This window comes from Neoarius graeffei, chromosome 17 (assembly GCF_027579695.1).
Source record: "Neoarius graeffei isolate fNeoGra1 chromosome 17, fNeoGra1.pri, whole genome shotgun sequence".
In the NCBI taxonomy this organism is placed as follows: Eukaryota; Metazoa; Chordata; class Actinopteri; order Siluriformes; family Ariidae; genus Neoarius; species Neoarius graeffei.
The window spans coordinates 2,151,419-2,223,507 of NC_083585.1; the positions used below are offsets into that span (position 1 = coordinate 2,151,419).

At 43.0% G+C, this 72,089-nt stretch overlaps 1 protein-coding gene and 1 pseudogene across 2 annotated transcripts; both read right to left on the reverse strand.

The window, feature by feature from the left end:
- The window catches only part of LOC132864552 (zinc finger protein 729-like), a 6,941-nt pseudogene extending 2,372 nt beyond the window's left edge, over positions 1 to 4,569 (reverse strand).
- Positions 4,570 to 28,662: 24,093 nt separating this feature from the next.
- LOC132864583 (histone-lysine N-methyltransferase PRDM7-like) lies at positions 28,663 to 43,645 on the reverse strand. 2 transcript variants are annotated; one of them, XM_060898008.1, is made up of 4 exons: positions 43,363 to 43,645; positions 33,975 to 34,146; positions 29,083 to 29,354; positions 28,663 to 28,978 (listed from the first exon to the last, which is right to left on the reverse strand). In XM_060898008.1, the coding sequence occupies exons 2-4, from the start codon at positions 34,132 to 34,134 to the stop codon at positions 28,955 to 28,957; spliced, it is 456 nt and encodes a 151-aa protein (XP_060753991.1). In that variant the 5' UTR covers positions 34,135 to 34,146; positions 43,363 to 43,645; the 3' UTR covers positions 28,663 to 28,954. The 2 variants fall into 2 exon arrangements, with proteins under 2 accessions (XP_060753991.1, XP_060753990.1); XM_060898007.1 differs by lacking the exon at positions 43,363 to 43,645 and adding an exon at positions 35,603 to 35,678.
- Between the last annotated feature and the right edge of the window lie 28,444 nt (positions 43,646 to 72,089).

Genomic DNA, 72,089 nt, shown 5'->3' on the forward strand with positions numbered 1-72,089 from the left:
GCGCTGGTGTGTTTGGAGAGTACTCTGATGAGTAAAACTCTTCCCACACTGTGAGCAGTGATACGGCTTCTCTCCTGTGTGAATGCGCTGGTGTCGTTGGAGATGACTCTGCTGAGTAAAACTCTTCCCACACTGTGAGCAGTGATACGGCTTCTCTCCTGTGTGAATGCGCTGGTGTCGTCGGAGATGACTCTGATGAGTAAAACTCTTCCCACACTGTGAGCAGTGATACGGCTTCTCTCCTGTGTGAATCCGCTGGTGCTGTCGGAGATGACTCTGAAGAGTAAAACTCTTCCCACACTGTGAGCATAGATACGGTTTCTCTCCTGTGTGAATGCGCTGGTGTGTTTGGAGAGTACTCTGACGAGTAAAACTCTTTCCACACTGTGAGCAGTGATACGGCTTCTCTCCTGTGTGAATGCGCTGGTGTCGTCGGAGATGACTCTGATGAGTAAAACTCTTCCTACACTGTGAGCTGTGAAATGGCTTCTCTCCTGTGTGAATGCGCCGGTGTTGGAGATTACTCTGATGAGGAAAACTCTTCCCACACTGTGAGCAGTGATATGGCTTCTCTCCTGTGTGAATGCGCTGGTGTTGCTGGAGATTACTCTCATGAATAAAACTCTTCTCACACTGTGAGCAGTGAAAGGGCTTCTCTCCTGTGTGAATGCGCTGGTGTGTTTGGAGATCACTCTGTTGAGTAAAACTCTTTCCACACTGTGAGCAGTGATACGGCTTCTCTCCTGTGTGAATGCGCTGGTGTTGTCGGAGATGACTCTGCTGAGTAAAACTCTTTCCACACTGTGAGCAGTGATACGGCTTCTCTCCTGTGTGAATGCGCTGGTGTTGTTGGAGATGACTCTGCTGAGTAAAACTTTACCCACACTGTGAGCAGTGAAACGGCTTCTCTCCTGTGTGAATGCGCTGGTGTGTGTGGAGATGACTCTGATGAGTAAAACTCTTCCCACACTGTGAGCAGTGATGCGGCTTCTCTCCTGTGTGAATGCGCTGGTGTGTGTGGAGATGACTCTGATGAGTAAAACTCTTCCCACACTGTGAGCAGTGATGCGGCTTCTCTCCTGTGTGAATGCGCTGGTGTGTGTGGAAATGACTCTGATGAGTAAAACTCTTCCCACACTGTGAGCAGTGATACGGCTTCTCTCCTGTGTGAATGCGCTGGTGTCGTTGGAGAGTATTCTGATTAGTAAAACTCTTCCCACACTGTGAGCAGTGATACGGCTTCTCTCCTGTGTGAATGCGCTGGTGTCGTTGGAGAGTATTCTGATTAGTAAAACTCTTCCCACACTGTGAGCAGTGATACGGCTTCTCTCCTGTTTGAATGCGCTGGTGTGTTTGGAGATGAATCTGCTGAGTAAAACTCTTCCCACACTGTGAGCAGTGATACGGCATCTCTCCTGTTTGAATGCGCTGGTGTTGCTGGAGATGACTCTTACGAGTAAAACTCTTTCCACACTGTGAGCAGTGATACGGCTTCTCTCCTGTGTGAATGCGCTGGTGTCGTTGGAGATTACTCTGCTGAGTAAAACTCTTCCCACACTGTGAGCAGTGATACGGCTTCTCTTCTGTGTGAATGCGCTGGTGTTTCTGCAGATGACTCTTACGAGTAAAACTCTTTCCACACTGTGAGCAGTGATACGGCTTCTCTCCTTTGTGAATGCGCTGGTGTGTTTGGAGACGACTCTGCTGAGTAAAACACTTCTCACACTGTGAGCAGTGAAAGGTGTTCTCTTCTGTGTGAATGCGCTGGTGTTTCTGGAGATGACTCTGATGAGTAAAACTCTTCCCACACTGTGAGCAGTGATACGGCTTCTATCCTGTGTGAATGCGCTGGGGTTGCTGGAGATTACTCTGATGAGGAAAACTCTTCCCACACTGTGAGCAGTGAAACGGCTTTTCTCCTTTGTGAATGCGCTGGTGTGTTTGGAGATTACTCTGATGAGTAAAACTCTTTCCACACTGGGAGCAGTGAAACGGCTTCTATCCTGTGTGAATGCGCTGGTGACATTGGAGATGACTCTGCTGAGTAAAACTCTTCCCACACTGTGAGCCGTGATACGGCTTCTCTCCTGTGTGAATGCGCTGGTGTTGTCGGAGATGACTCTGCCGAGTAAAACTCTTCCCACACTGTGAGCCGTGATACGGCTTCTCTCCTGTGTGAATGCGCTGGTGTCGTTGGAGATTACTCTGCTGAGTAAAACTCTTCCCACACTGTGAGCAGTGATACGGCTTCTCTTCTGTGTGAATGCGCTGGTGTTTCTGCAGATGACTCTTACGAGTAAAACTCTTTCCACACTGTGAGCAGTGATACGGCTTCTCTCCTTTGTGAATGCGCTGGTGTGTTTGGAGATGACTCTGCTGAGTAAAACACTTCTCAGACTGTGAGCAGTGAAAGGTGTTCTCTTCTGTGTGAATGCGCTGGTGTTTCTGGAGATGACTCTGATGAGTAAAACTCTTCCCACACTGTGAGCAGTGATACGGCTTCTCTCCTGTGTGAATGCGCTGGGGTTGCTGGAGATTACTCTGATGAGGAAAACTCTTCCCACACTGTGAGCAGTGAAACGGCTTCTCTCCTTTGTGAATGCGCTGGGGTTGCTGGAGATTACTCTGATGAGGAAAACTCTTCCCACACTGTGAGCAGTGATACGGCTTCTCTCCTGTGTGAATGCGCTGGTGTTGTCGGAGATGACTCTGCTGAGTAAAACTCTTCCCACACTGTGATCAGTGATGCGGCTTCTCTCCTGTGTGAACGCGCTGGTGTCGTCGGAGAGTACTCTGCTGAGTAAAACTTTTCCCACACTGTGATCAGTGATACGGCTTCTCTCCTGTGTGAATCCGCTGGTGTGTTTGGAGATTACTCTGCTGAGTAAAACTCTTCCCACACTGTGGACAGTGATACGGCTTCTCTCCTGTGTGAATGCGCTGGTGTGTTTGGAGAGTACTCTGACGAGTAAAACTCTTTCCACACTGTGAGCAGTGATACGGCTTCTCTCCTGTGTGAATCCGCTGGTGCTGTCGGAGATGACTCTGATGAGTAAAACTCTTCCCACACTGTGAGCAGTGATACGGCTTCTCTCCTGTGTGAATGCGCTGGTGCTGTCGGAGATGACTCTGATGAGTAAAACTCTTCCCACACTGTGAGCAGTGATACGGCTTCTCTCCTGTGTGAATGCGCTGGTGTCGTCGGAGATGACTCTGATGAGTAAAACTCTTCCCACACTGTGAGCAGTGATACGGCTTCTCTCCTGTGTGAATCCGCTGGTGCTGTCGGAGATGACTCTGAAGAGTAAAACTCTTCCCACACTGTGAGCATAGATACGGTTTCTCTCCTGTGTGAATGCGCTGGTGTGTTTGGAGAGTACTCTGACGAGTAAAACTCTTTCCACACTGTGAGCAGTGATACGGCTTCTCTCCTGTGTGAATGCGCTGGTGTCGTCGGAGATGACTCTGATGAGTAAAACTCTTCTCACACTGTGAGCAGTGATACGGCTTCTCTCCTGTGTGAATGCGCTGGTGTCGTCGGAGGGTACTCCGATGAGTAAAACTCTTCCCACACTGTGAGCAGTGATACGGCTTCTCTCCTGTGTGAATGCGCTGGTGTCGTCGGAGATTACTCTGATTAGTAAAACTCTTCCCACACTGTGAGCAGTGAAACGGCTTCTCTCCTGTGTGAATGCGCTGGTGTTTTTGGAGATCACTCTGATGAGTAAAACTCTTCCCACACTGTGAGCAGTGATACGGCTTCTCTCCTGTGTGAATGGGCTGGTGTCGTCGGAGATTACTCTGACTAGTAAAACCCTTCCCACACTGTGAGCAGTGATGCGGCTTCTCTCCTTTGTGAATGCGCTGGTGTATTTGGAAGTGATTCTGATGAGTAAAACTCTTCCCACACTGTGAGCAGTGATACGGCTTCTCTCCTGTGTGAATGCGCTGGTGTCGCCGGAGAGCACTCTGCTGAGTAAAATTCTTCCCACACTGTGAGCAGTGATCCGGCTTTTCCCCTGTGTGAATGCGCTGGTGTGTCTGGAGTGCATTCTGATAACTAAAACTCTTTCTACCATCTGAGCAGTGGTGAATTTCCTTCTGTACATCATTATGGGAAGTATCAGAATGGATAATATCAGTTGATGTTGGTTGACGACTGGAGCATTTGGAGGGGATCTGAAGCTTATATTTAATCTCTCCTGATTCTCGCAGTCTCATGTACTCTTCATAGTGGCATCTCTGGATATGCTTGTCGAGGTAAATTGGAGATGCATCGGAACGAGGGCATGTGGAGCATGAAAAGACTTGCAGCAGAGCGTTCTTTACTTCTGGAGAAATGAAAGGACAAAAATAACAAATTGAACATGAAATGCAACAAGATTATAAAATATAACAACACTAACCCAATGTAAGGAGTGCTTTTACTGAAACTTAATCAAGATTCTACATGAATTAAGACTGAGACAAAAACAAAAGCTTGCAGACTAAGATATAGCAGCCTCTAGCTTGGAATACCGGGAGATTCAATAAGGTCCTGGAACAGCAGCTATGCACAGCATTGGCCATCGCTCCGTGGGTCTGAGCGACCAAAGGGGAGTTGTTGGTTCCTGTTGGACATCATGTCAAGTCTAGGTAATGGCAAGCCTAGCCTTATTTACATCTCATCCAGGATTGAGAAGGAAACTCAGCCCTCACATTCAAGGTTCTAAAAGATCCAAAAATGGGCCTCATTTATCAAACTGGATATGGACAGATTTATTTGCAAATAGTTTCTAGTAGCATTTACACAAGCAAATATGTATTTTCTATCTGGATTTTTATATGGATTAGGCTGTCAAGTTTAAAACACTTATTAATTTCAATTACACACTAATTTCATGAAATTAAGTTTTGTGGGATTTTGTGAAGCCCAGTTGATTCATATTAATGTAATTGATGAAAGCAAGCCAACATCCATAAATTAAGACACATAACAATAGTCATTTAATTTAAATGTAGGCGTATAAAAAAAAAAAAGGGACACACTGCATCGGTTCAGATGGCATTCAAGTAGGTCTGCAGCAGTAGGAATTTCCTTATGGCAGTATTTGAAGAACGCCACGGTGTGATTTGTAGTCATAAAGCAACCAAACCTCCCTGTGTTTAATTGTTCGTTAATTCATCAGACGCTATTTGTTCCTTAACATGTTGAAGTTCTTCAGCTGCAAGAGTTTCAAGTGCATATCCTGGACCAATTTATTAATTTTTTTTTTTATAAATGAAAAGTATGTCCCTTTACACACTCATCCAGAAGGATAATTTTGCACAAGACCATCTGTCGACAGCAGAAAAAAAAAAAATAACAAAATGCATCTGGAAAAATCCCAAGGGAGCCTGGAGCCAGATTCGTGACGTCACCTGCGGAAGCACCAGCAGGCTGCGAGAGCTTGCACAGTTTCAGTGCACAGCCTGTGTCGACCAAGCGCTCCCATTTCTCTCTCATTGTCCGGTCTTTTGGGAAACGATGAGTACTAATCCCATTATGACTTGTGTTGCTACACCCTCCTATGATACATCTGTTAACCATTTTAATAATTACGTGATAACGTTGAAGAAATTTGCAGAAAACCACCAGGTCGTTTTCTCATAAACAAACCAGCGCTGATGTAGGATTCAGAGGGAGGCGTTCCGCACACGACATCACGAAGATCAGTGTTTGCCGGGAAATTCAAATGCCAAGTTTTTCCAGAGGCGGACCGATTCGCCTCAAATGGCTTGATTTCAACTGAATTTTTCTGGTATTGTGCAAGGTAAAAAAAATTTCAGAAAATGCAGAATGTTATAGATATTTGACCAAAGTTTAATATAAAATAGGAGAATTACATTGATCTTGCTCCTGAATTTACCCGTGATATGCACTTTAAGGAGCTAAAATTTAACATAATTAAAAAGATAAGTTCTCCATGGTATGACTCTTGTGGAATTATTGAATTCCATAAAAATACTAAAATTGTTATTGCTTGTTAAATTGCTTGACAATATAACCATCACATATGCTCCTGAAATAAAGCAAATGCGTTGCAATTGATTTTTATAATGGTTGATGGGTTTGACTGACATCTGCATTATCCAATTAACAACTTCCCTTGGTTCAGACACACTGCATGTGTGTTTTCAACTAGCTTCTTTCCAGCCAGCTGGTTATACTGCACTGTAGTTATTATAATGCCCCCCCCCCCCAGTGTTTCTGTAATATGGGGAGGTCTGACATTATCCTATATTATGTGTTTGCTGTGACAGGGCATTTCCCCCCGATTTTCTCCCTAATTTAGCCATGGCCAATTCCCACCCATCAGACTCCTCTCCAGTATCACATAACAGCTACCAACCAGGGAGGGCTATCATGTGCTTCCTCCAAGACAAGAAACACCAGCTGACCACATTTTACTCATACAACGTCAGGGGCTGCAAAGCACACTCGGACGAAAGCCCAATCCACTTACTTCCTATTAAATGTGCTCTCACACACCCATGACTGGCCATTGTAACTGACAGGGCAGAGAAGAGAGAGCATGCCATCTCTCCCTCCCAGAGAGCCCAGACAATTTTGCTCTCTTGAGCTCCCAACCACAGATGATTGTGGCATCATCAGGATTTGAAAGTGGCAATATCTGGATGATGGGGAGGATGACGGGGACAACACTTTTCTGCTGTGCCACTCGGGATCCACAGGGCATGCATTTTACGCTACTTCTGGTTAAACTGGGCATGATGAATAAAACTACAACAATATCTTGGGGTTTACTATAATACAGTGGTGCTTGAAAGTTTGTGAACCCTTTAGAATTTTCTATATTTCTGCATAAATATGACCTAAAACATCATCAGATTTTCACACAAGTCCTAAAAGTAGATAAAGAGAACCCAGTTAAACAAATGAGACAACAATATTATACTTAGTCATTTATTCATTGAGGAAAGTGATCCAATATTACATATCTGTGAGTGGCAAAAGTATGTAAACCTCTAGGATTAGCAGTTAATTTGAAGGTGAAATTAGAGTCAGGTGTTTTCAATCAATGGGATGACAATCAGGTGTGAGTGGGCACCCTGTTTTATTTTAAAAAAAAAGGGATATATTAAAGTCTGACCTTCACAACACATGTTTGTGGAAGTGTATCATGGCATGAACAAAGGAGATTTCTGAGGACCTCAGAAAAAGCGTTGTTGATGCTCATCAGGCTGGAAAAGGTTACAAAACCGTCTCTAAAGAGTTTGGACTCCACCAATCCACAGTCAGACAGACTGTGTACAAGTAGAGGAAATTCAAGACCGTTGTTACCCTCCCCAGGAGTGGTCAACCAACAGAGATCACTCCAAGAGCAAGGCGTGTAATAGTTGGCGAAGTCACAAAGGACCCCAGAGTAACTTCTAAGCAACTGAAGGCCTCTCTCACATCGGCTAATGTTACTGTTCATGAGTCCACCATCAGGAGAACACAGAACAACAATGGTGTGCATGGTAGGGCTGCAAGGAGAACGCCACTGCTCTCCAAAAAGAACATTGCTGCTCATCTGCAGTTTGCTAAAGATCATGTGGACAAACCAGAAAGCTATTGGAAAAATGTTTTGTGGATGGATGAGACCAAAATAGAATTTTTTGGTTTAAATGAGAAGCGTTATGTTTGGAGAAAGGAAAACACTGCATTCCAGCATAAGAACCTTATTCCATCTGTGAAACATGGTGGTGGTACTATCATGGTTTGGGCCTGTTTTGATGCATCTGGGCCAGGACAGCTTGCCATCATTGATGGAACAATGAATTCTGAATTATACCAGTGAATTCTAAGGAAAATGTCAGGACATCTGTCCATGAACTGAATCTCAAGAGAAGGTGGGTCATGCAGCAAGACAACGACCCTAAGCACACAAGTTGTTCTACCAAAGAATGGTTAAAGAAAAATAAAGTTAATGTTTTGGAATGGCCAAGTCAAAGTCCTGACCTTAATCCAATTGAAATGTTGTGGAATGACCTGAATCGAGCAGTTCATGTGAGGAAACCCACCAACTTCCCAGAGTTGAAGCTGTTCTGTATGGAGGAATGGGCTAAAATTCCTCCAAGCCAGTGTGCAGGACTGATCAACAGTTACCAGAAATGTTTAGTTGCAGTTATTGCTGCACAAGGGGGTCACACCAGATACTGAAAGCAAAGGTTGACATATTTTTGCCACTTACAGATATGTAATATTGGATCATTTTCCTCAATAAATAAATGACCAAGTATAATATTTTTGTCTCACTTGTTTAACTGGGTTCTCTTTATCTACTTTTAGGACTTGGGTGAAAATCTGATGATCTTTTAGGTCATATTTATGCAGAAATATAGAAAATTCTAAAGGGTTCACAAACTTTCAAGCACCACTGTAGTCAGTTTTGCAATAGCAAGAGGTGCAGTGGGCTGACTTCACGTGTCTCAAAGGAAGCTGATAGACTTCACCCTCTCTGGTTGGTCACGGTCATATGATCAAGAAGACCTACCTGGTTGGTGGAACAGGCCAAAATGAGTTCTCTGGGGAATGCTCTAGTTATTGCAGACTGCATTGTACAACAACTTTCATCCCAGAAACACTGGTAGGCTCAGAAACGTCACGAAATGATGCAGAAAATAACCTCTATAACCTCTTAGACAAAAGTAACACCTTGCTGTCTGGTTGTTCCTGTAGGTGCAGGACTGAGTTCTTTGGTGTACTCCTCTTCATACCACACCAAGAGCTCGTGTCCTGGGTTAATGGATCGACAGCAACGATACAGAATTCCCCCTTGATACTCAAATGCCACAAGATTCTGTTCTTCTTCATTACGGGCACAATTAACATACCTAAAAGAGTGAGGCAATGTTTCAGAAAAAGGTAAAAAATCAGATCAGAGTTACAGACTTGGAGAAAGCATGGCGGAGATATCAATGACATGAAGATAAAGTTCTTCCAACAAATGAGGAGCTGTAAAATCAAATCACTAAAACGACCCAACAGCTAGTGCACTGCTCACCTCATCCAATTCACATGTGTCTCTCTTTTGGCATTGATGTATTCTTCACACTGCATGCTCCTGTATACCTGCAGAAAAATACCACATTTACTTTTTTTTTTACACGAAATCAATACAGTGGGGCAAAAAAGTATTTAGTCAGCCACCAATTGTGCAAGTTCTCCCACTTAAAAAGATGAGAGAGGCCTGTAATTTTCATCATAGGTACACTTCAACTATGAGAGACAGAATGGGGGGAAAGAATCCAGGAAATCACATTGTAGGATTTTTAATGAATTAATTGGTAAATTCCTCGGTAAAATAAGTATTTGGTCACCTACAAACAAGCAAGATTTCTGGTTCTCACAGATCTGTAACTTCTTTAAGAGGCTCCTCTGTCCTCCACTCATTATCTGTATTAATGGCACCTGTTTGAACTCGTTATCAGTATAAAAGACACCTGTCCACAACCTCAAACAGTCACACTCCAAACTCCACTATGGCCAAGACCAAAGAGCTGTCAAAGGACACCAGAAACAAAATTGTAGACCTGCACCAGGCTGGGAAGACTGAATCTGCAATAGGTAAGTAACTTGGTGTGAAGAAATCAACTGTGGGAGCAATTATTAGAAAATGGAAGACATACAAGACCACTGATAATCTCCCTCGATCTGGGGCTCCACGCAAGATCTCACCCCGTGGGGTCAAAATGATCACAAGAACGGTGAGCAAAAACCCCAGAACCACACGGGGGGACCTAGTGAATGACCTGCAGAAAGCTGGGACCAAAGTAACAAAGGCTACCATCAGTAACACACTACGCCGCCAGGGACTCAAATCCTGCAGTGCCAGACGTGTCCCCCTGCTTAAGCCAGTACATGTCCAGGCCTGTCTGAAGTTTGCTAGAGAGCATTTGGATGATCCAGAAGAGGATTGGGAGAATGTCATATGGTCAGATGAAACCAAAATAGAACTTTTTGGTAAAAACTCAACTTGTGTTTGGAGGAGAAAGAATGCTGAGTTGCATCCAAAGAACACCATACCTACTGTGAAGCATGGGGGTGGAAACATCATGCTTTGGGGCTGTTTTTCTGCAAAGGGACCAGGACGACTGATCCGTGTAAAGGAAAGGATGAATGGGGCCATGTATCGTGAGATTTTGAGTGAAAACCTCCTTCCATCAGCAAGGGCATTGAAGTGAAACGTGGCTGGGCCTTTCAGCATGACAATGATCCCAAAGACACCGCCCGGGCAACGAAGGAGTGGCTTCGTAAGAAGCATTTCAAGGTCCTGGAGTGGCCTAGCCAGTCTCCAGATCTCAACCCCATAGAAAATCTTTGGAGGGAGTTGAAAGTCCATGTTGCCCAGCGACAGCCCCAAAACATCACTGCTCTAGAGGAGATCTGCATGGAGGAATGGGCCAGAATACCAGCAACAGTGTGTGAAAACCTTGTGAAGACTTACAGAAAACGTTTGACCTCTGTCATTGCCAACAAAGGGTATATAACAAAGTATTGAGATGAACTTTTGTTATTGACCAAATACTTATGTTCCACCATAATTTGCAAATAAATTCTTTCAAAATCAGGCAGTGTGATTTTCTGGATTTTTTTTTCTCATTTTGTCTCTCATAGTTGAGGTATACCTATGATGAAAATTACAGGCCTCTCTCATCTTTTTAAGTGGGAGAACTTGCACAATTGGTGACTGACTAAATACTTAAGCCCCACTGTATATGGCTTTAAATGAGGTTTACAGAAACAAGAACAATGGTTAATGCCAATATTATTAAGCCTCATGAAGGCTGAATTAAAGGTTTTTGACTGTATCGTAAGATTCACAAAACAGCTGACAAGCTCCGAGATGAATTTAGTAAGTATAGGAAAATGCAGGCAAGGCTTTATCAGAATTTAGGCAAAGGAAAGGTTTCTCATAAAAGGCTTTACTTCTGACATGGCAAAGCTGTGCTGTGAATCAGACCTCTCTGATAAATATCTGTCCCTTGTGTTTTGGTCTCTAAACAGACAGCTACAAAAATACACAACTTTAAAAGTCAGTTCTGTCTCTAAATGGGTTTTATATAAAATATTTTTGATCTGTACAAGTAATATTTATTTGGGCGCCAATGTTGTTTTAGTTCAGTGTAGCAGTGTTCATCTTTAATTTAAATGATTTTAAATTTACTTTTAGTCTTGTGTCCTGAAAATAGTAGTTACATTTTAGTCTTTTATTTTTGGTCAAGATTTCATCAATGGAACTCAATTTTAGTCTAATTCTACCAATGTTTTAATCATAATTTCCTCAGATAGTTGCATGGTACTTGTAAAATATGCCCTGCAGTTTTAAGAGGGCCTGTTGCAGCAGGGGATTAGCCAGATCCCCCCCCCCCCAGCATATGGCTGGTTTTGTCACTATGCAGAAGTTACAGTACTCAGCGTAAATGAGTACACCCCCTTTGAAAAGTAACATTTTAAACAATCTCAATGAACACAATTTCCAAAATGTTGACAAGACAAAGTTTAATATAACATCTGTTTAACTTATAACGTGAAAGTAAGGTTAATAATATAAATTAGATTACACGTTTTTTTCAGTTTTACTCAAATTAGGGTGGTGCAAAAATGAGTACACCCCACAACAAAAACTACTACATCTAGTACTTTGTATGGCCTCCATGATTTTTAATGACAGCACCAAGTCTTCTAGGCATGGAATGGACAAATTGGCGATATTTTGCAACAATCTTTTTCCATTCTTCAACAATGACCTCTTTTAGTGACTGGATGCTGGATGGAGAGTGATGCTCAACTTGTCTCTTCAGAATTCCCCAAAGAAAATAATTTCTTTACACCACAAAGGTGAAGGCTACAAGATGATAAGTAAAGCTTTACTTATCAGTCAGAATACTGTAGCAAAAGTGGGACAAAAATTTAAGAAAGATGGAATTGCAACCATCTCACAGAGACGTCCAGGTCGTCCACGGAAGTTAACACCTCAACAGGAGCGTCTTCTGATGTGAAGGGTTGAAGAAAATTGGCATGCAAGTTCACTGCAGTTACCTAAAGAAGTCGAAAGCCAAACTGGGGTGACTATTTTCCATGACACAATACGGCGTACACTGCAGAGGAATGGCATGCATGGATGCCGTCCACGAAAGAAGCCTCTCCTAAAGCCCAGGCACAAAAAAGCCCACCTACAGTTTGCCAGGGCCCATGCTGACAAAGATGAAGCCTACTGGGACTCTATACTCTGGAGTGAGGAGACCAAGATAAATGTTTTTGGAACTGATGGCTTCAAAACTGTATGGCGTCGCAAAGGTGAGGAATGTAAAGAAAAATGCATGGTGCCTACAGTGAAACATGGTGGTGGCAGTGTCCTTATGTGGGGCTACATGAGTGCTGCTGGTGTCGGGGAGCTGCATTTCATTGATGGCATCATGAATTCACAGATGTATTGCTCTATACTGAAAGAGAAGATGCTACCATCACTCCGTGCCCTTGGTCGTCATGCACTTTTCCAACATGACAATGATCCTAAACACACATTTAAGGCCACTGTTGGATTTCTGAAGAAGAACAGGGTGAAAGTGATTCAGTGGCCAAGTATGTCTCCTGATCTGAACCCAATCGAACACCTATGGGGAATTCTGAAGAGACAAGTTGAGCATCACTCTCCATCCAGCATCCGGTCACTTAAAGAGGTCATTGTTGAAGAATGGAAAAAGATTGATGTTGCAAAATGTCGCCAACTTGTTCATTCCATGCCTAGAAGACTTGGTGGTGTCATTAAAAATCATGGAGGCCATACAAAGTACTAGATGTAGTAGTTTTTGTTGTGGGGTGCACTCATTTGTGCACCACCCTAATTTGAGTAAAACTGAAAAATGTGTAATCTAATTTATATTATTAACCTTACTTTCACGTTATAAGTTACAGATGTTATTTTAAACTTTGTCTTGTCAACATTTTGGAAATTGTGTTCATTGCGATATTGTTTAAAATGTTACTTTTCAAAGGGGGTGTACTCATTTACGCGGAGCACTGTATGTGGAGTTAGCCACGACTGTAATGGTGATGAGCGCTATTTTCATATGAAGACGTTACTTTGTTCAGACCAATGCCGTGTGTGTGTCCTGACTCATATACCCGTTAGAATCCAGGAGCATTATGAAAGCCATGCGAGCAGGGAAGTGAGCGAGTCTAGCAAACCGGATTCCCTCCCGCTTCCCAACTACGGTCAGGAACGTGAAAAAGAGGGAAGGCAACATACTGGAATGGATTTTGCTAAGGATATTTCCCCTAGCTGTAAAAATTCCCTTGAGATGTAAGCTAGGATGACTGTCTGAACAGAACCAGCTATCTTGGGTCACGTTTATTCGTCAGGGCATAATGAACAGAGATTTTGTTTTGCCGTGCTTTTACCGGCCCTCTCTGTGGGCCTGTCATTTCAGGTTCACATGACAGCATACGTGTTCTCACCGGTCAATCACAACCAAGTTAGCTAATGCACATTAACATTTTACACTAATGCAAAAGCAGTGTGCAGCAGTGAAACAAAAGCCATGGAAAGGTCAAAAATTAAAGGAGGAGCTAAAAAAAAACCCAAACAAACCAGGCATTAGAGGCATAGGCTTCCAAATGTTTAAAAAAAAATAAATCTACAAACTGTTTGGGCATCAGCACCCTGAATTGGCCTGCAATGCCATTTTCAAGGACCAGAATGAAGAGCTTAAAATGGACATTAAAACAGCTATAGACTAGGCTGTTGCCTCTCGCAGTTACCAGACGACTAGCCCCCCTGTAACCCTAGCTGTATAGAGAGCGTGCACGTGACGTCACGAGGTCAAGTGATATTTGTTTATCTGCCATCTTGGACGGCATGGCCGCGCATAGAACTTAGACGAACCCGTTCTAATTATCAAGTGTGTGGGAGTAGATCTTTCGAGAATGGTTATATCTTGTTCAGCATTTGGTTGTACCAATAGATAGGGCCAAAAGGAGGGCCTGTCATTTTATAGATTCCCTGCAGACGAGGAGAGACGCACAAAATGGGTGTCCGCTGTGCGAAGAGAAAACTGGTACCCCAGTTCTACCAGCTGAATTTGTAGTGAACACTTCATATCAGGTAGGTGTAATCTTCTAATTCAGTACTCCTAGTACATCTGTTAAGTTGATTTTCGGATTGAATGATAACTGCATAGTCGGTGATTTGTGATTTATTTTTTCAGACAAAAACATACATATTTACAACCCTGTCATTATCTGGAACCGAGTTTAGATTTCGAACATTCTTACGATAAACTGTCCTGCATAGTCTCTTTATGATAAACGTCTTAATGCCACTTACCCGTGAAGTTATCAAGTAGACATTCTTCTTCGGAACCTTCCAGAGGTATAGTTGGGATACCCATCCCGCAACAAAATATTTATAAGCTTCCAGGCTCTTGTAAGCTTTGAGGGCTTTGCCAGTATAACACGATTCACAATTAACAAGAAAATTGTAAATGTCGTGGTAGGCCAGATCGGGCAAATCGCCGGCACTGCAGCTCCGAATTTCCCTGAACAAGGATTGCGGCAAGTTGTACGGATCTGCAATCCCCAACCTGGAACACTTTTCCACGTAACGCTGCCTCACGTCACCTTCAAGATGCTGAACAAACTTAGACAAGTTATTGCGCGATGTAGATGGGGTATTTTCCAAATTTTCTTGGGGATTACTCCCTGGATCCATTACGCTCGCGCAAGATAAACAATCCTGAAGCCGTCCAATATGGCGGAGTAAGCACGGACGGGTCACGTGACTGCACATCTTCTATAGGTGAGAGGCCGAGGGCTATGGAAACGAAGGTCAGAGCCTCCCAATGTGCCTGACTGCATGGAGCGGGAAGGACTTTAGAGATGGGCTAGGCTGCATGCTCATTTAAAACTGCTGTAACTTGCCCAACCATAACTGACTATCATATGTACCAGAGATTTCCAAGCTTGTTGGGGCTGAAGCACATCAAAAGGTCAAATCAGAATGTCAAGGCACACCAAATTAAAAGTTGGCTATCGATTATGAAGAATGTCACACACATTATGATGGGCTAGAAGGTCATTTGCAAAGTTTGACCCAGATTGCACTACAGCAGATTGTCAAATAATTATTAAAACAGATAGGTAAATCAGACAGGCAGTTGTATAATTTATTAAAAACGTGAGGCAACGCTCATTACAGTGTTTTCCATGAGTTACCTAGACTGTAGTGAGTGAAGGAAGCATTTTCAGAACACAAACACCATTTGATTTGAGAATCAGTGCGTTTACATGCACATCCAAATCAAGCTACTGTCGGTAATCAAGCTAAGGGTCCCAGCAGGGGTGCCAGAGAAATCCAATCCTACATGCACACAAGGAAATCGAGCTATTGTGTGAGGTACATTGTGCACCCGAGCCACAGGTGGCGCTACACGCCCCATCGTGTTGGTACACTTCCGGTTGTCGTCATGAAGAGCTATTCAAGAGTATAAACAAAGTTATCAGTTCCGTGTTCACAAGAAGTGTGTTTGTAAGTACGAACAGAAGTGTTCCTAATAAAATGGCCACTAAGTTGAAGTTGATCTGTGATGGTGAACATATTAACTGTTAGCCTGCTAACATGCTAATAACTTACCAACTAATTGGAAATGGGTGCGTACATGCCCAGACACAAGTGTTCCTAATAAAGTGGCGGCTAAGGTGAAGTGTCATGCCGACTGAGGCTGTTGTGTTTCCCGCTTGTGGTCTCGTCACTCGTCACTTCCGGAAGGGGCAGTGCTGAAGTGAGTAGCTCGACTACGTAGCTCGGTAGGGTTTACATGCACTAAGTAGCTCGGCTACAATCGCATAATCTAGGTCGCGTAGCTCGATTACGAGAAATCCAGTTCGGTTAGATTTCAGCCGAGCTAAGGTGTTTCCATGGCATTTAGAACTTCGATTTCAGTCGAGCTACGGCAGAAATTCGATTTTCTCTATGTGCATGTAAACGCACTGACTGATAACATTAAGTGTCCACTCCAGTCATCCACTAGTCCAAACACAATACGATGGTTATCAATTTAAAACAGCAAACAGATAACATCAATGGAGAAGTTAGCATTGATAATTAGCATTCATCAAACTTGAGCTTAGAGAACGTTAACATCAGCATGTCCGACTCTCATCTCCTCGCTTTAAAACAGTGCACGGTTAAATTTGTAGTTTTAGCTTATTTGAGTCAGAAAAGCTGCTAACACATCCGGGAGCATGTATTCGTCATTCAAAACACAAGTGCATGCTCTAACCAGAGTTCAAAATAGGTTTATTTTTGGCTAAAATGAAATTATTCTACATGTTCTCTATTCAATATTTTACATTTTCTAAAAAAATAAATAAACCAGTTGAACACAGGTAACCACTTCTGCTTCATTTCTTTGAGGGCTGAAATGTATGCTCTAGTCATTTTTTAACCGTTTTTGAACTGTTAAACTCCTTAACCATGCTTTGTGGGTGTGGCCTTTTTGCTGTGGCATCACCATTCATATCGATACAACCAGTGTGTTTATGCTTAAATTACTAAAGCACAAAATTGTTTTGTGCAAGGTCTTCATAGATCTAAAACTCTTAATTTTGCTCGCAAAGTGCACCAGTTTGATACATTTAATTTTAAAATAAACAAAATTATCTCACAGGGGAGCATGCCCCCAGAGCGAGGGCCACTGACCCTAGTTTCACAAAATCCTGAGGGAAACACTATTATTCTGTCTTTTTTTTTTTTAATAACTACTGCCAGAGGAAAAGCTACCTGTTCTTTTGCAAGTTAGGGTAGCTGTGAAAGAAATCTCTCTCAGCTCAAATGTAGAAGTAGGTGACAGTGATTATGCAACATATCCTAGAAGCATGTTGATGTTCAAAAATAAACTTGACGGGTAGTGAACTAATGTGGCAAGTGTGTGTGGAAGGAGAAATCATGAGACAGAGAGCTCCGCTTTTGAATATAAAAGTGTGTCATTGCATATCGTACAACGAAATTGGACGCCATCCTACCAGTGCAACATCTGCTTATTTTAGATTTAATTATTTATTTCGGTCATTTCAACTTTCAATAACATACACACTGGTTACATACATATCAGCAAGAAAGACCGAAAAGGATTAGACTGAAGCAAAAGCTTAATGCGTCTACCCTCATCACATTTCATAAATTAATGAATCTTTTTTTTTAATGTCAAAGGAATTAAGGAAAGAAACAAAAAGGGAAAAAAAATAAAATTATAATAGTAACAATAGTATCTGTTACATTTTGTTCAATAAAATTTTACAGCTTTCAATTTCAAATGAACACCAAAACATACATATTGGATTTTGACATTTTCGTATTCTGTAGCGTTACATATCAAGTAGCTGGATCAAATTTAAATCAAACCATTTTTTTTCCAAACATATTTCATATCTCAGTTTTGTATTTACTGATAATCTTATGTTTGTATGCTTTTTTAAGGCCTTTAAGTGTGTTACACAGTTTAATTTAATTTTCAAGACCATTCCATAAATTAACTCCTGTTATAGATATACACCTCTGTTTCACATTTGTTCTGAACTTTGTTTTAACAAACATATACGAGTTCCTCTCAAATCATAATGACTCTCTCTGATTTGAAAGAACCTCTGAATACAGTCAGGGATAGTTTTGTTTTTGATTTTAAACATAAATTGAGCAATTTTGTAATCCACAAAAACACGAAATTTAAGGCCATTCAAGTTTATAAACAACTGATTGGTTGGTTCACTATAACATACGTTGTGTATGATCCTAATAGCTCTTTTCTGCAATATGAAGATCGGGGTTGTGATTGTTTTACATGCATTTCCCCAGACCTCCACACAATAAGTTATGTATGGAACAAGCAGAGAATTATAAAGGGCGTGCAATGATTTTTGGCTTAGAATGTGTTTAGTTTTATGAAGTATTGCAATAGACTTGGACATTTTTGTTTTTACATGTTTAACTTGACTTGACGGGTAGTGAACTAATGTGGCAAGTGTGTGTGGAAGGAGAAATCATGAGACGGAGAGCTCCACTTTTGAATATAAAAACGCATCATTGCATATCATACAATGAAATTGGATGCCATCCTACCAGTGCAACATCTGCTTATTAAAAATAAAGAAATAAAATGTGTCCATATAATATATATTAACAACTCAGAAACTCTAAAAAGACATACATGCACAAAACATTCACACACTGCTGTTTTTTTTTTTAAATTGCACAGTCCCTTTAAAACAAGCACTGTTTAGTGCAGTTATGGCTCTTGGGTAGAAGCTCTTTTTTGGTCTATAGACCCCTTACACTGACATCACATTTACGTTAGCAACAGTCACTACCCTACCCTATACCTGGGGGACAAGCAAACTTTGTTTATATACTGTTCACATACTGAAGCCAAGCAAAGATGTCAGACGTCCATTGCTGTTGTCTGAAGAAAACTACAGCTAAAAAAGCTCTACTAACGGATTACTTGGATAATCTTAGTTATAAAGAAGTGAAGGATACATGGAAATTAGAGTTTATTAGTGGCTATGATCTGTACAAAATTCCTCAAAACCAATGGAGTGACGGTGCAGATTTGTGGCCTAGTGTTAGCTACATGTTGGAATGTACTTTCCTTTTCCGGAAGAATCCGGACATGGAAGAACAGTTTAAAAAAAAAAAAAAAACCTGCACACCCCACTATATAAACAAGAAAACCTTTGTGTAAAGAATTTTTACCGACATCAGCTTTAGGGAACAGAATGCTGCAAAAGCCTGAGCATTTACTCTCAAAGGACTACTACTTGAACTGTGGGCTAGATGGTATTCCCGGCCCATCATGTCTCAACAACCTCAAGGACATCAAGTTACAGAGCTATTTGCACTCATTTATACATTGATATTTATGATTTGTTAAAAAAGAAACAAATCTCTGAAGTATTATTATTTATAAAATAACGTTATCTTGCTCTAGACTTTCAAACAATGTTGTAAGATTTTATTTTAATTTTATCTAATAGTGGATGGTACAATAATTACAAATGCAAACAGAATCGGCACATTCCAGTTGCAGCTGGAGTCATATAGCTAACTATAATCATATAGTTAACTATAATCACCCTTGTAATAATAATTTCAATAAACTGTTCATGTTCAGTTCCCTCTTCATTTATTCTCTATTCAAAAGGCACAACTGAGTCACACAGGTTGATGGGTGCAACAGACAGTAACAATTTTATCCAAAATAGTTTTTCCTGCCTTAGTCGATTTATTTCCATTTCACATGCCTGCAGCTGTTGTAAAGTTCAGTGCGTTTGTGTAGAACTCTCTCAAACTGTAGGTTCATTACTACACTCTGGCTCCAGGTTGACATTTTGCACAGGACTGAGTTCCTCTGATAACAGAAGCAAAGCTTCAGCGCTTTTTGCTCTTAATCTTTTCTGTTCTTTCAGGATGCATCAGGAGCATGTCGCTCCTTATTGGGTTTTTTAACGAATTATGTCAGCGTTGTTTGTTTGGTGCCCAATCTGGGTTTTCCATGTCGAATAAGGAAGTTGGTTCATCTGGAAGAAAAATCATTTGATTTTGTCTGAACACCTTCATGAAGAAGCTAATTAAAATGTGAGCAGAAATAAAAGGAGATTCTTAAACTCTTCCATACTCTGTTGCGCCTGTCTATTTTTAAAAAAATACATTTTAAGTAGTCGCAAATTTCTCTGCAATTTTCAGGGTTAGCTCCTCTCACTGTATTCTCTTTAACCACTCATTTCTTCATTGTTCTTGAAGCATTTGCTTCTCTTTGTTAACATTTTTCTTCATAGCAGGGAAATGGTAAGATCTTTTATCAATTCCTCGATTTAAATGATTGGAACAACCAAAAACAGCGCAAAAATGAACCATATTTAAGACTGGTTAAGCCTTGCTTACACGAAAACTGGTGTCTTTTCACCTGGGGGTCAATTATCACGTGATGCGTAACGTCATGTGCAAGGGGTCTATTTGTCCATTTCTTAATTGACCTGAACTGCATGCCCAAGGGCAGCAGTTCAAACAGAGAATTTCTGGGGTGGGACGGATCTTTTAATATACTGAGGGTTCTTTTGAGGCAGCAGGAACTGTAAAGCTCTTCCAGGCAGGGAAGAGGGCATCCGATGATCATCTGGGTGGTGGTGACAACCCTCTGGAGAACTTTTCTCTCTGCTCCTGTGCAGCTGACAAACCACACACTGATGCAGTATGCATGCAAGTATGTTCTCTATGGAGCAACAATAGAAGGACACAAGCAGTTTTTGAGGGAGGTCGTTCATCCTGAGGATCATCAGGAAGTCAAGTCTCTGCTGTGCGTTCTTTATCACTTGTGTGGCATTAGAGCTCCAGGTCAGCTCCTCCTCTATGTGCACCCCAAGGAACCAGAAGTCCAGGATCCTCTCCACATATTGCGCACTGATGAAAATAGGTTGAAAGTCCGTTTTCTTTTTCCTGAAGTCTATGATCAGCTCCTTGGTTTTGGTGGTTGAGGACCAGGTTTGTTGACTCAGCACCACCCAGACAGCTGCTCAACCTTGTGCTGATAAGCAGACTCCTTCCCCCCAGAGATGAGCCCCACTATGGTAGTATCATCCGCAAATATGATGCCATTACGGGAGCGAGCAGGGTGCAGTTGTAAGTGTAGAAGAACAACTTGTTTAATCCTAGATAAAGCCGTGACACAGCAGTTATGCTCATATTTACATAGGAATAACATCCATGAAATATATCAGTCAGGATTTAGACCTCATCATAGCAAAGAGACAGCTCTGGTTAAAGTAGTAAACGACCTACTGTTGGCGTCTGATCAGGGCTGTGTCTCGCTGCTTCTGTTGCTTGACCTTAGTGCAGCATTTGATACCATTGATCATTCCATTCTTCTGGATAGACTAGAAAATGTTGTGGGAGTTAAGGGAACGGCCCTCTCCTGGCTCAGCTCTTATTTAACTGATCGCTATCAGTATGCTGATGTAAATGGTGATTTTTCTAGACATACTGCATTTTTTATAGCTCAGGGCTTTACATTAGCACCCGCCAAATGCGGGTAAAATTCGGCTTTGGCGGGTAATAACTTTAGTCTCACTAGCCACTTTGGCGGGTGGTTTATTCTGTGGTATGACAATATATTTTAATTGTAGTTTTCTCTGAAGGCATCTGATATACAGTGGGGAAAACAAGTATTTGATCCCTTGCTGATTTTGTTGGTTTACCCACTAAGAAAGACTTGATCAGTCTGTAATTTTAATGGTAGGTGTATTCTAACATGTGGAGACAAAATATCAAAAAGAAAATCCAGAAAATAACTTTTAAATATCTATATTAATTTATTTGTATTTTATTGAGAAAAAAGTAGTATTTGATCCCCTAGTAACCATCAAGAGTTCTTGTTAATACAGACAAGTTAGACTCTCCAAATTACCTTGTCACCTAAACTGAAGACACCTGATATCACTAATGACTTGTATAAAAGCCACCTGGCCACAGAATCAATCAGTTTGTCAGACTCCAAACTCTCCAACATGGGAAAGACTAAAGACCTTTCTGTGGATTTAAGGGAGAAGATTGTAGACCTGCACAAGACCGGTATGGGCTACAAAACCATTAGCAAGAAGCTGGGCGTTAAGGTGACAACTGTTGGTGCAATTGTGCGCAAGTACAAGACTCACAACATGATCATCAATCGACCTAGGTCTGGGGCTCCAAACAAGATCTCACCTCGTGGGGTTTCCAGGATCATGAGAACGGTGAGAAATAGACCTAATACAACACGGGCAGAGTTAGTGGATAATCTTAAAGCAGCTGGGATCACAGTCACCAAGCAAACAGTTGGTAACACTTTACACCGCAATGGTCTAACATCTTGCAGTGCTCGCAAAGTACCCCTGCTTAAGAAAGCACATGTGCAGGCCCACTTGAACTTTGCCAATGAACATCTGAATGACTTGGAGAGTGACTGGGAGAAGGTGTTATGGTCAGATGAGACCAAAATTGAGCTCTTTGGCATCAATTCAACCCGTCGTGTCTGGAGGGAGAGACATGCTGCTTATGACCCCAAGAACACCATCCCCACTGTCAAGCATGGAGGTGGTAACATTATGCTTTGGGGGTGTTTTTCTGCACAGGGCTACTTCACCGTATCAATGGGGGGATGGACGGAGCCATGTACCGTAAAATCCTAAGTGAAAACCTCCTTCCCTCTGCCAGGAAGCTTAAAATGGGTCGTGGATGGGTCTTCCAGCAGGATAATGACCCAAAGCATACAGCCAAGGAATGGCTGAAGAAGAAACATATCAAGGTCATGGAGTGGCCCAGCCAGTCTCCAGACCTGAATCCTATAGAAAATCTATGGAGAGAGCTGAAGCTCAGAGTTGCCAAGCGACAGCCACGGAATCTTGATGATTTAGAGGTCATTTGCAAAGAAGAGTGGACCAAAATTCCTCCTAATATGTGCAGAAACCTGGTCATCAACTACAAAAAATGTCTGACCTCTGTGCTTGCTAATAAGGGGTTTTCCACAAAGTACCAAGTCCTTTTGGCAAGAGGGTTCAAATACTTATTTTCCTCAATAAAATGCAAATAAATTAATACAAATTCTTTAAAGTCGATTTCTTGATTTTCTTTGTGATATTCTGTCTCAGCATGTCAGACTACACCTACCATTAATATTACAGACTGATCGAGTCTTAGTGGGTAAACCAACAAAATCAGCAAGGGATCAAATACTTGTTTTCCCCACTGTAATAAACACATTGCAATGTAATATTACACGCCTACAACTCCCATGAGCACCTGCATAAACATTCTGACAACGTTAGAATAGTTTAGAACGTTTGTTAACGTCTCAGATAAAATCAAATGATACGGTAACCTGCGGTTAATGAACAAAGCAACAAAAGTTGCTGACGACTGACAAGCACACTGTGTGGCAGCATATAGCTGGAGTTTCAAACCCTGCTGCTCAGGAAAAAAAGAGGCAGAAATGAGCAGGGCCGGAGCAGCATTTTAAAAATCACCGAGGTCCTTGATGCGCAAAGCGCGCGCCGAAAAATGTTCGCCATATTTAAATGAGAGGGTGAATTACACACCACACAAGATATCTCATCTCATCTCATTATCTCTAGCCGCTTTATCCTGTTCTACAGGGTCGCAGGCAAGCTGGAGCCTATCCCAGCTGACTACGGGCGAAAGGTAGGGTACACCCTGGACAAGTTGCCAGGTCATCACAGGGCTGACACATAGACACAGACAACCATTCACACTCACATTCACACCTACGGTCAATTTAGAGTCACCAGTTAACCTAACCTGCATGTCTTTGGACCGTGGGGGAAACCGGAGCACCCGGAGGAAACCCACGCGGACACGGGGAGAACATGCAAACTCCGCACAGAAACAGAAAGGCCCTCGCCGGCCACGGGGCTCGAACCCGGACCTTCTTGCTGTGAGGCAACAGCGCTAACCACTACACCACCGTGCCGCCCAGATTGGCTCCTTCATAGCAAAACCAAAAATACCATGTACTGCAAAGACTGTAGAAAGTCTGGCAAAGACAGGCACCAGTAATTTTAAACTCGAAACTATAAAGGACCACGAAAAGTCAAATGCACACATCGGTACTATAACATCAAAACCGGCGAAGATGGCTGGTTCACTACAGGACAGCATTGCTTTCAGTCCCTGGCTGTCATGAAGTCGGCTGAGCTGGAGAGGATGGAGCTGCCGTTTAGAAACGTTCACGTGATTGTAAAGAAGTTGATCCCGCCCCAGCTATCAACTTATGACCTGCTGGAAGCCTCAGGTCACGAAGACCATTTTTCATGGACCATTCAGACTCATCTGATGATGAATGTAATGAGGACATTTAATGTCTCTCTCGACACATGTTCATACACACACACAATTAACAGATAATACATAATATACATAATAATACTTGCATATCAAAACATCAAATGTTTTTCAATGATAAATGTTTTGAATTGGACTTTTAATATTAGAATCAGTTCAGTTGTACTGAATGTCATTTTTCATATACGATATTTCATATTGTAAGGGGCTTTAATTTGAGTTCAATTAACAGAATACTCTGCTTATATTTTTGTCTGAATTGGTTCCATGTTTTCATAGAGGGAGCTACCTTAACAGCACTGAATACTTGAGTGCTACTGTACAGATACATTATATGCTGCCATTCATGATTAAATCTAGATCTTCCAAACTATAACGTATCATGGTGAAGAAAAAAATACGATTTCCTGGCAACAAAATTGTGGCTAGTGAAAAGGCTGAATGGCTAGTGACTCAGGAAAACCACTAGCCACAGTGGCCGGTGAGCAAAAAACTTAATGTAAAGCCCTGATTATATATATTACCTCTGGGTGATATTATTCTTAAACATGATATAAGTTTCCACTGTTATGCTGATGACACATAGTTGTATGTTTCTGCAAAACCAGATGAGAGACACCAGCTTAATAGAACTGAGGAATGTGTGAAGGACATTAGACACTGGATGCTTATTAACTTCCTTCTGCTTAACTCTGACAAGACTGAAGTACTTGTACTCGGACCACATGCAGCTAGAAGTAAGTTTTCTGATTCCACAGTAACTCTGGATGGCCTTTCTGTTTCTTCACATGCAGCAGTAAAAGACCTCGGAGTGATTATTGACCCCGGACTTTCATTCGAAACTCACATCAATAACATTACCCGGTTAGCTTTCTTTCATCTCAGAAATATTTCTAAGAGAAGAAATTCAATGTCACTACATGACGCAGAAAAATTAGTTCATGCTTTTGTTACCTCCAGGTTGGATTACTGTAATGCCTTACTGTCTGGATGTTCCAATAAGTGCATAAACAAGCTCCAGTTAGTTCAAAATGCAGCAGCAAGAGTCCTTACTAGAACTAGAAAATATGACCACATCACCCCTGTCTTATCCACACTGCATTGGCTCCCAATCAAATTTCACATTGATTGTAAAATACTATTCTTGACCTTGAAAGCACTGAATGGTCTCGCGCCACAGTACCCGAGTGAACTTCTGCTCCTCCATGACCCACCATGCCTACTTAGATCAAAAGGTGCAGGCTATCTACTGGTATCTTGTATAGTGAAGGCTACATCAGGGGGCAGAGCCTTTTCTTACAAAGCTCCACAGTTATGGAACAGCCTTCCAAGTAGTGTTCGGGAATCAGAAACAGTCCATGTTGAAGTCAAGGCTGAACGCATATCTGTTTAGCCAAGCCTTTTGTTAAGAGTGTTTATGAGGGAAAGGAGTAGATCTGGAGGGTCCTCAGACTGTCTTTTGGTAAACTGGGATGTATGGATGTTGTCAGTTCCCCACTCACTTGCTCGCTCGAGTTTGTTGATCCTGTAGTGGCTGCTGCTTTAGGTCCCGGGGCTCCCTCATGCCTGTGCTACCTTCTGGCTCTCCCCTTTTAGTTATGCCATCATAATTAGTTGCCAGAGTCCCTTCTTGTACTCAGTGCAAAATGTATACTGTTCCTACTCATCAGGTGACATTGGACATACCCAACAACCTGTGTTTACTCTCTTTCTCTCCCCCTCCCCCCATCTGTCCCACTGAGTTACATGGCAATCCTGACCTCTTCTGCTCCTCAGACCTGCCTGATCCATTCTGATGCCCTACATCTGGTTGGAGTCTCATCACGTCGCTCCTGTGGAGGATGGCCCCATATGGACAGTTGAAAGTCACACTTGGAAGATACTCTGGACTCTTACAGTAATGCTTTTATGGCTGAGGACTACAGCTGACTTGCTAACTTTAGGACTGCAGTTGTCATGAACAGTTTTGCACTCAAGTATCCATCAATGAAGAGTTAGAACATCAACAAAACTGATTTCATGTTAAAAATGTTAGAATCACATTGTCTCTTATCACCCAAATGAGGATGGGTTCCCTTTTGAGTCTGGTTCCTCTCGAGGTTTCTTTCTCATGTCGTCTGAGGGAGTTTTTCCTTGCCACCGTTGCCACAGGTTTGCTCATTGGGGATAGATTAGGGATAAAATTAGCTCATGTTTTAAGTCGTTCAAATTCTGTAGAGCTGCTTTGCGACAATGTCTAATGTTAAAAGCGCTATACAAATAAACTTGACTTGACTAGAGGGTGAAGAGTGGGGAGCCATTGCTGAGGCAATCAGACAGGAAGTCCTTTATCCAGAGGCAGATGGATTAAGACAGTCTCAGGTCTGTCAGGTTGGACACCAGTCTGTGAGGGAGAAGGGTGTTGAATGCTGAGCTAAAGTCCACAAAGAACAGCCTAGCATAGCTCTCCTGCTGCTCAAGGTGAGTGAGGGCAGTGTGGAGAGTTGTTGCTATGGCGTCCTCTGTAGACCCATTAGCTCTACAAGTATACTGGTGTCTAACATGGGTGGGGGACTTGAGATGATGCAAGTCTGAACCAGTTGCTCAAAGCGCTTCATGATGACGGGAGTAAGTGCCACTGGTCAGTGGTCATTCAGGCTGCTAATGGTCTTTTTTTGGCAATGGAAGATGGTAGAGGACTTCAGGCAGGGTGGGATGGTGGACTGGGATAGGGACTGATTGACTTATGTGACATCCTATGTTCTGTACAACCCTGATTCCAAAAAAGTTGGGACAAAGTACAAATTGTAAATAAAAACGTAATGCAATGATGTGGAAGTTTCAAAATTCCATATTTTATTCAGAATAGAACATAGATGACATATCAAATGTTTAAACTGAGAAAATGTATATTTAAAGAGAAAAATGAGGTGATTTTAAATTTCATAACACATCACAAAAAAGTTGGGACAAGGCCATGTTTACCACTGTGAGACATCCCCTTTTCTCATTACAACAGTCTGTAAACGTCTGGGGACTGAGGAGACAAGTTGCTCAAGTTTAGGGATAGGAATGTTAACCCATTCTTGTCTAATGTAGGATTCTAGTTGCTCGACTGTCTTAGGTCTTTTTTGTCGTATCTTCCGTTTTATGATGCGCCAAATGTTTTCTATGGGTGAAAGATCTGGACTGCAGGCTGGCCAGTTCAGTACCCGGACCCTTCTTCTACGCAGCCATGATGCTGTAATTGATGCAGTATGTGGTTTGGCATTGTCATGTTGGAAAATGCAAGGTCTTCCCTTAAAGAGACGTCGTCTGGATGGGAGCAAATATTGCTCTAGAACCTGGATATACCTTTCAGCATTGATGGTGTCTTTCCAGATGTGTAAGCTGCCCATGCCACACGCACTTATGCAACCCCATACCATCAGAGATGCAGGCTTCTGAACTGAGCGCTAATAACAACTTGGGTCATCCTTCTCCTCTTTAGTCCGAATGACACGGCGTCCCTGATTTCCATAAAGAACTTCAAATTTTGATTCGTCTGACCACAGAACAGTTTTCCACTTTGCCACAGTCCATTTTAAATGAGCCTTGGCCCAGAGAAGACATCTGCGCTTCTGGATCATGTTTAGATACGGCTTCTTCTTTGAACTATCGAGTTTTAGCTGGCAACGGTGGATGGCACGGTGAATTGTGTTCACAGATAATGTTCTCTGGAAATATTCCTGAGCCCATTTTGTGATTTCCAATACAGAAGCATGTCTGCATGTGATGCAGTGCCGTCTAAGGGCCCGAAGATCACGGGCACCCAGTATGGTTTTCCGGCCTTGACCCTTACGCACAGAGATTCTTCCAGATTCTCTGAATCTTTTGATGATATTATGCACTGTAGATGATGATATGTTCAAACTCTTTGCAATTTTACACTGTCGAACTCCTTTCTGATATTGCTCCACTATTTGTCGGCGCAGAATTAGGGGCATTGGTGATCCTCTTCCCATCTTTACTTCTGAGAGCTGCTGCCACTCCAAGATGCTCTTTTTATACCCTGTCATGTTAATGACCTATTGCCAATTGACCTAATGAGTTGCAATTTGGTCCTCCAGCTGTTCCTTTTTTGTACCTTTAACTTTCCCAGCCTCTTATTGCCCCTGTCCCAACTTTTTTACGATGTGTTGCTGTGATGAAATTTCAAATGAGCCAATATTTGGCATGAAATTTCAAAATGTCTCACTTTCGACATTTGATATGTTGTCTATGTTCTATTGTGAATACAATATCAGTTTTTGAGATTTGTAAATCATTGCATTCCATTTTTATTTACAATTTGTACTTTGTCCCAACTTTTTTGGAATCGGGGTTGTACATAACATGGTTCTAGAGGTTTTATTTTACTACAAGATACATGCCTATCAGAAATACTGGACAGAGGTGGTCAATTACTGCAGGAGTCTTGGTCAAGGTGGCTCATTGCTATTTAGCCCCTAATGTTCTCCAAGCTTTAACATTAACAGCCCCATGAGCCTTTGCACTCTGGCAAGGCTCCGTGGAACTGGCAACAACTAAAGCGACTGCCTTTTCTGGTTGCTACAATAATAATCCTCCTCCCTGGAACCAAATGTATTTTCAAAATGGAATTAAAGGCCATTTAGATAATAAAGTGACTACCTACAAACATTTTTAATGAAAAAGTACATTGTTGTATTTTAAAAAAATATTATTTCATGAGCCTGCATGAAAATGCATGGGATTGCTCAAAATTCCACAGCACACTTCACTTTGTCTCACAGCACACCGGGTATATACTGTCTCATCTCATCATCTCTAGCCGCTTTATCCTGTTCTACAGGGTCGCAGGCAAGCTGGAGCCTATCCCAGCTGACTACGGGCAAAAGGCGGGGTACACCCTGGACAAGTCACCAGGTCATCACAGGGCTGACGCATAGACACAGACAACTTGAGCACTGAGGTGTTACTAGTATTTTTTTTATTAACAGGCAAGTTCCACCACACTGGCTAAAAGAACCGATGTCGGACCGCATTGTGCTCAAACTTGCGATTTACACCACTACTCCACATATCATCTGCAAAAAGAAATTGATATTAATTGGAGCTACCTTCATCTAGTCGTCATATTTTGTTACATAAAAATATACAATCTTTATAATAAAATTTATGACAAACTCACAACCGAGGAGTCTCCACTGTTCTTGGCTTCCTCTCGGTTCACCAGCTCTCCCTGGCAGGGGCCGAAGTGTGCACCTACTGGAACAGTCTCCCCCTTATTAAACACTCCTAGGCCTGCATCAGGAATACTGGACTTCTGGATTTCTAGCCCAGGAGGAAGTGTTTGTCTGGCTCGGTCAGGGACTCCCATGGGAACAGGAGTATCGGGGATGAAGAGGGGTGGTCCATGAACCTCGCATTTGTTGAGGAAGAAGGATTTGCAAACTTCACAGTCTAGGAGTAGAGAAAACACAACAGGAAGAAATGAGGCCCAAATGTGTGTGCAATCTGTGTGTGTCTATCTAAGACCATATACGGTACATTAGTACTGTATAAAGATTATCCTAAGAAAGCTTGCCAGTAAGGTTCACTGAGCATCTGGTTGAGACTAGGTGTCCATCAGGACTGGGATCAAACAGGACACAACAAAGTACCAGTATTGGCAAAAAATATGGAAACACCTACCAAAATGACAAAACACCACAATTTGACCTTTTGTTCTCAAGTTCTCTTAATAAACTAAACATTTTCATCATAACAAACAAATGTTACAAGTAACCAGAGTAAATCATTCTAAAATATTATCAATATTTGGTATGGAACCCCTTGACACTGAAGTGCACTGACACGATCAGGCATGCCATCATAAAATTTATGAATAAAATCAAGTGGAATTGATCTCCATATGTCTTGCAATACTTCCCAGAGCTGTGGCAGGTTTGAAGGAGCTCTTTTCACCTTCTCTCGCTCCATGTAGTTCCAGACTTGCTCAATTATATTCATGTCAGGACTTTGGGCTGGCCAATCAAGAATTGCCAAGCTGCCATCTTGTTCTTTGTTTTGTAAATACTGTATAACCATCCCAGCTGTGTGTTTTGGGTCATTATCTTACTGGAAGATCAAGTTGTTGCCAATGGAGCACTTGCATGTGACGTCACAGCCGATCCAGATTGTGACAGACGCCATCTTGTCGGTCAAACGCCATATTGTCGGTCAAACGCCATATTTCTGCCTTCTACTTCTGGTTCTACTTCTGCTTCTACCTTTTCTTCTGGAAAACCCTACTATATACAATTCTACTACAACGGCTGCGGCTACAAGCTCTCCCTACCTGTGCACGTTTTTTATGTTTTTTGTGTGTATTTTTGCATGTTGTTCGTCTGTACCGGACTTCAATATCCACTACAACCATATGGACTTACTGGACATTGGTTTCAAGCAGAAAATGACAGTTTGTAGCAATTTCCATCGCATGTAAAACATTCCGGATGAGATAGCGAGACCAGCGGGGTCTCCGTGGATTGTTATTGGAAGCAAAGCGAAGGAGGCGGTGCCGGGAGCGGAAGCAAAAGCGAGGCTGCAGAGCCGGCCTGTTGACTAAGCTCAGAAAACAGCCACTCAAACCTCCACTGCTAAGCCTCTACCTCTCCAACGCCAGATCCATGGTAAACAGCACGGACGATTTGGAATTACAGCTGGAATTACCTTAATCTATAATCGGCTGGTCAGTGCTATACTCAATACTTAAGTGGCTTACCCATCCAATGAGGATTCTTGTTTACAAGATGCCACATCTGAGTCGCTGACAAATCCTGAATTTCTGTAAAGATAACTGTCCAGAGATTTATAAGCATGCAGTGCTTCACCACTGAACAGCGAGGGAAAGTTAATGAGGTAATTATACACGTCTGGGTATTCCGCTGGCAGTTCAAAATCCGGTCGTGAAAACTCCGTCCGGTAAGCCATAAGGGTCAGTAATCTGTAGATCGTTTATTTTAGACATATATCTAGTTATCTGTTCATTAGAAAAATGAGCCGTGTAGTCCGTCTTTTGAAATTGATCCATTCTGTACACGAGTGCAGCAGTATTCAGCTGTGTTTTTTACCGAAAAGATGGCGGCTGTGTACTTTCCGGTCACGTGACTGCAAGATCTCTATGAGAGCTCTTCCAGAAGGCACAGCATGATGGATAAGGATTTGTCTGTACTTGTCAGCAGTGAGGGTCCCATCTATTTTGTAGAGATGACCAACTCCATTGTAGGCAATAGCTCCCCATACTTGCAGGACCCCTCTGCCATGTTTTACTGTGGGAGAAATACAGTTTGCCTTGTATCTTTCTCCCTTTCTGCACCTGACTTACTGTTGTATAGCGTTGCCAAATAATTCAAAATTTCTTCTCATCTGAGAACATGACCCTTTTCCACTGCTCAGAAGTCCAACTCCTGTGAATTTTTGCCCAGTTAAGTCTCTTCTGCTTATTTCCACCTCTCAACAAAAGTTTTGCGCACTGACACATGACCTTTGAGGCCTTCTGCTGACAGCATCTTCCTAACCAGGTGTGGGGAGACATCCTTGCCTGTAGCATCTTGGAGGTCCTGTGCCAGTTCCTTGATGGATTTCTTCCTCTCTCGTAGGGATGTAGTCTTGAGGTACTGGACATCAGCTTTAGTCAACTTTTTCTTCCTTCCTCTGCCTGAAATGTTCTTGATGTTCCCAGTCTTCTGGTGATGCTTGAGGCATTTCCAGACAGCACTGTGGGTCACATGCAGTTTCTTTGCTATGGCTCATTATGAATGGCCCTCCTCCCGCAAAACTTTCATCCTAATACGCTGCTCTTCTGTAGTTTCTCTCTCTGATGCCATTTCTGCCTGTTGCCTGGCTGTAGTCAGAGGAAAAAATACTTTTTCTAATGAATTATTTGTAGAGACCACATGATTTAGTTAATGGTTTTCACCTGTGGAATAATTAGCATATCATGGTAGGATTGCCCAACAAGGAGTGATTAAGGTGGTTTTTGGGGCTAAATTAAACAAAAGGAGATACTATTTCCAATATTTTTATGATGTTTATCACACAACGATGGCCAAAACTGCTAGTATTTTCATGGTTAAAGTATAAAATTGTGGTTAAAAGGTGTCTCTGTATCTTCATAATGTATTTCAATTGCCTTCAGTGCAGATTCTGATGTCATTTGCACGGATTAAGTATGCAAAATCGATCTTTTCCTAGGCATTTCCATATTTTGTGCCAGCACTGGATACGACTATGAGGTTTTTTTTACTTCCTTGTGGGAGTAAACAAATGGTCAGATACAAAGCTTGCAGGGCAAAATAAAACGAATGTTCATTAACATGACTGTGGCACTGCATGATGTATTTACAGTATTCTCTTAGGACTTGCCTGGTCAGGGTTGTTTTAAATTCAGCTACTTGTTTGCTTATCTTCTGGGGAACAGAATTTCCCAAATTTGTTATGAAAAATCACATGCAGGTACAAACAACATTAATTGCAGCACGGTGGTGTAATGGTTAGCACGGTTGCCTCAAAGCAAGAAGGTTCTGGGTTCGAACCCAGCGGCCGGCGAGGGCCTTTCTGTGTGGAGTTTGCATGTTCTCCCCGTGTCTGCGTGGGTTTCCTCCGGGTGCTCTGGTTTCCCCCACAATGCAAAGACATGCAGTTAGGTTAACGTGGGACGGTCTTGGGCTGAGGTGCCCTTGAGCATGGTACCTGACCCCTGACTGCTCCCCGGGCGCTCTGGTGTGGCTGCCCACTGCCCTGGGTGTGTGCGCGCGTGTGTTCACTGCTTCAGATGGTTAAATGCAGAGGATGAATTTCACTGTGCTTGAAGTGTGCATGTGACAAAAAGTTTCTTCTTCTTCTGTCCACACAATAAGTAAGTAAATAAATAAATAGTCCAACGCAGTCCAACGAGGAGGAGAACTTGCAAAACTTCACACAGACAGCAACCCGAGCTTAAAATCGAATCCAGGACCCCGGAGCTGCGCCACTGTGATGCCCCGAAATCCGTATATTTGGACTCCTGTCTCTCACACCCACTGTCTCTTATTGAACATTCCATTCCAGAGGCATAATGAGGGGCATACTCTCTGTCCTCTATTAAATCACAGCTGGTTGGGATCTTCTGCGAACTTATGCATGTGGGGAACAGAGCACATAACACTGTCCTCCATGTGTGTTTTGCTATCATGTGACACAGCATGAGCTGCAATTGAAAAAGAGGAGTTTGATGGCTTTACATGTCTTGGAGGAAGTACGTGTTAGCCTTCACTCACATGGTTCGAGAGACCTGGCTAGTGGGTGGATACTAGCAGGTGACCACACTGGATGACAAATGGGTGGAAGAAAGAGGGGGAGAAAAAAAACCCTATAATCTTCTAATGTGGTGAAGACGTTACGACACATTTATTTAACATTTATGGAAGGAGACCCAGGTATCAGTCAGTAAGTTTCCCAAGATGGAAGAGTCTTCAGGACAGAGGGCTTTATGCTTTCTGGTTTCTCAGTTATACGACATCCCACATTTTTTTTGTCTCAGAATAAAACAAAGGAGTGGCTGGAGAGAATGACAGGCATTCTGCAACATTAAATGTAAACAGAAACAAATTAAACATTGAATGTGTCATTCATTAATAAATTCAAAATTGCAATAACAAGCAAATCACTATGGTTTGAGGGGAATCATACATTTTGGGCCATGCTGTAATATGAAAATAAAACCACGCAGCATAGATTTTTTTAATACACACCCATCGTGTGATATTCCATGCTTTTTTTTGTTCAGGTTAACATCCTCGGTTTAGAACGACTAAAGTATTTTAAATAAATAAAGTTTCTCTCACTCCTCGCTACCATGTTACACGCTCTATAAACAAAGTTCATACTTTAATCAATAAAAAAAATCTAAATTTCAATGTCAAATTTTTGATTAAAATTATAAGAGAGACTGAGGCTACATGCCAAATGTACTGTATTGCACTTTTAGTGCACTAGATAGTGTGCAAGGTCGAATAAACAGTGAGTGTTACTGAGCACCAGAGTGGCCTAATGTCTTACAGAGATAGTCTTTATCGTCAGGATCTTCCACTTTAACAGAGAGACCTTCAGGTGGGTTGTCGAGATCGTCTCCATAGCTGTCGATATTCAGCTCCAGCGTCTCCTCTTTCTTCACACAGGCTTCTGAGGTCTCTCCATCCATGGATGTCTCCGTTTTCATGTCCTCACACAGCTAAAAATCAAACAAATCTGTTAGGGCGGGACGGTATCCATCCCACTCAGGAAGATGCTGCTCTCATTTCTCGCAGCATAGCTCATAGTCTCAGAACAGGTCTAGCTAATCCACGACAATCCAGAGCCAAGGCCAGGGAGCAGACGGACAGGCTAAACTGTCTGTCTGCTACCTGCACAGAGTCATCACACAGGTTTCATTACATTGAGACTGTGCCTGTTCCCCGAGCTATACAAAAAAGTAGAAATACTCAGAGTTTGTTCTAATAATCTAATTAATATAAAATTAGATCATACTGACTGTACAGCCGCTGCCAGCACCTTTGACCTACTGTAAAAGGTAAGACTTTTAAATATTTTCTCTCATGTCTGAAGCACGAACTGTTAATGAACTTCTTACTGATCAGCAGTTTAATGTACTGTGTTTAAACAGAAACATGGATTAAACCAAAGGAGTCTGTAGCATTAAATGAAACTAGTCCTCCTGGTTGCAGTTATATACACCAGCCTCGTCTAACTGGCAGAGAAGGCATCGCAATTCTTTATAATGATTATTTCGGCATGACACAAAAACCTGGACAGTTAGTATGAAGAACTTCAAATGCATTTGTGGCAGTGGGGGCGTGGCTTAGTGTCAGTTTGTGAATGTAGGGCGGGGCCAGGGAAGGTGAGTGGCAAAGTCAATGCACCTGTTGTCAATTAAATGTGTGCGCACGCATGTGTATTCGTTGCAGTGACTGTGGAGAACCGAAAAAGAGGGAGAGAGCAGACAGAAGAGATTTCCCCAGACCAAAACACAACTGTGTGTACGCACACGTCTGTGTACCTAAACAGACGTTAAAGCTGAAAAACAACACGAAAATAAAAAGGTGTGTGTGAACGTCATCTCTCGCCTGCCATGCTTCTGTACTCCACCCCAGGCTTTTAGGCAGGATTTTTTTTTAGGGAGTCTAACTTTTTTGCAGGTGTCACTGTATGTGGCGAGGTGTAGCGGCGCGTTGAGCGCCGCTGGCACGAGTGTTTTAGGGGGTTCCGGGGGTACTCCCCCAGAAAATTTTGAAATTTCTAATGCTCTCAAATGCTATTTTTTGAGCTGGAGTTGCATATTAAGCATGACAAATTAGCTATAAAGCTTTCTGATCGCAGAATACTACATAAATAAAGCTTGTTGTAGCTGTGTTTGTCTCAGTCAGTAGTGCACCTATTGCAATTGCATTACATGTGACAACCAACCCCGAACACAGTGTGACAACCAACCCCGGCTGACCAGTTTTGCTTTCAAAGCCGCTAGCGTCCAAAGATTTAGTATAACAAAGAAAAAAACACACAGGAAATATGGCTAAGTCTTCAAACATTATAATGGTATTCGTTTTTTCAATAGAAACCCATTAATTACAAAGCTAGAAGGTAAAAACCAAGGTACTAAAAATTTACAGAAGAAAAAAAAAAAAACTTACATGAGTTCTCTTCTGAAAGAAGTTGGAAATCGTTGTTTGCCTTCCTCTTTTCTTCATTTTCTTCCTGTCATGCCCAAAAAACTCAGAAAAATCTATCTTCTATCTTCCTTACCAAATATCCCACGTGTTCGTCCTTTTCACGTGCGTTCTTTGGAATCCCAGCATCCTTTAGAACGTGTCGTATTTGATTATTGTTTAGCCTACTAGAAATACTACCCGCCGGCTCGACTACCACACTCTCCACTACGTAGCCTGTAATGTTGGGAAAATCTGCATGAAAATGTGTTATTTACTGTTAAAAGGATTTATTCGGGATAAATAACATGTCAGGTAAGGCCGGTTTTCTATAGACTACATTCCACATTTAGCTGCGGCAATATAGTCTACATTGTCTGGATATTTATGCCAGTGTCTCCTAGGCATACATCTTTTCCCCCTCTGCTCTGGGAACGCATATTACAAGTGCTTTGTACACCAAATTTATTTAATAACCCATTTATTTATAACGAGGGCTCTCACAACTTTGAAATTAGTGCAGCCATAGAAACGCGTGTTTCTGTAGCTCTGCGGCGGGTGCCTATATTTTGTACTCTGGGCTCGTGCTGTTGCTATGGTAACCCTGGGCGTCTTCGGGAAAGACAGCTGTCAAAGCGAGACTTCTGAAATTTCCAAAATGGCGGTGTCAACAAAGCTTGTAGATCCTCGGAAAGCTCAGACTCGGCGATTTTTTAACATATTCAACTAAGTTACCGGACATAACACGGGCGGAAATATTAGGGCGTCTTTAGGGCGTCGTACTAAAAAGTAGGGCGTCCAATTTCTTGTTTTTTTCAGTACAGGGCGTCGAAAAGACGCCCAGACGCCCCTCTATCTAAAAGCCTGCTCCACCCACATGAGGGACGTATTAGAGTGGTGCCGAAACCCGGGAGTACAGAAGGGAACCACCACATGAAGTCTTCCCCATTGAAGGATCTCATCCATGCCCTCGCTACTGCCCAGCAGAACCAGAATCAAGCGCTGACCACCCTCCGGAAGGAACAAGATCAATGCTTTGAAGCCTTGATACTGGCCCAGCAGGAAGATCGCCAAGCGTTCCGGCATCTGCTTGTGTTGTCGGGGACCTCAACCACAGCGGACCCTCCCCACAGCACCCTCACAAAGATGGGACCGTACAACAATCCGGAAGGCTATAATTGCTCACTTCAAGCCAGCAGCCGAAGTGTGGGGGTGGCCAGTTGAGCAGCGCACAGCATGCCTACTTCCGCTCCTGACTGGTGAGGCACAGCCCGCCACACAGCAGCTCACTGCCGGCAGCCAGCTCATATACACCGACCTGAAGAGAGCCATCCTGCAGTGTGTCGGCCACTCTCCGGAACAACATCGCCAGTGCTTCTGGACACGGACGTTGGAGGAGGTCAGCCGGCCGTTCTCATTCGACCAATAGCGGCTGAGGGTGGAAGACCATGACACTAACAGGATCATCGATCTGGTGACACTGGAACAGTTTATCGCTCAACTTCCGGAAGGAATGGCAGACTGGGTCCAGCGTCATCGCTCAGTGTCCCTGGAGCAAGCCATCAAGTTGGTGGAGGGCCATCTGATGCTGGTTCCGACAGCAGGCGGATGGGTTGCCTCTTCTCCCTTCTCTTCCCGTCCCCACCCCATTCCCCCACCACAGAGATGGGGGCTGGCTCCCCACAGCTGGCCCACTGCACCAGTGGTGTCCTCCCGTATTCTCCTTCCGCGTCTGTGATTGAGGAATCACACAGTGACTGGAGCAGCCCGGCGGTCCTGGTACCCAAGACTGATAGATTGGTCCGGTTCTTTGTAAACTATAGAAAAAAGTCAAATGTGGTGTCTAAATTCGACACATACCCATTGCCTCGCATTGATGAGTTGCTTGATTGGTTAGATGCTGCTCACTTTTATTCGACACTGGATTTAACAAGGGGATATTGGCAGATCCCCTTGACTCCTCTATCCTGAGAGAAAATGGCCTTTTCCACACCATTTGGATTACACCAGTTTGTCACGCTTCTTTCTGGGTTATTTGGGGCTCCTGCCACATTCCAGCAGCTCATGGAGAATATCCTCAATCCCCACACTGCCTATGTGGCAATGTACCTTGACGACATTATCGCGTACAGCAACGATTGGCCTCGGCACCTTGAACACCTTAGGGCTGTCCTAGAGTCACTGAGGCATGTGGGTCTCACAGCTAACCCAAAAAAAAAAACATGCAATTGGGTGGGTGGAAGTACGGTATCTGGGTCATGGGCAGGTGTATCCCCAAATTGACAAGACTGCTGCGATTGCGGCTTGCCTGAGGCCCAAGACCAAAAAGGGGGTGAGGCAGTTCCTGGGGCTGGCTGGCTAATTATCCTAGGTTCATACCTAATTATTCAGATGTCACTAGCCCACTGACTGATCTCACTAAAAAGGGAGCACCAGATCCGGTCCAGTGGACAGAGCAGTGCCAACAGGCTTTCACCAAGGTAAAAGCTGCAGAGTGTGTGTGTGTGTGTGGGGGGGACTTTTACACTCCCCTGACTTCTCTCTCCCCTTCATTTTACAGACAGACGCATCGGACAGAAGGCTGGAGGCCGTTTTGTACCAGAAGGTAGAGAGCAAGGAACTGTAAATCAGCTGCAAGCTCTCGATGCACGAAAGTATGTACAGCACCATTAAAAAGGAGTGCCTGGCCATCAAGTGGGCAGTCCTCACCTTCCAATACTACCTGCTGGGGTGCCCTTTCACTCTCTGTTCGGACCACGTGCCCCTCCAGTGACTCCACCGCATGATGGATGCCAATGTGCGGATCACCCATTGGTATCTCACCCTCCAGGAGGTTACATGGTTACATTCGAGGTGGTCCACAGGCCAGGGCACAGATGGTGGTGGCAGACTTCCTGTTCCATTGAAGGGGGAGTCCACTGCAGGATGGATGGCTCCCTGGCCCGAGTCGACCGGTGGGGGTATGTGGCAGTGGGGACATGGCCTAGCAGCAGTTTGAGAATGGAGGGCGGGTCCAAGGTTTCTTTATTTGTACCATACCATAGTACTGGTAAATTCGTTGTGCAGGCAGGAATTCAGTGATCCCAATACAAAATAACAGCTATGTAAAATACATTGTAACAGACAAGACAACAACAGTACACACATCCTAACATATACAATCCTTAAAAGTGTGATCTTTAAAAAGTGCTTCATCATCAATTGTTCAGTATGAACAAAATTATTCACCTCTGGGCCTTACTGTTCAGCAATACAATTGCTGTTGGTACAAAGCTCTTTCTGTACCATTTTGTCCTTCCCTTAGGGACCCCAAAACGATGACCAAAGCGAAGGAGCTGGAACTCACCATGCAAAGGGTGTGAGCCATCTTTAAGAATACAGGTAGCTTTACGTTGTAACTATGTCATAAAGAGAAGACATAGTGGGTTGAGGCTTCCCAATTAGCCACCCAGCCCATTTATTTGGTTCAGGGAGTTTTTGTCCTGTAGTGACAGATTACCAAACCAAGACATGAAGGCAAAAGATAACAATGACTCAGTAAAAGCATGATAAAATAGGGTCAGCATAGTTTTATCAATGTTAAAACGGAACAATTTCCGAAGATAAAACAACCGCTGATGTCCCCTCTTGCATACTGCTTCGCAGTTCTTGTTAAAAGTCAATTTATCGTCAATGACAATCCCAAGATACTTGTAATTATCCACGCGTTCAACAGATTGGCCTTGATGACTGTGGGATCATGGTTTGGAGCCTGATTTCTAAAATCAATAATCATGTCCTTTGTTTTGGATGTATTAAGCACCAAGAAAGAAAGATCACACCACCTAATAAAATCCTCCAAGACTGGACCATGGCTGTCTTCATTATTGTGTAACAAACTTACAATGATGGTATCGTCTGCAAATTTTAAAATGTGCCTGTTTTCATAGACACTCTTACACATATCTGTATAAAGGATAAAAAGTAAGAAAGAGAGAACACATTCCTGAATGAATAAGTTTAACTAGACAATTCCCCTGTGGGAAATCGTGTGATGCAGTGGGTGTAGCAGTCGCTATTGCAGGAGTTGTACTGCACTGTGTGAATGTGTGACTTGCTATGATGCTGCGATGCTACGATCATGTGTGTTTGAGAGAAAGAGAGCAGCCCCTCCCCCATCTGCTCCCTGACTGGAGCTGGCTGCTTTGGTGACGGTGCTCAGGTGCAGAGCAGAGACATAAGATTACAGGCAAAGAGAGCTTTTTCTCAGATTTCCTTCTCATCGAACAACGGCGATTTACACGAAAATGAAAGGAGGTATTCACAAAATTATTTCACATTGAGCGCTACAAGGCTCTCATGAACACATTGATGTAATTTTTTGTCCCTAGTGTAAAAAATGTGGACAACAGAGCGAGTTGAAAACAACTGACATTTCTGATTTTGTAGTAAAAGCACTGTTGGGATTATAATGGGAGTCAATGGAGCAGTTGGGCTGTGAACCTGTCACTTTGAGGCTTTTTGTGCGAAAACTGTAAATCCTATCGTTTAGGTGGACATATCGTGTGAATCAAGACAAGTGTGACTCCAACTTTTGAGAAAATTATATGTGTAGAGTGCAGAGCATTTTTTAAGGATTTTCCACTAGGAGACCAAATGGTCTGGGCAATACAATCACAGGCCCCAGAGTCCATGTGGCTGCACCGCTGCGGCATATTCTGTGATGCAAAGACAGGTTTTTAATTTGGGCACCATGGCGAGCCTAAAATTATTTTTTTAAATTATTTTCACGCGTAGCGTGCCGAAAATTTTTGACGCATCATTTTTAGTAATTTTTTTAACCAATTATAAATATATCGAGCAATAAAAATAATAGAAATTACATAATCATGTGCAAGTATAAAGTAGTGCTGTATCTAAAAAGTCAAAAGTTTTCTCCAACATTCTGAATAAAGAAAAAAGATAAAAATATTTTGTAAGCCTAATTATGATCACAGCATCTATTTGGGCGCACATCTATTTCAATTCAACTTCCAACATAATTTGGTATAAATTAATTTGGGCATAAATGGGATAAAAATAATTTTCACTTAAGTTTAAAAATAAGCTGGTACAAAGCAGATTACATAAAAGTCTCACATAAAATATGTAATAAAAATCCATAACGTTCCTGGCAACTGTAAGGCAGCTGTTGCAGACGACAAGTCAATGACCTCGACCTTGTCAACAATATCGTCTGATGTCTTCTGACTGTTCTGTTGTGTGATAAACCTCCCCATTCCCCCACCTGTAGACTTAATAATGCCATCGATTGTGCATTTTCCATGAATATATGAACTGCTGTTCTTATTATGTGATTTACCAGTTGTCTTAAGGGCTCTGCATGCTCTTGCGACAAGGCTTTCGCAGATAGCTTTTCACAGACAGTTGTAATTTATCATTGAGCGGGGAGTAACAGGCATGCACGATGTTATTCACCGCCACAACGCAAGGGGGCGTGAAGTCGCGAAATCGCTAGGAGTAGTTGGTGGGTGTGGTTAGTGGAGTGTTTATCCTCGCTGTCCTTATAATGACTAGAACTGGAGTCGTATAGATGTACGTACTTCCTCGATCAACCGCTCTTCGTGCTGCTCCATCTTTGCTCGTGTTTTTAAAAATGGCGGTCGTGAAAACAAAACAAACTGGGAAAGTAGGGAAGCGGAAGTGCGTGTACAGCGGATGTAGAGTGGACCAATCAGAGCCCTCTTGTCTGCGACGCTGTCTGCGAGGCTGTCTGTGGTGGTCACAATTTTTGGGAGGTGCACGCAGAGCATCTGCGAAGGGGGGGGGCTTCGCAGACGCCATCTGCGAGGACTGGGTTGTCAGCATAAATTGGCCTTTAGGTCTACCACGACCCAGCATGACGACCACTTGTCAATCTATACTATCAACAGTATCACAAACCGACAGCCACGTGTTATCATGAATCGTTGAGAATTTCACAACATAAACAAAGGAAGTATATTTTATGACATTCAGACGTCAGAGACTCAGACACGGTTTACGGTAATCGCTAGACGCATTTCATGTTCACTTCATGTTATGAAGCGACTGAACAACAAATTGAAATATATACGCCAAAAAATGACATTTAACAATAATTTAAAAATATTTTGGGTTCTCCACCCTTATGAAACAGGATATTTTCTTCTAATTTGGCCGATTTTCGTAAGTTCTATTTTGGGCCTTTTGACAAGCCCGTAATTTGGGCGCCGTTATACGGTATGTAATTGGGTCCGTATTTGCCCTTGTGTTATGTCAAAGACACTCAAAGTTACACAGCAATGACATCGGATTCTGACATCAGCCATCTCAGTAACCAAATTTTAGTTTTGTTTTTCTTAACCAACATGTGTGTATATAACATATATCTTCATTTTCCTTGTTAAATGTATACTTACATGGTACTTGGTTAATTAATTGCAACTGATTGAACCAAATGATAAGACATAACTTGGTTTAAAATTTGGTCTCCCAGTGAAGCTGGTTTTGCATTGACTAGGAGACCAAATCTGGCCACTGGGAGAACATTTGGTCTCCCAGTAACTATGTTAAAAAATGCTCTGGTAGAGTGAAATTTGTGGCTGAAAACACAGTTTTAATGAGAAATGTAGAGCATTTTTTTAAAGCTGTGTACACTCTAGCTCACTCTAGCTCGACTGCATAGACACTCATTATAAAGTCTGAATTTCTCCAGAATTGATCATGGTGATTGATCTGTGACTGATAAAAAAGTATAGAACCCAGCAAAAAAGTTGAATGCCAGATCCACACAGGAGAAGTTTGTCTCCGTTTTAAAGTTTGAATCATGTCTCCAGGTGAAAGCATGCCAGAGCAGCGGATGTTTGAAAAACGTTGAAAATGTGCGATTTTTTTTCATTTATTCCCATAGAAATTAATGGGAAATTTTGCGTGATTTTTTTCGCGACTAAAAATCGTAGAATTCTGAACAAAGTAATAGCACACCGAGTCCGATCGAGCCGCACGTTTTGATGTATTGTTTGCCTGTGTGCGATGTACGGTTATTGGGTTATTCGAAATTTGTACGGAAGATGAATAAGTTTAAGAAGAAGAAGAACACGCAGAAGAAGAGTTTGCAGTGCCTAATAAAGCCCTGCGTATAAAACCAGCCCTGAGTTAAAGTAAGAGGTTTCATTGCTGCCAGAGCTAATTGTTAGACACAGTTCTCTCTCTGCAGGGATCAGAGGCTTCGAGCTCAACACCATACGATTCTTCCAACAACAAGACCTCCCGGTTCGGAAAACCATGCCTAAAACAGTCCCCTATGATTTCATCCATTTTCATTTTCAGTGTGTAAAGCTTTCTGCTCAACACACTGCAGAGGGGGTGATTCTGCCTGATCAGCTTAATAATAATAATAATAATAATAATAATAATAATAATAATTTTTAAAAATAAATAAAAACCCCGAGGGAAAAAAAGTCTGTGAGAAATCAAGTCGGAATTTTGAGAAATAAAAAGTTGGAATTGCGAGGAAGTTGCAATTTAGAAGAAAAAAGAAAGCGATGGAAATGAACTTGAAGTGAAGATTTAAATACTTTCAATATACAACTAAACAGGTTAGCCAAACTACAACTCTCTCCTGAGTGGATAAATAGTGCACTATCTAGGGTGCACACGGCATTATTTCATACTGAACGGAGTTCCTAAAACAGTAAAGTGGAGATATATTTGGGATTCGACCACACACCTTCAGTTTAACTTACCTCAGGGTTTTAAATCCTCAGAGCCAGACACAATAACGCGTTTTTATTTTTATAACTCGAGGGGCTAAAGGGTTTTAAATCCTCAGAGCCAGACACAATAATGTGTTTTTATTTTTATAACTCGAGGGGCTAAAGGGTTTTAAATCCTCAGAGCCAGACACAAAAACGCGTTTTTATTTTTATAACTCGAGGGGCTAAAGCGGCTCAGACGAGCAGCGGCTTTTTCTTCTCCAGTGTTTTCTGGCGGTTGGAGAAGCAGCTACTGGACGCGTTACCGCCACCACCTGGACTGGAGCGGAGTTTCAGGGTGAAGGACGCCGATCCCAGCCGAACCCAAAAGCCAGTATCTCACTGGGCTGCGACAAATTGCGAACGTCATGCGCGAGAGCATAGTTCGAATTACGGGGGGTACTGGGGGGTACTATACCCCCCAATGAAGACCCAGTACCCCCCAAAGAGACAAAAATATAAGTTTTTTTTTTGGGGGGTCCGATATTTTTTTCTGATATTGTGAAAAGGAATATATAATTCAAACCAACTCCCATTCGGCATTCTTATTGTAGGAACATTTTAATGTAAATCGATTTCAGACAGACACCCCTATTGTGGACCGTACCATTTTTAGTCACCGCAGCGCTAGAACGCGCTAGAAGCAACAGCTTCTAGTCCACACCGTATTCAGTTGATTCATCAGATACAGTCCATGGGTTTGCAGCAATGTATACAGTCTATGGTTTGCAGCAGAAGACGTGCATTGGTAATGTTAGTTGCTAACCAACTTTTAGCCTGTTGAAAGTGTGTTATTTTACAACTTTCATTTATTAAAGTGATTTGTTCTTTCAGCTCATGTCACGTCTTTATACGTTGAATTACTTACTCACTGAGGCCAGAAGGCTACAGTGGACGGACGTTAACGTTAGTTAGCAAGATAAGCTAAGTCTTTATTTAAATCAAGCTTATTACAGTGTGGTATAGAAACGATTCTCATTTCAAAGGAGAAGAACTCCATATGTTTCCATTCTCATTTTATCATGAATAAATTGTGCCCTTCTGAAATTCATTTGGCACATAGGCCCATCCTGTGTGTGTGATTAGGCACAAGAAGTTCTGATGTAGGCCTAGCTAAGCCTATGTAAAATTACAATCAGAACCTCTGGAGGCAACATAAAAAGAGCCAGGTAGTAGGCTAGCCGAGGCAAAATAGCCTAGTACATATGCTAGTATTTGAATTTGTTTTCTATTGTTTTTACTTACATTCTTTTTGTGTTATTTTTAAGATATTCATAGTTTCATCTCAGTACCCTGTTTGATTTTATTCACAGAGACAGTAGGCCAAACATGAGGAAAAGAAAAGGGCCAGACATCAGGCATTTTTTTGGTGCTAAAAGAGTAAGTAGTAAATATTAGCACTAAGATCTACAGACAATTACAGTACAAGTGTAGGTGCAGTTAGGTTTACACTGTTCATGTGAATAAAGAAAATGGGTTCCCAGCAGACAGGCGAGGCACAGCAGGACGAAAGAGAGCAAGACATTGTGGGTGGTAGAAAAGGGCAACTGGACTTGCTTGAAGATTCTTGAAAACGTTTCACCTCTCGTCCAAAAGGCTTCCTCAGTTCTGTCTGACTAATAGGGAGTATCAGATATTTGTTATCCCTATTAGTCAGACAGAACTGAGGAAGCCTTTTGGACGAGAGGTGAAACGTTTTCAAGAATCTTCAAGCAAGTCCAGTTGCCCTTTTCTACCACCCACAGTTTACTATGACCTGGATGATTGAGAATCTTCACAGACAAGAGCAAGACATTCAGCAGGACTGTTCTGCATGTGTGTATATACACTGTATGTGACTCATTTGTAGTGTTGATACCCAGTTTGTTCTGACAAAGAAGGTTATCAGGTTGTACTGCTGTTTTTCTTCTGTGGTCGTACTGTATGGTTTGTCATGCTTCTTAATGACATTAAAAATTATTGTTCAGAGTTATTGTGTTGAGTTACTGACACCGACTTCCATAGACGAGACGGGATGGGACCGGGGTGAGTGGGGGGGGGGGGATTGATATGATAGTGGACCATGATGGTACCCCCTAATTATGGTGGGGTAATTCGCACTCTGCGCAAGAGAGTTTCAAAAGTGTCTCGAAACATTCGCGGGGCTTCTCAATTTCCTCGCATGAGTCGCAAAGTGTCGCTCCTTCATCGCTGATATTTTGAACATGTTCAAAAAATGAGTGTGACAAAATTTCTCTCAAAATAGCTGCAAATGCATCGCTGGTGTCGCAAAGCTGTCACGAACCCTTCTCAAGTCAGTTTCCGTGAGACAGGAAGTGCGAGTTCTTCAGCCAGTATCTCACTGGGCTGTGACAGCCTGCGGCTAGTTGGAGACACAACAATTGCGATAAAATATGTGAATATCAATTCAGTGTGATTCCAAGTGAAAATTGTCGCTAATCCATATATTTTATCACAATTGTTGTGTCTCCAACTAGTCGCAGGCTGTCGCAGCCCAGTGAGATAGAGTAGAGTGGGGGAAAAAGCCCCCCTTAAGGAAAATTCAGTTTTTCTCCAAGTTGAAATGAACCATGTGTTTAGTTTTATCATCATACAGCATCACACACCTGCTATCTACCCATTTCTATATGTAGGAACTCATAGACATTTGGCTAGTGTTACTTGCAGTTGACACCTCTCCCTTCCTGACTTGTGACAACATCAGGATTTGGACTCGCAATCTCTAGATGATAGGGTGAATGCTTCTCTGTTGCACCAATGCCCAAGAAGCTCCATCCATCCATTATCTGTTGCTGCTTATCCTGTCCTACAGGGTCGCAGGCAAGCTGGAGCCTATCCCAGCTGACTATAGGCAAGAGGCAGGGTACACCCTGGACAAGTTGCCAGGTCATTGCAGGGCCGACACATAGACACAAACAACCATTCACACTCACATTTAGAGCCACCAATTAGCCTAACCTGCATGCCTTTGGGGGAAACTGGAGCACCCAGAGGAAACCCATGCAGACACAGGGAGAACATGCAAACTTCACACAGAAAGGCCCCCATCAGCTGCTGGGCTCGAACCCAGGACCTTCTTGCTGTGAGGCGACAGTGCTAACCACTACACCACCGTGCCGCCCCCTGTCCAAGAAGCTTTCTGTCAAAATCTTGTTGATGTCTACAAAAAGTGTCCGTCCAAAGGGATATTCAGTGTTGGGCAGTAGCGTCACTACAAGTAGCATCATTAGTAGCTTAACTAAATTTCTCAGTAACATCATTATTTACTAAATCAAATAGCTTTTCAGTAGCTTAACTCTTTTATTGATCAAGTAGCATGGTAATGGCCAAACAAGCTACTTTTTTATTGGGTATTTCTGTGATAAACACAGTGGAGCAGTGGAGCAGCTGCCTGCAGTCTAAAATTATCTAAAATAACAGCAGGAACTTATGTATAACAAATACTTGTTTCCCAAACAAGGAAAAGCACAAAGTCTCCTGGATGCAACCCAGATCACATCGATGGCACCAGCTTGACCTCATCATTACCAGAAGGAAAACCCTCCAAACGGTGCACAGCATACAGAGCTATCACAGCGCTGACTGTGACTCCGATCATTCCCTTGTTATCAGCAAAATAGTGCTACAAGGAAGAAAACTGCTGCACCATGTGAGGCCTAGGAGTCTCCCAAGGATAAATACTGCCCGTACTAAAGACACTGACAGCAAAAACAAATTCCATTCCCTTATCAACGGCCTTAGACTGGCCAGGGATGTTGTGTCAGCAGAAACACAATGGCAGCACCTCAGCGCTGCTATATACAAGTCTGCTATAGATAGTTTTCACATGACGTCACAGAGTCGGGGATTCCCTGGTGGCAGCCATCTTGGGGGGCTAGCTTACCGTACGGGTCACTGAGCACACATTGTAGCGCGCGAGTTACATTCATTTATATATTATTTACATTTATAGTTACATTACTACTATTTAAAGCTAGCAATGGTGCACACCTGTTGTATTCACGGCTGTCGTAATAGGTCAAATGATGAAGTCAAGCGGAGCTTTTATGTAATTCCTACTGTACGGGAGCATGAAGGCGAGCAGACAAAGAAACTCGGCATACAAAGGAGGAATCAATGGCTTGCGAAAATCAACTGCAAGGATTTTCAGCCTTCCAAACACAGCAGAGTCTGCTCCGATCATTTTATAAGTGGTAAGTTGTTTAAATAAACAATCAATTGTGTTTAAGTTTGTTTTTGGAAACCAAAACATCGTGTAAACAATCTCTAGAGAATGCCTAACTGGAACCGCTGAGTGTACATTTACATTGTAATGTACACTAATATCGCTCATGCAAGGGTAATTTTTGAAAAACATTTTAGGTCTATTCTGTATGATTTGATTTGTGTTTAATCAACTTATTACGGTTGCATAACATTCAGCAGTCTATTTAATGCTAGAATATATAAAGTTGTATATATCAGACAGCCTTTAAAGTTTGATGAAGTCAGTTTCAGGCTTTGGAGTTTGGTTAGGCTAAATCATATTAAACCATAGAGAAATATGGGCCTTCTACTCAGCCACCAGATGCAAAGTAATATTGCACAGTATTCATAATAGTAGTAAGACAGTTTCAGTAAGTAAAATACACGTGTGCCAAGTGATTGATAATTAAAAAAACAGGCTCAGATCAGTATGTCTCATGATTAGCAAATTGTCTTTTTTTGTTTCTTTTGCTTTTGTTTTTTTAACACCAATTTATTTATTTTTCAGGAGCATCGAGTGACTTGTATGACACAACCAACCCTGATTGGGCACCTTCACGAAAACTGGCTCCAGAAAGTGTTAGTCCAGATCCAAAAGCAACCATGAAAAAGGTCACCAGGTATGAGAGGGCTAAAGCCAGGAAAGCAAAGAAGGAGCAGTTTGAAGCAGCTGGTGCACTTCTACAGTTGGCTTCATTCGTAGAAGAGCCTCAACACTTTGCCGAGTCCACACCAAGTACATGCAAGGAAGAAACAGTGGATGTGGGTACAGAAAGCACAAAAGACACTGCAGCCTCCATATGTAATCTTGACATTTGCCAGAAAACTGCAACAGAGTGTCAAAGACTGCTCAGTGAAAATTTAGAACTGAAATCCATGGTTGACGATTCAAAAATAACACTGGACTCTTTCCGTGACAATAACGTCAAAGTGAACTATTACACAGGACTTCCAAGTTTTCAGACTTTGCTTGTTTTGTTTGAATTTATTTCTCCTTTTTTTTCCAGAGAGCTCCAGATCAACACTAAGTAAATTTCAAAAAACGTTACTGGTTCTAATGAAATTAAGACACAACTTTCCTGTGCAAGACTTGGGTTATAGGTTTGGTGTTTCACAAGCAACTGTTTCTCGGACTTTTGTCACTGTGGTTCATGTAATGTATGAAAGATTGAAATCCTTTATTTACTGGCCAGAGAGAGAACATTTGTGGTTATCTATGCCAATGGAGTTTAGAAAACATTTTGGTGTAAAAGTCTGTGTCATTATAGATTGTTTTTAGATATTTATCGAACGACCATCAAATTTGTCAGCAAGAGCAAAAACCTGGTCTTCATATAAACACCACAACACCGTGAAATATCTCATTGGGGTAACACCACAGGGCTCAGTGTCATTTTTGTCAAAGGGCTGGGGTGGACGTGCAAGTGACAAGTATCTCATCTCATCTCATTATCTCTAGCCGCTTTATCCTGTTCTACAGGGTCACAGGCAAGCTGGAGCCTAGCCCAGCTGACTACAGGCGAAAGGCGGGGTACACACTGGACAAATCACCAGGTCATCACAGGGCTGACACATAGACACAGACAACCATTCACACCTACGGTCAATTTAGAGTCACCAGTTAACCTAACCTGCATGTCTTTGGACTGTGGGGGAAACCGGAGCACCCGGAGGAAACCCACACGGACACGGGGAGAACATGCAGACTCCACACAGAAAGGCCCTCGCCGGCCACGGGGCTCGAACCCGGACCTTCTTGCTGTGAGGCGACAGCGCTAACCACTACACCACCGTGCCGCCCAGTGACAAGCATATTACTGAAAATAGTGGAATTTTAGATAAATTGTTGCCTGGGGATCTAATTTTGGCAGACAGGGGTTTTGACATTGCAGACAGTGTCGGGCTAAAGTGTGCACAGGTTAAAATTCCTGCCTTCACAAAGGGTAGATCCCAGCTGTCTGCACTTGATGTTGAAAACACAAGGAATATTTCTCATGTTCGCATACATGTCAAGCAAGTAATAGGGTTAGTGAGAAATAAGTACACCATATTGTCTTGTACGGTACCTATTGATTATTTGTTGACATCAGAAAATGAAATCCCAACTATTGACAAGATTGTTACAGTCTGTTGTTGTCTAGGAAATTTATGTGGTTCTGTTGTGCCTTTCAATTAAAAGGAAAAAAACACAGCGAGTAACAGACTGAAGATGTTCATTTATTTTACAGGTACAAAATGTTAGAATGATATATTAATGTTAACAATATTGGGTCATTTCTGATGTACATATATGCAGTGCAAAGTGTCAGATGGTTTGAATAAAGATATTACATTTCATATATACAATCTTGCAGGGTTCATTTTGTGGAATTTTTCACACCTTTAGTTTTCTTGAACTGGGGAAGTTTTCTACAGTCAGGACAATACCAGCCAGTTTTAATACTTGGCACGCGCTTATAATTCATGCATTTCACATGGAATGAACCATACACACAGTTTTCATTTCTGCAAGATACTATTCGATCACCTGTTGGCTGGTACGGCTGTTTACAATAACAGATTATTTGAGACACATTTGGCTGTTGAACAAAATCAATTTGTTTTGAGGCAGACAATGAACCAAATGCATGAGCATTAAAATCTCTCAAAATGTTACATGTGTTCTGATCTTGGGGAATGTTTACTTTACAAGGCTGGGGTCTGGAATAAAATTTGCCAACAAGCTCAGGCAGTAATACCTGCACAAAGAATTTCTTGGATTTTTCAATGATGTTGTTCCACAAATCTTCATCTGGTTCAAGTCTTTCAACATGGATGTCTTTCCCTGTCCAAACAACAAAATAACCAAATTCTTTGTTGCTAACAAATATTTGAGTTTGAACTTGGTAATAATATTGGTGAAACTTTTTGAGCATCAGTGAACTATTACTTTGTTCCAAACAGGACTTTTCTTCAGGAATATCTGTAAATGATGACTCCTTATAACAATAAGGACATTTGACTTCTACTATACCATTTCCACAGCAGTTACATGATATAACAGCATCTGGGGTTGCACCCATATATGGATATTTCGGATTCAGCATTAGCCCACTTTTCTCGCATTTGAAATTCTCATGAGAATTATTCATAACTTCACAGAAAGCATCAAGTGCAATTTTTTCATGTTCACAACCCCATTTTGTTGCTTTTGTGGCAAAAGATACAGAATTTGGATAACAGATAGCCTTGATCAGACTCTTGGAAGGATTTTCAACATTAGTTGAACACACCGCTTTCATACAAGATGCTGTGATTCTCCCAGCCCTAAACCTAAACCACAATTTACTACAGGACTGATCCTTTGTTTCTAATTCTACATTAATACATTGACTTTCAGACACATTTGTTTCAAATTTGTTCATACAATGTTCAATTAATTTCTCTTTTGATGCTCCAGCATACTCTTCATTATAAAGTTCTGTCAGAATACCTGGGAATGTTTCTCCAAGTGATGATGGGACAAAATGTTCTGAATAACTTGGCATGACTGACAGAAGCACAGCATTGTCGTTTGTTGCAAAGACAGTGTCTAAAAACACTGCAGATTCTTCACTAGTGGGTTGTAGGATTTCTGGAAGTTTCTGTGATCCTTGGTCAGTTGAAGGCGTTTGAGGTGTTCCACTTGATAGTGTGTTGTCCAGCTTCCTCTTCAATGATTGTCGAGACTGGAAGTCAATGTTTTGAATTTCACTATACTCCACCTTCGACAGACTACTTGGAAGAAGCCAGTAAGCAGGCACCTGTGTCACGGTTTGGGAATTTTGGACCTGCACTGCAGCATCAACTGCAAAAATGAGTGCCCCAACATGACTGCACACCTCACCCAAACCGGCCATGCATGTGCAGTGTCCTGCAAGGATGACCCCATCCTCTTGCACAATTGCCCATGGTAGTAAGGGTGGGTCACTCAATCGCTGGGAATGTTTTACCTGCAAAATGTGAAAAATACAATGTGTAAGCTGTCATTCACATTTTCACACCAAAAAATTAGGGGCTTATATTTAGATTATAATTATGTAGAATATTTGATACAGTGGGGAAAACAAGTATTTGATCCCTTGCTGATTTTGTTGGTTTACCCACTAAGAAAGACTTGATCAGTCTGTAATTTTAATGGTAGGTGTATTCTAACATGTGGAGACAGAATATCAAAAAGAAAATCCAGAAAATAACTTTTAAATATCTATCTTAATTTATTTGTATTTTATTGAGAAAAAGAAGTATTTGATCCCCTAGTAACCATCAAGAGTTCTTGTTAATACAGACAAGTTAGACTCTCCAAATTACCTTGTCACCTAAATTGAAGACACCTGATATCACTAATGACTTGTATAAAAGCCACCTGGCCACAGAATCAATCAGTTTGTCAGACTCCAAACTCTCCAACATGGGAAAGACTAAAGAGCTTTCTGTGGATTTAAGGGAGAAGATTGTAGACCTGCACAAGACCGGTATGGGCTACAAAACCATTAGCAAGAAGCTGGGCGTTAAGGTGACAACTGTTGGTGCAATTGTGCGCAAGTACAAGACTCACAGCATGATCATCAGTCGACCTAGGTCTGGCGCTCCAAACAAGATCTCACCTCGTGGGGTTTCCAGGATCATGAGAACGGTGAGAAATAGACCTAATACAACACGGGCAGAGTTAGTGGATAATCTTAAAGCAGCTGGGATCACAGTCACCAAGCAAACAGTTGGTAACACTTTACACCGCAATGGTCTAACATCTTGCAGTGCTCGCAAAGTACCCCTGCTTAAGAAAGCACATGTGCAGGCCCACTTGAACTTTGCCAATGAACATCTGAATGACTTGGAGAGTGACTGGGAGAAGGTGTTATGGTCAGATGAGACCAAAATTGAGCTCTTTGGCATCAATTCAACCCGTCGTGTCTGGAGGGAGAGACATGCTGCTTATGACCCCAAGAACACCATCCCCACTGTCAAGCATGGAGGTGGTAACATTATGCTTTGGGGGTGTTTTTCTGCACACGGCACAGGGCTACTTCACTGTATCAAAGGGAGGATGGACGGAGCCATGTACCGTAAAATCCTAAGTGAAAACCTCCTTCCCTCTGCCAGGAAGCTTAAAATGGGTCGTGGATGGGTCTTCCAGCAGGATAATGACCCAAAGCATACAGCCAAGGCAACCAAGGAATGGCTGAAGAAGAAACATATCAAGGTCATGGAGTGGCCCAGCCAGTCTCCGGACCTGAATCCTATAGAAAATCTATGGAGAGAGCTGAAGCTCAGAGTTGCCAAGCGACAGCCACAGAATCTTGATGATTTAGAGGTCATTTGCAAAGAAGAGTGGACCAAAATTCCTCCTAATATGTGCAGAAACCTGGTCATCAACTACAAAAAACGTCTGACCTCTGTGCTTGCTAATAAGGGGTTTGCCACAAAGTACTAAGTCCTTTTGGCAAGAGTGTTCAAATACTTATTTTCCTCAATAAAATGCAAATAAATTAATACAAATTCTTTAAAGTCAATTTCTTGATTTTCTTTGTGATATTCTGTCTCAGCATGTTAGACTACACCTACCATTAATATTACAGACTGATTGAGTCTTTATTAGTGGCCAAACCAACAAAATCAGCAAGGGATCAAATACTTGTTTTCCCCACTGTATATACATATTCATGTATTATGATCTCATTCTCATCTCATTATCTCTAGCCGCTTTATCCTTCTACAGGGTCGCAGGCAAGCTGGAGCCTATCCCAGCTGACTATGGGCGAAAGGCGGGGTACACCCTGGACAAGTCGCCAGGTCATCACAGGGCTGACACATAGACACAGACATGTATTATGATATAAATTTAAATTTATAAAAACATTTGGTACAAGGCTGCAAGCATATGATTAATACTGGCCTATAAATTGTCATATTTATGATAAAAACACAAAATGTATCAAGCCTACATACCAGTTAATTATATTACAAAGTTTATACTGACATGGTGCTGTAATACCACTAATGGATGTAAAATTTGTCTGAAATCAACTCGATATTATACACATATATATTTATATGCAGTGTTGAGAGGTCTAAAATTCCAATGTTTACATACCTTGCCTGTAATTAGGACACGGCTCTCACTGGTTTTTATATGGCGGACCCAGCCACAGACAAAATAATTGTATGACTCCAGCGACTTGTATGCTTTGAGGTCGTCAAGTATGTAGGCGCTTTTAGTATTTACAAAATAGTTCACAATATCAGGGTACAATATGGATGGCAGCCCTGCATAATCACTGGAAAATGCTTCTTTGTCCACTTTGTAGGGGTCAATTCCCCCAATCAAGGACAATTGGGCTGCATACCATTGTCTTGAGATGTCGTCCAAAGTATCCATATACTTCCGTTTGCTTGATTTTGCTGACATTGTTCTTTATTTTAGAAAACTGACTATATAACTTAATAAATTCGTCCGAGATAACGTAGTGGCGATGGTCCGTTTTGTTTGTCCCCCAAGATAGCGGCTGGGGGGGCGTTCCCTGGGATGCTGTGACGTCAGTGAAAACTATCTATTGCCGCATTTGGGAGGAAGGAAAAGAGAAATGTTGTCTGGTACGAAGTCAACCTTATGGTTATAGAGCCAGCAACCCGGGCCAAAAAAGAAGCATTAGTTAAATGGAAGAGGGACCCCACTTTGCAGAACTTACTCTTGCTAAAGAACGCTAAGGCTAGTCGTCAAAAACTAGCAAGGAAATGCGCAAATGACTATTGGCTACAGCTTTGCTCCTCCATAGAACATGCATCCTTGACTGGCAATGTTAGGGCCATGTACGACGGCATTAAGCAGGCCACTGGTCCAACCATAAAGAAAACAGCCCCCTTAAAAGCAAAAACTGGCGACACCATCACTGACCGACAGGGACAGATGGATCGGTGGGTTGAACATTACTCTGAGCTGTACTCCATGGAGAACACAGTATCCGAGGAGGCCATAAACAGCATTCCATCAATGACAGTCCTTGAAGAACTAGATACAGAGCCTACTATGGCAGAGATAGAGAAGGCAATTGATGCCCTCTCTAGTGGAAAAGCACCAGGGAATGATGCAATCCCACCAGAGGTAGTTAAGGAAGGAAAACCAGCGCTTCTCCCACACCTTTATGAACTTCTTTGCTGATGCTGGAACGAAGGTGAGGTGCCACAGAGCATGCGGGATGCCAATATTGTGACTTTGTATAAAAACAAAGGGGATAGAACCGACTGCAACAACTATCGTGGGATTTCGCTTCTCAACATACAACCCCGATTCCAAAAAAGTTGGGACAAAGTACAAATTGTAAATAAAAACAGAATGCAATGATGTGGAAGTTTCAAAATTCCATATTTTTTTCAGAATAGAACATAGATGACAAATCAAATGTTTAAACTGAGAAAATGTATCATTTAAAGAGAAAAATTAGGTGATTTTAAATTTCATGACAACAACACATCTCAAAAAAGTTGGGACAAGGCCATGTTTACCACTGTGAGACATCCCCTTTTCTCTTTACAACAGTCTGTAAACGTCTGGGGACTGAGGAGACAAGTTGCTCAAGTTTAGGGATAGGAATGTTAACCCATTCTTGTCTCATGTAGGATTCTAGTTGCTCAACTGTCTTAGGTCTTTTTTGTCGTATCTTCCGTTTTATGATGTGCCAAATGTTTTCTATGGGTGAAAGATCTGGACTGCAGGCTGGCCAGTTCAGTACCCGGACCCTTCTTCTATGCAGCCATGATGCTGTAATTGATGCAGTATGTGGTTTGGCATTGTCATGTTGGAAAATCAAATCAAGTTTATTTGTATAGCGCTTTTAACAATAAACATTGTCGCAAAGCAGCTTTACAGAATTTGAATGACTTAAAACATGAGCTAATTTTATCCCTAATCTATCCCCAATGAGCAAGCCTGTGGCGACGGTGGCAAGGAAAAACTCCCTCAGACGACATGAGGAAGAAACCTCGAGAGGAACCAGACTCAAAAGGGAACCCATCCTCATTTGGGCAACAACAGACAGCCTGACTATAATATTAACAGTTTTAACAGGTATAACCCTCAACTGTCAAAATGCAAGGTCTTCCCTGAAAGAGACGTCGTCTGGATGGGAGCATATGTTGCGTTAGAACCTGGATATACCTTTCAGCATTGATGATGTCTTTCCAGATGTGTAAGCTGCCCATGCCACACGCACTAATGCAACCCCATACCATCAGAGATGCAGGCTTCTGAACTGAGCGCTGATAACAACTTGGGTCGTACTTCTCCTCTTTAGTCCGAATGACATGGCGTCCCTGATTTCCATAAAGAACTTCAAATTTTGATTCGTCTGACCACAGAACAGTTTTCCACTTTGCCACAGTCCATTTTAAATGAGCCTTGGCCCAGAGAAGACGTCTGCGCTTCTGGATCATGTTTAGATACGACTTCTTCTTTGAACTGTAGAGTTTTAGCTGGCAATGGCGGATGGCACGGTGAATTGTGTTCACAGATAATGTTCTCTGGAAATATTCCTGAGCCCATTTTGTGATTTCCAATACAGAAGCATGCCTGTATGTGATGCAGTGCCGTCTAAGGGCCCGAAGATCACGGGCATCCTGTATGGTTTTGCGGCCTTGACCCTTATGCACAGAGATTCTTCCAGATTCTCTGAATCTTTTGATGATATTATGCACTGTAGATGATGATATGTTCAAACTCTTTGCAATTTTACACTGTCGAACTCCTTTCTGATATTGCTCCACTATTTGTCGGCGCAGAATTAGGGGGATTGGTGATCCTCTTCCCATCTTTACTCCTGAGAGCCGCTGTCACTCCAAGATGCTCTTTTTATACCCAGTCATGTTAATGACCTATTGCCAATTGACCTAATGAGTTGCAATTTGGTCCTCCAGCTGTTCCTTTTTTGAACCTTTAACTTTTCCAGCCTCTTATTGCCCCTGTCCCAACTTTTTTGAGATGTGTTGCTGTCATGAAATTTCAAATGAGCCAATATTTGGCATGAAATTTCAAAATGTCTCACTTTCGACATTTGATATGTTGTCTATGTTCTATTGTGAATACAATATCAGTTTTTGAGATTTGTAAATTATTGCATTCTGTTTTTATTTACAATTTGTACTTTGTGGGCGGCACGGTGGTGTAGTGGTTAGCGCTGTCGCCTCACAGCAAGAAGGTCCTGGGTTCGAGCCCCGGGGCCGGCGAGGGCCTTTCTGTGTGGAGTTTGCATGTTCTCCCCGTGTCCGCGTGGGTTTCCTCCGGGTGCTCCGGTTTCCCCCACAGTCCAAAGACATGCAGGTTAGGTTAACTGGTGACTCTAAATTGACCGTAGGTGTGAATGTGAGTGTGAATGGTTGTCTGTGTCTGTGTGTCAGCCCTGTGATGACCTGGCGACTTGTCCAGGGTGTACCCCGCCTTTCGCCCGTAGTCAGCTGGGATAGGCTCCAGCTTGCCTGCGACCCTGTAGAAGGATAAAGCGGCTAGAGATAATGTGATGTGATGTGATGTGTGATTTGTACTTTGTCCCAACTTTTTTGGAATCGGGGTTGTAGTTGGGAAGGTCTTTGCTTGTGTGGTTCTTGTCAGCGTACAGGTACTAGCCAACCGTGTGTACCCAGAGGCACAGTGTGGGTTCAGAGCGGGGCGCTCCACTATCGACATGGTATTCTCAGTGAGACAGTTACAGGAAAAGTGTCGGGAGCAGCGGAAATCCCTCTACCTTGCTTTTGTCGACCTCACAAAGGCTTTCGATCTCGTAAGCCGTAGCAGATGGTTCAGGCTACTTGAGAAGATAGGTTGCCCACCAAAGCTGCTCAGCATAATCAAGTCCTTCCACAGCAACATGAAAAGCACTGCCATCTTTGAGGGTAGTACCTCCAAGCCTTTCCTGATTCTCAGTGGAGTTAAACAGGGCTGTTTGGGATCTTTTTCTCACTGCTCTTGATGTATGCCTTCCAGTCCTCTGATGATGGGGTCAACATCCACACCCACCATGATGGCAAACTTTACAACCTGGCCTGCTTACGCGCCAAAACAAAGGTAACATGCGTGCTCCTTAGGGAACTACTATTTGCCGATGACGCAGCCCTTGCGAGTCATACACCTGATGGACTCCAACGCTTGATGGACAGGTTCTCAAATGCCTGTAAAAAGTTTGCCTTAACAATCAGCATAAAGAAGACTGAGGTGATGGCCCAAGATGCTCCAAGCCCTCTGATAATATTGATCAACGGCTCTTTGCTTGCTGTGACTGATCGATTCACATACCTGGGATCCACTGTCACAAACAACTTGTCTCTGGATGCTGAAATAAACACAAGAATTGGCAAAGCAGCCTCCGTTATAAGCAAACTCAACAAAAGAGTTTGGGGAAACAAAAACCTGACAATAAACACCAAGCTAAAGGTGTACTAGGCCTGTGTGCTAAGTACTCTCCTCTATGGCAGTGAAACATGGACGACATATGCCAAACAAGAGGCAAAGCTCAATACCTTTCACATGCGGTGTCTTCACAGGATCCTAGGAATTAAATGGAAGGACTAGGTAACAAAAACTGATGTTCTCAAGAGGTCCATGTGGCAGCGGGGGCGTGGTCAAGCGCCGGTCTGTGACAGGAGGGTGGATTCAGGGAAGGTAAGTGGCAGAATCACGTCACCTGAGAGCAATTAACCTGTTTGTGTGTCTTCCCAGTGACTGCGCCCTATATCAGGAGGGAGAGCGAGAGCAGAAGGAGCTCAACCCTGAACCAGACGCCGGTTGTGTGTGTCTGTGCAAGTTATTGTTAGACTGAAAAGTGTGGCAATAAAGCCAATTTATAAAACCTGATCTCTGTCCTGCCGTCCTCTGTGCTCCACCCACACGTAGGGTCTCTTACAGTCCAGTTCCAGGACCTTATTTGCAATGATCAGTGAACGCCGCCTGAGATGGCTTGGACATGTTCGCCGTATGGGGAAAGGACGTATTCCGAAAGATCTCCTATATGGCCAGCTTGAATGCAGTTCACGTCCAACTGGTCGCCCGCACCTGAGGTACAGAGATGTGTGCAAGAGAGATCTTAAGTCGGCTAACATCGACGTAAACTCATGGGAGGAAACAGTGATTGACCGGTCAGCATGGAGACAAATTGTCAAAGCAGGGGTGAAGGAAGCTGAAGCTACCAGATCCCAACTCAGAGACCAGCGCTGACAGAAGGCACCTTCTGCCAACACCACCACATTCAGCTGTGCAGGATGTGGCAGAGACTGCCACTCTAGAATTGGCTTGTTCAGCCACCAAAGAAGATGCCGACCATGACCAAAACCCATTATCTCTTTAAGACGGACGGAGGCCAATGATATCAAGCTATGTTAGTTCAGAGTGCCACAGGGTCATTTTCTCACACACCAATCTGCATATTCCTAAAGGAACGTACTGGCTTGTACAGTGCCTTGCAAAAGTATTCATACCCCTTGAACTTTTTCACATTTTTCCACCTTACAACCACGAACTTAAAATTTTTTTATTGAGATTTTATGTGAGAGACCAACACAGAGTAGCACATAATTGTGAAGTGAAACGAAAATGATAAATGGTCTTCAAAATTTTAAACAAATAAAAATCTTAAAAATGTGATGTGCATTAGTATTCAGCCCCCCTCCATCAATACTTTATAGAGCCACCTTTTGCTGCAATTACAGCTGCAAGTCTTTTGTGGTATGTCTCTACCAGCTTTGCACATCTAGACACTGAAATTTTTGCCCATTCTTCTTTGCAAAATAGCTCAAGCTCAGCCAGATTGGATGGAGAGTGTCTGTGAACAGCAATTTTCAAGTCTTGCCACAGATGCTCAATGGGATTTAGGTCTGGACTTTGACTGGGCCATTCTAACACATGAATATTCTTTGATCTAAACCATTCCATTGTAGCTCTGGCTGTATGTTTAGGGTCATTGTCTTGCTGGAAGGTGAATCTCCTTCCCAGTCTCAAGTCTTTTGCAGCCTCCAACAGGTTTTCTTCCAGGATTGCCCTGTATTTAGCTCCATCCATCTTCCCATCAACTCTGACCAGCTTCCCTGTCCCTGCTGAAGAAAAGCAGCCCCATAGCATGATGCTGCCACCACCATGTTTCACAGTGGGGATGGTGTGTGCAGGGTGAAGAGCAGTGTTAGTTTTCCACCACACATAGCACTTTGCATTTAGGCCAAAAAGTTCAACTTTGGTCTCATCTGACCAAAGCACCTTCTTCCACATGTTTGCTGTGTCCCCTTCATGGCTTCTTATGCCTGTCTTTCAACAATGCCTTTCTTCTTGCCACTCTTCCAAAAAGGCCAGATTTTTGGAGTGTATGACTTATAGTTGTCCTGTGTACAGATTCTCCCACCTGAGCTGTGGATTTCTGCAGCTCCTCCAGAGTGATCATGGGCCTCTTGGATGCTTCTCCGACCCTTGCTCGCTCTGTCAGTTTAGGTGGACGGCCATGTCTTGGTAGGTTTGCAGTTGTGCCATACTTTTTCCATTTTTGAATGATGGATTGAACAGTGCTTCTTGAGATGTTCAGAGCTTGGGATATTTTTTTTTATAACCTAACCCTGCTTTAAACTTCTCCAGAACTTTATCCCTGACCTGTCTGGTGAGTTCTTTGGTCTTCATGATGTTGTTTGTTCTTCAGTGTTCTCTAACAAACCACTGAGGCCTTCACAGAACAAGTGTATTTATGCTGAGAGTAAATTACACACAGTAGGACTCTATTAACTAATTAGATGACTTCTGAAGGCAATTGATTGCACTGGATTGTATTTAGAGGTATCAGAGTACAGGGGGCTGAATACTAATGCACACCACATTTTTCGGATTTTTATTTTTTTTTTAATTTTGAAGACCATTTATCATTTTTGTTTCACTTCACAATTATGTGCTACTCTGTGTTGGTCTATCACATAAAATCTCAATAAAAAACTTTTAAGTTCGTGGTTGTAAGGTGGAAAAATGTGAAAAAGTTCAAGGGGTATGAATACTTTTGCAAGGCACTGTAAATGCTCAAATGTCAAACAAATGCTCAAAATGAGCAAAATGTTCAGCAAATCACATCGCAAATGAAAGACAGGACGCGTATGACCATTACCTTAACAGAATCTGAACGTGGTCATTGATGAAACTCTTGAATTGTGGGTGTTGCATTTATGTCAATTCATCGCTCAAAGCACTATATCAATACAATTAAACAAAAGTGAATTTTTGAAAGAGTTGTTCACTTGTTGGCCCAATCTGGGTTTTCCTTGTCGAATAAGGAAGCTGGTTCACCTTTAAGAAATTCAAACACTTTCATGAAGAAGATAACCTGAATGCGAACAGAAATAAAATGAGATTCTTATGCAAACTCTTCCCTACTGATTTACAACTTTCTGTTTTTATTTTATTTTTTTTAATCCAAGTTCTTACCTGAAATAAAATGCTCGCTACAAACGTGGGTATTAATGAACTTTTCTGGAGTTTTCAGGCTTAGATCCTCCTGTCGCATTCTTTCTAACCACTCATTTCTTCATTGTTCTTGAAGCATTTGCTTCTCTTTCACATTTTTCTTGATAGCAGGCATATAATAAACCTTTTTATCTATTTCTCGATTTAAACGATTTGAACAACCAAAAAAAAGCAAAAATGAACCATATTGAAGACAGACCAGGCCTTGCTTGCACAAAAGACTGTGTTTGTTTGTCACCCAGGTGAAATTATCATGTGATGCATCAGGTTGTGCGCAAAAGGTCTATAGGAAATCACAATAAGATGTGTTTTGTTTGGATAATAATAAAGGAGAGGGAAAAAAATTCTGGTACAATGAAAGTAATGTCTTGCACAATTTGGTCAGATCATGAGAGTATTTGGCACAGGCCAGTATAGCTGTATATCCAATATAGCTGTAAACACTTACAGATTGAGCACGTTGAATTTAATAGTGACCAACAATAATTTATCATTAAAGATTAGCCATGATTAACAATGAATAAACAATGGTTAGGCTAATGGCTAATTAAGGACAACAAGGAGCCAATAAAAAAACAACAAGTCATTGATTTGGTAAGTTTAACCCAGCATTGCACTCAATATAATCAAAATATTGGGCTGAAATAAGAATCCAACCATTACGTAAATTTAAATTAATGGCCTTGTTAAAGTAACCCAACCTGCCAGGTGAAATGCATAACTCTTTTCACTGAGTTAAAATGACCCAGCATTGTTAAAATGCCACTTACTTCTTTAAGTTACCAGCAGCAGCACAGAAAGGAATGCAATAACAAATATCAGACCTTACTTTATCAGCTCTCTCAAATGCAAAATTTAATACAGAATCTATAAAGTTCTAAATTAGCTGCATTTTCACCAACACTAACCTCATTCTTACACTCCAAGTTTCATTTACAGGGAAATCCTATTCATTTCACCAGTTGGGCAAAATAAACCAACATGCAAAACATCAAACCCATCTGTCAAAATAAAGCCAGCGCTCTAATGAACACACTCAGCACTGTCTACTCCACGGGCGATTGCTCTAAGACAACGAGGGAGGCTCAGCCTCCTCTAAAAATGACGAACATCGTGTAGGATGAATTGCGCTAGGCTTATGTTATAGCCGACCTTATAACATTGCTATTTCAGATCCAGAATCATAGAAATATATGTGCTCAACCCACTACAGTGCGAAATCATTCCCTTATAACTTTCTCCAGCTTGCCTAATGTGTGCGTGAGTTTTTCCCCCTCGTGACAGGGCGATGCAGCCCAGCCTCAGTGGATTGGGAGCTATGTGCTTGTCAATCTCAAAATGCAAGACGATTATTGGACAAATACTGCGAAAATGCCCGCCCACGGAGTCTCACGGACTCCCAGCCTCAATGGACTTCAATGGCATTTGGGAGCTATGCGCTTTTCAATCTCAAAATGCAAGATGGTTATTGGACAAATACTGCGAAAATGCCCGCCCACGGAGTCTCACGGACTCCCAGCCTCAGTGGACTTCAATGGCATTTGGGAGCTATGCGCTTTTCAATCTCAAAATGCAAGATGGTTATTGGACAAATACTGCGAAAATGCCCGCCCACGGACTCCGAGCCTCACATGGGAGGGACATGGCAGTTTCCGCGAGGAGACTGGTGATTGGTGAAAGCGGCCGGATATTTTCTTTGATTGACAGCTCGTTTCAACTATAGACCCTTTTCAGTCACGTGACCTTCGTAAACGCGACCACCATTTTGGACATGTAGCGGACTTCGGCTCGAATTGGTTTGAATCCGAGGAAGGCAACAAACGGAGAACATACAAGAAAAAGGAGCGAGATGCAGAAAACACCTTCGCTATCCAGCGACATAGGGCATTTACAGGGCGAGCAGAGGGAGAAATAACAACAGTAACGACACATTAGCAACGCCGTATAGAAATAGCGGTTTATGGCACAGACGCTTTCGGTTCTCGCTCATCTAGCTGCTACAATGACTGCTTAGACTGCAACAATAATACCTAACACACATTTAAGTATCCGTCGTAAAGACGTGAAACTCGTCGAGTGACGAGTGTGTTCATTGATAAGCTAACACAATCTAAAAGTAGACATACCATCACACTGCCCTGGTGCTGTGTACAGTTTACCTTCTATGGTTTGTGCACTCACTATTTGCCATTACTTTCTCCAACCATTGTTAGAGATTACAGGGAACGGCCTGGATTTAAGAGACAAATACATGTTCCTCTTGTTTTGAACACTTAGCCCATGTTTACATTAGACCGTATCAGCGGATCATCAGATTAACGTTTTTAAAAGCGATTAGTGTGCACACAGCAACACCAATACACGATTCGTCTGCACACAGCAACACCAATACACGGATACGCTCGGCTCCGCAGGCATCCTGCACTCCAAATCACTCCGCCCTGAACAGCGAGTGCCCTCTGGAGGGTGCGCACTCCGGTCCTGCGCAGCTCACAGCGCGCGAGTGAAGTGCACGAGCCACGATTCGGGACTGAGCCGCTGTGTGTGTGATCCCAGCGCAGATCACTTACCACTCGCAAGTGGAAGGATGGCAAGCCTAAAGACAATCGTTTTTTTTTTGTTGTTACATAGTCAAGAGAGGTGTCGGATCACTGGATCCAGTGTAAATAGCTGCCGGAGCCAACGCCCGAGGTTCCGGAGCGCGCTCCGGCTTGCTCCCCCTCAAATTAAGCGCTGTTTGTAGAACACTGCCTCTGATCTGTCCTACAGTCTACCAACAGCAAAGGAACACAACGCTAGCTAATGTCGTTAGCTAATAGGTACTACAGAAGAACAAAGAGGTTACAATGGGTTATTTTAGCCTATTTGGTTACACACTCGCCGCCACAGAATGTTAACAGCAATGTAATGCCTTTTCTGGCTAATTTTATTCGTCTTACCTCCAACAAAGTGGTCACTACACAAGCGTTGGTATGCCGAGGGCTGCCAATCTGTTAATGGCCGCTATCCATCTTCTCCATCGGGATCCGATAAAATGATAACCCTTGCCTTGTTTGTTGATGGTTACTACATCCAGGTGCACAACAATATAGTGGCATGATGGAAGTCTTGCTGAAAATAAACACTTTCTTTGCTGCCGTTCCTCAATGCTGGCTGTGGTAAACTACTGGTAGTACACGTCCAAAATGGCGGCCGCATTTGTCGTGACGTCACGTGAAAAGGGTCCATAGACAGGCAGCGGACAGTGTTGCCAGATTGGGCGGTTTCCCGCCCAATTGGGCGGTTTTAAGTGCATTTTGGCGGGTTTTGAACATATTTTGGGCTGGATAACGTCAGCAGTATCTGGCAACATCAGTTCAGTCCCATGCGGATTCGTAAGTGCTGTGGTGTATTGTAAGAGATCGGCTTACATTTCGATTTCATTCATTACATCCGGTTTCTACCAGCTTTTTTAGTTTGTATATATTTTCATTGTAAATAAAGTGTAAATATAGTGTTGTCAAGTTTGCTATCTTAGTTCCAGAAATTTCGTTTATTTGAGTGACTGAATTTGAACTTGAGGGGGCTAGTTAGCTAGCAAGAAAGCTGCGCATGGATGCCAAGCATTGCTGATTTAATTTTGGTGAAGCCATTTGCCAGTCTTCCTTTCGAGGATAAAATTAAAGAGCAGGGTAGACCAACGCCTCAGTTTGACTTGGTGAAAAAGGTAGGGAATAATACTCGTTCCTTTCAGCTCTCCTGGTACGAGAAAGTGAATTGGCTAACAGCAAGTGACCCACATCAACAAGAGTAAATAGGCTACTTTAGTAATATGTCATGGATGGACCAAAAATATAGAATCTATTTAAAATGTTTATGCTGAGTATATTATATTGGAATATATGTTTTTCTGGATATGAATTAAACACCACTACAATTTGGAAAACATTTTTAAACAAAAACACAGCCGAGGTCAATTTTTAAACAACATGCCACAATTTTAAAATATAAAATGTTAAAATATACCCCCCCAACACCACCATCATGTATATTGGACAGTAGGCTAATGGGCCAAAAGAACCTGTTATTTCACAGTTTGTGACGCTGCCAACAATCAGCCAGATCAGAGGCAAGAGTATGGGCAAAATTGATGTGTTTTTTCTTTTAAAATCTGGAAATATCGTAACCGACCAGCCTCCCCTGTTTGAAAGACTACTAGCCGCCACTGGTCTACTCCCAGGCCTTTTCTCTTCTATAAACACAATGCTCACAATAAATGGTGTGTTAAAGCCTATCGTTTTTCAAATCTGTGTTACAGTAAATGTATATAGGTGTACACTCTGTTTGGACCAAAATACCATAGGTAAACCAAAACTGTACCTCTACAATTACAGCTGAGCATTGCAAAAGATGTTTAGCATTTGCTTTTCTCACCAAACCTAGCAGAAATTAAATAGTGCTGATGTTCAGAATTATTGAGGTAATATGTACAAATGAAGGAGTAAGATTATGTATATGATAAAGTGCATGAGTATTACACATAGAGGAATATTGTACTAGTATGTTATTGCACTAGTGTTGATATAATAAAATACAGCACAGAATATACAGAACCGGTCAAATGCCATGGGCTGTATTGCACAGTAGTATAGCAGCAGTGAGTGAGTGGAGGTGTGCTGTTCAGACCTGTGGATTAGTTGGCGGAGGCAGTGAGTGCTGTGAGTTCAGTAGTGTGATAGCTATGGGGTAAAAACTATTCCTCAGCCGGGTTGTGCGGGCATACAGAGTTCTGTAACGCTTTCCAGGGGGTAAAGAGTCCGTGTCCAGGATGGGTTGGGTCCTTGATAATGTTTTTGGCCCTGCGAGTATACCGGGAGTGATGGATTTCTTCCAGTGATGGAAGTGGAGTGCCTGTGATCCGCTGAGCTGTTTTTATGATGTGCTGCAGGGTCTTCTTATCTTCCAAGGTGCAGCTCGAGTGATGCAGTGCATGATCAGTGACTCTATTGTGCACCTGTAGAAGTTCATCAGCAGCTGTTGAGGCAGTTTTGCTTTCCTCAGAGTCCTCAGGAAATGGAGCCTCTGAAGACCTTTTTTAGCCAGTGCAGAAGTGTTCAGGGTCCATGATGGGAGTCAAGAGCCACGCAGAACAACACGCTGCGCTGTCTAAAAGACCCATTATTATTTAATTTAGTAATCAATCTTCAGCATTTCTCTGAGCAGGGACAAACTGTCAATAAAGACACAATATAAAATCTCCTGCACCGAACATCAGTTGACACCACCAGCTAACACCTTGAAGGCAGGGTTCAACTTGCACTGAAAAGAACCCCAGTGCATTTCAGGTCCAGTGCATTAATCCCTGAGTGATTGCCAAAATTGAGCAAAGTCAAGGCTGAAAGGGTCATTCCTTGTCTTGGGTTTTTTATTTCTTAGTTTTTCGGAACTGTCCATGATCTATACAAGGTGGTGACCTTTGTCCTCGTTAGTATAGTGGCCAGTATCTCTACCTGTCAGGCAGAAGACCAGGGTTTGATTCCCTGACGGGGAGGGTATATTAGCTGTGAGTGTAAGAAGGCAAAAGGGTTTTCTGCCTTCATGGATGGTTTCCAAGCAACTTGTGCTGCCCTCTATTATATTTTCTCTTCTCCCAACACACCTCATTCTATTCTTCTGCTAATTACCAGCAGTTCTGGGGGAAGTGCATGCATTTGATGAGGAAACAATATCAAATCTACTGCACCGAACATACGGTATTCTGGGACCACATTTGGTATTCTGGGACCACATTTGTGAATCAGGGATTTCCACAAATCTGACAGCATTCTCATTTTCAAAGTTCTGTAACGTAAATGAAATAGATGACACCCTTGGTGAAATTAATTGGCAAACACTATAAAAGGGTCAGTTGACACCACCAGCTGACACCATGAAGGCAGGCTTCAACTTGCACTGAAAAGAACCCCAGTGCATTTCAGGTCCAGTGCATTAATCCCTGAGCGGTTGCCAAAATGGAGCAAAGTCAAGGCTGAAAGTGTCATTCCTTGTCTTGGGGCTTTTTTATTATTATTATTTTTATTCGTGGTGAATAAGAGAAGAGAAGATACAAAGAAGAAGACCATCTCTCTGTGATTTTGTCACAAATGATACCCTAAAAATGTCTACGACTAGATGGGCTAGCTCTTGTTAGCGATTGAAGTGTGCCTTCTCTGAAGATAGCACGGGATGCAGATCCAGGATGAAGACGGTTTTGTTCCTTACAGCTCATTAGCTGAAGATCCTCGGTGTCCCGTTGGCTGTCCGATAATCTAGAAGGAATCTTGTTTATAATTCGTCAACGTTGAAAAAGGGAAAAGTAATCCAGTCGCCTTTTCTCTTTGAAACACTGCATGGGCTGCAGTAACTAACCAGCTCAATTATTATTACAACTCTGCGAAGGTCAAATACATTGAACTTTGGCTAAAGTCCAGTATCAATAGCTGGTTCTTCATTCTCTGTCCTTCTGTAGCACCAATGCACGGCTTCTCTTTCACATGTGGAATCCACCGCCAGAGAGGAAATCCACCACCAGAGAGACAGAATTTCAGTGCCACCACTGGTTTAAAGCAGTCGTGACATCACTGTATTTGGTATCTGGTATCGTCTCTGTCCAATACCGTTACAGGGATTCAGAAGAATGGGCGGAGATAGAACATGGCGTCGAGTACAGAGATTGGTGTGTTCAAACTGTACTGTGAAAGGGTTACTATGGTTATGGGCATGGTAGCCACCCCTACATCAGATGTTGGAAGAACAGCTGGATGCACTGGCACCCATTTGGCCTGGTGTAGTGAAAACCCGGACCCTTACCCTTTCCCTCTGTACAGGTTTGAGTCCACGGTGTTAAAAAATAGCTGTAACGCTGAACACCGGCTGCTGTGGTCAGATTCAGAGTACAGCCTTTGTTGGAGTTAACAAAAAGCCGGGCCCAGGACCTTAGATGGGGTAAGAGAGAGCTAAGCTGAGTAAGCCAAGAGTGAATCTTGGAATCTTCTGCACTGTCATGATGTTAGGACTTGGGACTGTCTTGGCCTCTAGAGGCTGCTAATATTTCTCTGTCTTGTTATGTTTGTTTTGACTGCTAGAGGCCGCTATTATTTCTTTGTCTTGTTATGTTTGTTTTGACAGCTAGAGGCCGCTATTGTTTCTGTGTTTTGTGTTTCTTTTCATGTGCCTCTTACCCCACCTGTTCTTCATTTTCTACCCTGCCTAGTTTCTTAATTACCCTGGCTATATATACTTCCTCAGTTAGGTCTCTTGTCACTGAGTCTTTGTGCTGTTTATGGCTAGTAACCTCTGTACCATGTACCTTGCCTATGTCCTTGTGTTCTTTGTATTTTGCTTTCTTTTGGACTCTTTGGACTTTGTACTTGACATTTTTGGATCTTCTGAGAGTTGGATTTTTGCCTCTTCTTTTCTGGTTTTGGATTTTGACTTTGAACTTTTGGATGTTTTATTTTCCCTTATATCTTCTGAGCGTTTGGATTTTTATTTTTTGCTTTGGATTTGTGATCTTCTGAGCATTGTCAATAAACTGTTTTTGTACTCACTCCTCTGCACTTGAGTCATTCCCCTGGTGGCCTAGTGGGGTTTTGCTGGATTACTACACCAGTGACCTGGGTTCGATTCCCAAACAGAAAGACTCAGTCATGACCAACTCAGCAGATGCTTCTTCAACTGTCTACCCAACTAACCTTCAGGGAATTATGGCTGCTTTAACATGCTTCGGAGCTACCATGGACGAACACTTGCCAGCCAATGTGAGGCCCTTGCTCGTCAAGAGGTACTGCTTCAGCAAATTGGGAAGACCCTGGCACAGCTGACTCCTCTGCCTGCATCCCCTCCTGATCCTGCTTCCGCTCCACCATCTGCTACCGCTCCAGTGCCTCCTGCCACGCTGCCTCCTTCACCTTGCGAACCCTGCCTTCCTGCACCACAGGGGTATGGCGGCAAGCACGGTGAGTGCCGGGAGTTCCTTACCCAGTGCCAACTCACCTTTGAGCTCCAGCCTACCACCTACACGACGGATCGCCACAAGATTGCATATGTGATAACTTTGTTAGCTGATAAGGCACGAGCTTGGGCAACAGCCATCTGGCAGAGACAGGGATCCGAGTGTTCTGATTTCAAGCTGTTTATGGAGGAGATGCTTCGTGTCTTCGATCAGGCGGACATCAGTAAAGATGCAGCCAGGAAGCTCATGTCCATCCGGCAGGGAGGAAGCATTGCAGACTACGCCATCTCGTTCCGGATGCTCGCAGCAGTCGGTGGGTGGAACGAGACTGCCCTGGTTTCAGCCTTCCACCATGGTCTGTCTGACCCCATCAAAGATGGTCTGGCCTCTATCGGATGCCCAAGTGACCTCGAAACACTGATCTCACATGCCATTCATCTTGACAACAGGATTAGAGAGTGCCCCCAAGTCCTGAGCTTCCCCTGCCTCAACCTGGAGTCTGTCCACCTCCTCCAGTGACTGTCCAGAACCCATGCAAGTGGGTCGTACTTGCCTCTCCGCACCTGAGAGGGAGCGCAGAAGGAGGGACAAGTGCTGCATCTACTGTGGCAAGCCGGGTCATTTCCGAGCTTCATTTTCCGAGTTCTCGGGAAAAGGACAGCCCCGTCCAGCCGAGGGAGGGTTGTGACAGGGGCTACCTTCTCTCCCAAACTTCCCGGCCAAGGAGTCTACATCCCTGTCTCCATCTCCTGGGGTGAGTCCGTTCACTCTTGCCAGGCCTTGTTAGACTCCGGGGTGGCTGGAAATTTTATGGATGCCCACTTCGCCCGAAGAATCAATGTCCCTACTGCTCCTCTTGAAGTCCCACTATCTGTGTCTGCCCTGGATGGTCAAGCTTTAGGTGATGGAAGAGTCACCCAAGTAACTTCTCCAGTCTTTCTCCAGTCTCAAGGTCACAAAGAAGAAATATCCCTGCACCTGATTCATTCACCAGAGTTCCCAGTGATTCTAGGCCTTCCTTGGCTTACCCGCCACAATCCTAGCATAGACTGGGTAACAAACCAGGTTGTGGAATGGGGCCCTGCATGCCATGCCTCTTGCCTGCTCTCTAGCTCTCCTGTGTCTCCTGCCGAGCCCCCTGATCTCACCGAGTTATCTCAAGTTCCCACAGAGTACTGGGATCTGAAGGAGGTTTTCAGCAAGAGTAGGGCCGCCGTTCTTCCTCTGCACCATGCCTATGACTGTGCCATCGACTTGCTCCCTGGGGCTACCCCTCCTCAGGGCAGACTGTTTTCCCTCTCTCAGCCAGAACGCAGGGCCATGGAGGAATACATCAAGGACGCTCTGGCCTCTGGGTTCATTCGACCCTCCACCTCACCTGCTGGTGCCGGCTTCTTCTTTGTCGGCAAGAAGGATGGGGGGCTCCGACCGTGTATTGACTACAGGGGCCTGAACAAGATCACTGTGCGCAACCGCTATCCCCTTCCGCTGATGTCCACAGCATTCGACCTGCTCCAAGGCGCCACTGTCTTCACCAAGTTGGACTCACGGAATGCTTACCACCTCATCCATATCTGACAGGGAGACGAGTGGAAGACCACCTTTAACACCCCGTCAGGGCACTATGAGTACCAAGTAATGGCCTTCGGACTCACCAATGCACCAGCAGTTTTTCAGGCCCTTATCAACGACGTCTTGAGGGATATGATCAACCAGTACATTTTTGCCTACCTCGACGACATCCTGATATTTTCCAAGACCTTGCAGGAGCACCGCCACCATGTCCGCCAGGTTCTCCAGAGGCTGCTACAGAACCATCTGTTTGCTAAAGCCCAGAAATGTGAGTTTCATGTCCCTGAGGTCTCCTTTCTGGGTTTTATTGTACGGATGGGACAACTCCAGATGGATCCAGCCAAGACCCTGGCCGTCTGGGACTGGCCCACTCCCAAGTCCGTTAAAGAGGTTCAGTGGTTCTTAGGATTTGCTAACTTCTACCGCAAGTTTGTCAGGAACTTCAGTTCTGTTGCAGCGCCCATATCGGACCTCACCAAGAAGACAGGTGGATCTTATGTCTGGTCTCCTCAGGCGGAAAAGGCCTTCAAGGACCTCAAGCACCGCTTCTGCATGGCACCCATTCTGGTCCTCCCTGACACATCACAACCTTTCATCGTTGAGTTGGACGCTTCGGACAGTGGCGTCGGCCCGGTCCTCTCTCAATGCTCGGATGGAAGGTTGCACCCCTGCGCATACTTCTCCCACCATCTGAGTCCTGCGGAGTCCCGGTATGATGTGGGGGACCGAGAACTGCTCGCGGTTAAACTGGCCCTTGAGGAATGGCGGCACTGGCTGGAGGGAGCGCAACATCCATTCCTGGTTTGGATGGACCACAAGAACCTGGAGTACCTCCAGCAAGCCAAGAGACTGAATCCATGACAGGCTAGGTGGGCCTTGTTTTTCAGTCGATTCAACTTCACCCTATCGTACCGCCCTGGCTCTAAGAACACCAAACCTGACGCTCTTTCCAGGCTGTTCTCCTCCACGAACGGAGAGTGAAGCTGGGCCTATTATCCCTGTGTCCCGGATTGTGGCCCCTGTCCACTGGGGTGTTGAGGAGGCCATCCGACAAGCTCAATGCCAGGACCCTGATCCTGGGACAGGTCCACCGGGCCTCCTGTACGTCCCACGTCAAGCCCGGGCCAAGGTTCTCCAGTGGGGTCACTCGTCCCGTCTCACCGCCCACCCGGGAGCTCGGAGGACCCTGGACTTCTTGAAAAGATGCTTCTGGTGGCCATGCATGGAGAAGGAAGTGAGGTCATTCGTCCTGTCCTGTGATGTCTGCACCAGAAGCAAGAACCCACAACAGCATCCCCAGGGCCTCCTGCATCCCCTGCCCATTCCCCGGCATCCCTGGTCCCATGGCGGTCGACTTCATCATGGGCCTTCCAGACTCACAAGGTAACACTGTCATTTTGGTAATAGTTGACAGATTCTCTAAGGCCTGCCGCTTCATAC

What these genes read in the sequence shown, in the direction of transcription:
- LOC132864583 (XM_060898007.1), bottom strand. Translation starts at nt 35,659, where the DNA reads ATGAAGAAAAGAGGAAGGCAAACAACGATTTCCAACTTCTTTCAGAAG. An exon ending in TGACGATAAAGACTATCTCT is followed by an intron (nt 29,355 to 33,974) that starts GTAAGACATTAG and finishes CTCTACTCCTAG; the next exon opens with ACTGTGAAGTTTGCAAATCC. An exon ending in ACAGTGGAGACTCCTCGGTT is followed by an intron (nt 28,979 to 29,082) that starts GTGAGTTTGTCA and finishes TTCTTTTTGCAG; the next exon opens with ATGATATGTGGAGTAGTGGT.